Raw genomic sequence first — 72,089 nt, 5'->3', positions numbered from 1 at the left:
CGCCTGCAGCATACTTTATTATTGCTCGTCACTACTGCTCAGTCTTTATTTATTATTGTTACTTACTGAGTTGGCGTACTCACGTTACTCCCTGCACCTTGTGTGCAGATTCAGGTATCGCTGGATACGGTAGCGATTATTGAGTGTTCTGGTTGCAAATTCTTCTTGGAGATAGCAAGGTAGTTGTTTGGCGATCACAGCCCCTGCTCTTCTCCCTCTTATCTTCCTCTAGTTGTATTTAGCTATTTTCCAAGCTGAGTTAGTCTTGATATTGTTAGACAGATTGTAGTAGATGCTCGTGACTAGTGACACCCCGATGACAGGCTTTTCTTTTCCGCACATTTGTTTTCTTTGATTTGAACTCCTTAAATGAAGGTTTTATGTTAACTAGTATTGAAATTATCTTTGAAATAAAAATATAAATATCGGTTTTGTTTGGAAATGAGTCGGCTTGCCTAGTTCCACGATAGGCACCATCACGACAGATTAGGTTTTTGGGTTGTGATAGAGTGGTATCAGAGCCTAGGTTACATAGGTCTCACGAGTCATGAGCGGGTTTAGTAGAGTCTTGCGGATCGGTACGGAGATGTCTGTACTTATCTTCAAGAGGCTGCAGAACCTTTAGGAAACTCCACATTCTTGAATTCTTGTCATGCGAATCTGTTGATTCTAGTAACTAAATATCTGTTGTTTCATTCTCTCACAGATGATGAGGACTCGTACTACCGGTCAGGAGGGCCAGCCACCAGTACCACCAGCCAGGGCCGCGAGAGGCCGAGGTCGCGGTAGAGGCCATGTTAGGGGCAGAGGTGCAGCCGTACAACAGTTGGGGCAGTACCTACAGATCCACCGGTTGTCCCAGATCAGGACCAAGTTCTAGTTGTTGATGCACCAGCTCAGGCACCACCTGTGCCTATTGTGATTCCAGGCCTTCAGGAGGCCCTAGCTCAGATTCTGACAGCGTGTACTGGCCTTGCTCAGGCGGTCTCTATTTGGACGGCCGCAACCACTTCTCAGGCTAGGGGAGGCACTCAGACTCTCGTCGCTCGCATACCCGAGCAGGTTATTCAGGGACTTCAGACACCAGAGGTACCACCAGCCTAACCGGTTGCTATTGCTCAGGATTATGTGGTTCCTGCTATGCCTGAGGATGATCAACGTAGGTTGGAGAGGTTTGGGAGACTTCAGCCACCACCTTTTAGTGGCATAGAGAGAGAGGATGCTCAGGACCTTTTGGACAAGTGTCAGAGGATACTCCGTACTGCTAGTATTTTGGAGGCTTGTTGGGTCTTATTCACTGCCTTTAAGTTTTCTGGGGCTGCACTCAGATGGTGAGAGACTTACGAGAGGCATAGGCCTGTTGGCGCAACACCCCTTACTTGGCAGCAGTTATCCGTGGTCTTTTTGGAGAAGTTCGTGCCTTGATCCCGCAAAGAGGAGCTGCGTAGACAGTTTGAGCGGCTCCGCCAGGGTGATATGTCTGTGACGCAGTATGAGATGCGGTTCTCTGAGTTGGCTCATAATGCTATCTAGTTGGTTCCCACAGACAGAGAGAGAGAGGATCATGAGGTTTATTGATGGCCTCACTTATCAACTACAGTAGCTCATGACCAGGGAGTGGGTTTCAGGTTCTACCTTTGATGAGGTTGTCGACATTACTCAGCAGATTGAGATGGTTCGCGATCAGGAGAGGGTTGAGAGGGAGGCCAAGATGCCTTGTGGTCAGGGTGGATTCAGTGGTTCTCCTTTTGGGGGTCAGTTCCAACACAGTAGAGGTCGTCATTTCAGACAAGCTCAGTCAGCTTGGCCATTTCATCGGGGTGCATCATCTGGCCATGGTTCTTACAGTTCTCATCAGGGCCACTCATCACTTAGTGCCCTTCCAGTTCAGAGTTCGTCCCGTGATCCACCTATTCAGGGCTCTTCCATGCCAGGTTCTTCTACCAGTCATCCTGGTGCTAGGGGTTCCCTTCAGTTTCCGCCGCCATCACCGGGGAGTTGTTTTGAGTGTGGGGAGTTGGCGCATATGTGGAGGCAATATCCTTGTCATCACGGAGGTCTATCTCAGCAGAGGAATCAGCCTCCGACTACAACACCAGTTACCTTACCACCCGCCCAGTCACATCGGGGTGGAGGTCAGTCAGCTAGGGGTCGCCCTAGAGGGGGAGGCAGATCAGTGGGTGGTCAGGCCCGTTTCTATGCTCTCCCTGTCAGACCAGATGCTATTGCTTCAAATATTGTGATTATAGGTATTGTCTCAGTTTTCCACAGAGATGCCTCAGTATTATTTGACCCTGGTTCCACGTATTCATATGTTTCCTCGTATTTCGCCCATTTTATGGATATGCCCCGTGAGTCCTTAGTTTCATCTGTAGATGTATCTACTCCTATGGGCGATATTATTATTGTGGACCGCATATATCGGTCATGTGTGGTGACTATTGAGGGTCTGGAGACTCGAGTGGATCTATTGTTGTTCAGTATAGCTGACTTTGATGTGATATTAGGTATGGATTGGTTATCTCCATGTCATGCTGTTCTAGATTGTCATACTAAGACGGTGATGTTGGCTATGCTGGGAATTCCGAGGGTTGAGTGGAGCGGTTATGTAGATTATGTACCAAGTAGGGTGATTTCATATTTGAAGGCGCAACGCATGGTTGAGAAGGGTTGCCTATCTTATTTGGCTTTTGTGAGGGATGTTAGTGCAGATACTCCTGTCATTGATTCTGTTCCGATGGTACGTGATTTTCCGGATGTATTTCCCGCAGACCTACCGGGCATGCCGCCTGACAGGGATATTGACTTTGGTATCGATTTGGTGCCGGGCACTCAGCCCATTTCTATTCCACCGTATCGTATGGAACCGGCGGAGTTGAAGGAATTGAAAAAACAACTTTAGGAACTCCTCGATAAGGGGTTTATTTGGCCTAGTGTGTCACTTTGGGGTGCACCGGTTCTATTTGTGAAGAATAAGGATGGTTCCATGAGAATGTGTATTGATTACAGGTAGTTGAACAAGGTCACAGTCAAGAACAAGTATCCTTTGCCTCGCATTGATGATTTATTCGACCAACTTCAGGGAGTGAGGGTGTTCTCCATGATTGATTTGAGGTCCGATTATCACCAGTTAAAGATTCGGGATTCAGATATTCTTAAAACAGCTTTCAGGACCCGATATGGCCATTATGAGTTTTTGGTGATGTCTTTTGGGCTGACCAATTCCCCAGCATCGTTCATGCATTTGATGAACAGTGTATTCCAGCCCTATTTGGACTCATTCATCGTTGTATTCATTGATGACATCCTGGTGTACTCTCGTAGCCAGGAGAAGCACGCTCAGCATTTGAAGATTATATTACAGAGATTGAGGGAGGAGAAGCTTTATGCGAAGTTCTCCAAATGTGAGTTTTGGCTCAGTTCAGTAGCATTCTTAGGGCACATGGTGTCCAGCGAGGGTATTCAGGTGGATCCAAAGAAGATAGATGGGGTGCAGAGTTGGCCTAGACCGTCCTCAGCCATGGAGATTAGGAGCTTTCTTGGTTTGGCGGGTTACTACCGTCGCTTTGTGGAGGGATTTTCATCTATTGCATCACCCTTGACCAAATTGACCCAAAAGGGTGCTCCATTCTGGTGGTCGGATGAATGTGAGGAGAGCTTTCAGAAGCTCAAGACTGCTTTGACCACAGCTCCAGTGTTAGTTCTACCATTAGCTTCTGGTTCTTACACCGTGTATTATGATGCCTCGAGGATAGGCATTGGTTGTGTTTTGATGCAGGAGGGTAGGGTGATTGCCTATGCCTCGCACCAGTTGAAGACCCATGAGAAGATCTATCATGTCCATGATCTTGAGTTAGCAGCCATTGTTCACACCTTGAAGATTCGGCGTCATTATTTGTATGGGGTTCATTGTGAGATCTATACTGATCACCGGAGTCTGCAGTATATGTTAAAGAAGAAGGATCTTAATTTGCGTCAGTGGAGATGGTTGGATCTTCTTAAGGACTATGATATCACTATTTTGTACCATCTGGGGAAGGCCAATGTGGTGGCCGATGCTTTGAGTTGCCAGGCAGAGAGTTTGGGGAGTTTAGCATATCTTCCAGCAATAGAGATACCTTTGGCATTGGATGTTCAGACCTTAGCGGGCCAGCTTGTCAGATTAGATATTTCGGAGCCTAGTCGGGTATTGGCTTGTGTGGTCTCCAGGTCTTCTCTTTATGACCGTATCAGGGAGCGTCAGTATGATGACCCCCACTTTCTTGTTCTTCAGGACAGGGATCGGAGAGGTGATGCTAGGGATGTGACTATTGGTGATGACGGCGTTCTAAGAATGCAGGGCCGGATATGTGTGCCTAATGTAGATGGGCTTCGAGAGTTGATTCTTGAAGAGGCCCATAGCTCGCGGTATTCCATCCATCTGGGTGCCACGAAGATGTACCAGGATTTGAGGCAACACTATTGGTGGAAGCGGATGAAGAAGGATATACTTGGGTTTGTGGGTCGGTGTCTAAGCTATCAGCAGGTTAAGTATGAGCATTAGAGACCGGGTGGCTTGCTTCAGAGATTAGAGATCCCAGAGTGGAAGTGGGAGCGTATCACTATGGACTTTGTAGTTGGGCTCCCATGGACTTCGAGGAAGTTCGACGCTATTTGGGTTATTGTGGATCGGCTGACCAAGTCCGCGCACTTCATTCCAGTTGGTACTACTTACTCTTTAGAGCGGTTGTCTGAGATTTACATCCGAGAGATCATTCGCCTGCATGGTGTCCCAGTTTCCATCATTTCAGATAGGGGTGCTCAGTTCACATCACAGTTTTGGAGGGACGTGCAGCGAGAGTTGGGTACTCAGGTTGAGTTGAGCACAGCTTTTCACCCTCAGACGAACGGGCAGTCCGAGCGCACTATTCAGATATTGGAGGACATGTTACGTGCTTGTGTCATTGACTTTGGGAGTTCATGGGACCAGTTTCTGCAACTCGCGGAGTTTGCATATAACAACAGTTATCAACCGAGTATTCGGATGGCTCCGTACGAGGCTTTATATGGGAGGAGGTGTAGATCTCTGATTGGATAGCTTGAGTTGGGTGAGGCTAGGCTCTTAGGTACAGACTTGGTCCATGACGCATTAGATAAGGTGAAATTAATTTAGGAGCGGCTTCGCACGGCACAGTCTAGGCAGAAGAGCTACGCGGATAGGAAGGTCCATGATATGTCTTTTATGGTTGGGAGAAGGTTTTGCTGAAGGTATCATCCATGAAGGGTGTAATGAGGTTTGGGAATAGGGGCAAGTTGAGCCCCCGGTTCATTGGGACTTTTGAGGTGCTTCAAAGAATATGGGAGGTGGCTTATAAGCTTGCCTTGCCACCCAGCTTGTCGAGTGTGCATCCAGTGTTTCATGTTTCCATGCTCCGGAAGTATATTGGAGATCCGTACCATGTTTTGGATTTCAGCACAGTTCAGTTGGGGGGTGATATGACTTATGATGTGGAGCCGGTGGATATTTTGGATCGGCAGGTTCGAAGGTTGAGATCAAATGATATAACTTCAGTGAAGGTTTAATTGAGAGGTCAGCCTGTGGAGGAGGCCACCTGGGAGACCGAGCGGGAGATGCGGAGCAGATATCCATGCCTATTCGAGACTCCAGGTATGTTTCTAGACTCGTTCGAGGACGAACGGATGTTTAAGAGCGGGATGATGTAACGACCCGGCCGATCATTTCGAGAGTTATAGACCTTTTTCCCCATCTCTACTTCTTTTTGTGTTATTTAGCTATATTATGTTATATCGGGTTAGTTGGTTCGGGACCGGAGTGGTTTCAGAGTGAATTGAGATACTTAGTCTCTTAAGTAGAAACTTAAGTTGGAAATGTCAATCGGATGTTGACCTATGTGTAAACGATCTCGGATTTGAATTCTGATGGTTCCGTTAGCTTTTTCAGGTGATTTTGGACTTAGGAGTGCATCCAGAATGTGATTTGGAGGTTCGTGGTAAAATTAGGCTTGAATTGGCAAAATTGCAAATTTGACGATTTCAGTCGGCAATGGAAAATTTGATATCGGGGTCGGAATGGAATTCCGGAAGTTGGAATAGGTTTGGAGTGTCATTTGTGACGTGTGTGCAAAATTTGAGGTCATTCGGACGTGGTTTGATTTGTTTCGGCATCGGTTGCCGAATTTGGAAATTAGAAGTTCTTAGGCTTGAATCCGAGGGTAATTTGGTGCTTGGATGTTGTTTTGAGTGATTCGAAGGTTCGACTAAGTTTGTATGCTGATATATAACTTTTTGGTATTTTTGGTTGAGGTCCCAAGGGCCTTGGGGTGATTCCGGGTGGTTAACGGATTTGTCGAAGTTGGACTTTGCAGCTGGAGCTGCTGCTTCTGCTATTTCCGCACCTGCGGAAGAAAGGGTCACAGGTGCGAGGCCGCTGGTGCACGTGGGGAGTGCGCAGGTGCGGGAGACGCTGGGCCAAGGCTGGGAATGTAGGTGCGAAGAATTGGCCGCATCTGCGAGCCCGCAGGTGCGAAGCCTTGAGCGCAGATGCGGAGATGAGGAGTTTGGGCTGGTTTTGCAGATGCGCACGTGGGACCGCAGATGCGAGTCCGCAGGTGCGAGGAAGGTGTCCGCAGGTGCGGAATATGGGTGATTAAGTGAGTTGCGTAGGTGCGGCTTCTTGGACCGCAGGTGTGGTCGCGCGGGTACGAGAAAATGGCCGCAGGTGCGAAAAACCTGGGCAGAAACCATAAATAGAACCCTTCGCGAATTTTGGTCATTCTTCACAATTTCAACTCGGTTTTTGGAGCTTTTGGGAGGTATTTGAAAAGGGAATCAAGGGGATTTCGTTGAGGTAAGTTACTTGAGTCCTAATACTTGTATATATGGTGATTTCCCGTTGTTTTAATCATGGTAATTAGTGAAAATGAGGGGTTAGGGCATGAAATAGTTGGAAAGTAATTTAAGGATTTGAAGGACCAAACGATGTCGGATTTTGATGAATTCGGTATGGTTAGACTCGTGAGTGAATGAGCTTCTAGTTTTATAAATTTGATCGGATTTCGAGACGTGGGCCTGGGAGCCAGGTTTGAGCCAATTTCGGGTTTTGGTTTAATTTTGTAGTCTTTCTTGTGGAATTCATTCCATTAGCGTGTATTGATGGTATTGTACTGATCGTGAATAGATTCTGAGAATTTGGAGGCCGAGTCCAGAGGCAAGATCATTGCGGGTTAGAGATTTGACCGGTTTGAGGTAAGTAACGATTGTAAATCTAGTTCTGAGGGTATGAAACCCCGGATTTCGTATCATTCTACTATTTTGAAGTGACGCACATGCTAGGTGACGGGCGTGTGGGCGTGCACTATTGGGGATTTATGACTTGATCCATCCCGTAGCAACTGTAAAGTTGCATACTTTGTTGAAATCATTTGATACTTATATGTTTTAGAAAGAATTTCTATAAATTGGGCTGAATGCCATGTTTGGGCCTTGAACCAATGCTGTTTGGACCCTTAGGGGCTGTTTCTTACCATCCTCTCATTGTTTTCGATTGAAAATCTTTACTCAGTCATGTTTATACTTGTTTACCGCATAACTCAGTTTTATGACTCTATTTTGATGTATATAAATATTTTGTGCCGAATGCCCTAATTTACTGAAATGCCTGAGTGGCTTGAGAGGTTTATGACTGAGTGATGCCGAGGGCCTGATTTGTGAGGATGAGTGTAGATTAGGGCTGCCCGCCTGCAGCATATTTATGACTGAGTGAGGCTGAGGCCTTGATTTGTGAGGATGAGTGTGGATCGGGGCTGCCCGCCTGCAGCATACTTTATTATTATAACACGTGAGTTGTCTGTCTAGCACGTGAGTTATCCGTGCAGATTATAGTGCTTGGGCTGAAGGATCCCCTCCGGAGTGTGTACACACCCCCAGTGAGTGTAGGTACCTACTGAGTGCGAGTGCCGAGTGCTGAGTGACTGGGAGGCATGAGTGATTGTGAGGTATCCCCGAGTGGCTAGAGTGATTGCGAGGTATGCCCGAGTGGCACGAGTGACTGTGAGGTTTGCCCGAGGGGCTGTATATGAGTGATGTTTTGCCCGAGGGGCTGTTTATGATTTCATAATTTTTGCTCACCTTTTCATTGAGCCTTTGTTTGAAAAACTGTTGGAAAAATGTCTTTAAATAATCTTTACTGGAACTGGGTTTAAACGAGATGTTTGATTCAAATCCTGATTTTTAAGAGCATGTGGTATTTTACTGAGATTTCCTGATATGAACGTTATATTCTTTATTGCTCGTCACTACTGCTCAGTCTTTAATTATTGTTGTTACTTACTGAGTTGGCATACTCACGTTACTCCCTACACCTTGTGTGCAGATTCAGGTGTACATGGATACGGTAGCGGTTATTGAGTGTTCTGGTAGCAAGGTAGCTATTTGGCGATCACAGCCCCTACACTTCTCCCTCTTATCTTCCTCTAGCTTTCCAATGATTCATACTTATTTTCGGGTAATTCCATTACTTTACTCATAAAAGTATCTTTATACCATCAAAACTCGCTTAAGGTCCTACATCTAAGGCCATTTAGCAGAGTACGGACAGTCTCGTTCTGATTGGTAAATCTACCATTGAAATGTTCTAATATGGTAAGAACAAGGGTATAAACAACATCTTCTCTATTTTTCACTAGATCCATGCCTAAGTTATCAACTCCTTCGTCAGTGGCTATTGCATTAATAACCGAAGCCTTTTCTTCAATGGACAAATAATTATCTCACCAGCCACGAAGTCGGCCAGTAAAACCTGCAATAATTATTTTGCAAACAGTTCTATCTGTATTTTTCATACTTTTACAGATAGTTTCATACATAAGCATTCTATGCACAAGAATAGTCAATTGTCTATCAGTGAAACCATCAAGATTCCATTCATAAATTTCGGAACCACTATAAGACGTATTAGTCTGATTCCAATCTTTTTCTTCTATTAACACATCTTGAGGAGTAAGGACGATTATAATAATAACTTTGCATTCTGGGTTTATCAGCATACTTACTATTCTTTTTGGGATAACCTCAAGTTTATTAAACTATGACCAAACTTCATTTTTATAATCAGAAGTGGTATCTAATTTATCAGCAAAATCTTTTGATAAATCAATAGGTTTGATATTTAAACCAGATAAGTTTTTATCAAGAAGTTCTTCTAAATCATTTAACGATTTGAATTTAAAATCCTGAATCTCAGGGGGTCTTTGAACATGTGTAAGAACAATTTGAGCTTCTAGTTTGTTTCCTGAAGTAGAGGCAATATCAGTTATCTTCTTGCTAGTACTCATTTTATTTATCAAAACTGTTAATTCATCAAGTTTTTTATCAAGAAAACTGATATGTTCACCTAAAACTTTAACATATAAACTTAAATAATTATTTTGAGAAATCAAATTATTAATTTCTGCGATGCTGACTATAGCAACATCTTCATCAATAAATTTTTGAAATGCAGTAAACGTAATACCTGTATTATTAGGTAAAACAAAAGGTGCTTGAGGTGGGTATATGGCTTTAGTAATGCTACCACTCCCATCTTTATAAGATCTTTCTAAAACCTTTATATAAAGCGGTAAATAAGTGGTTATAAACCAAGGAACAAAATACATAATTTGATTATGTAAAGCACAAGTTTCATAAAACTCTTGAGAAATATTATTTAAATCTTCTTTACTATAAGTATCAAAAAACCAAGTTTTAAACCGGTTCCATTTAATACTAAAGAAATCCTTTTGAACATATTTTCTTGCTTGTGACCCTGGACTAAAATCTATTTTGTCACGACCCCAAATTATCCCTCCGTAAGGTGTCGTGATGGCACCTAGTCCTTACGACTAGGTAAGCCTAATATTGCGAAAAATATAAAGAAATAGAATATTTTAAAGATAAACAATATATTATAAATAGCCAAGAGTAGTACCACTTGGAATATACAAAATAATTTTCCAAGACCCGGAATATCACTAAGTCACAAATTGTTAAAATCTATGTAGCTCTATACAAAAGTCTGAGGAAAATAAAGAAAGTATCTAGGCGAGGGAGTAGAAGGGGACTCCGAAGATTTGCGAACGCAAGCAGAAGTACCTTGAAGTCTCCTAGAATCAGCAGCACGCACTAACCCCAAGGCTGATAGCTCGTACCTGGATCTGCACACGAAAACATGTGCAGGAAAGGGCATGAGTACACCACAATGGTACCCAGTAAGTGCCAAGCCTAACCTCGGTCGAGTAGTGATGAGGTCAGGTCAAGGACCTACCGGTGTAAATATAATAAATTAAATAGTAAAAGATATAAGTGAAATTTACGGTAACATAGTTAGAGAAATTCTCGAAAATTTAACAGTTAAGGGAGCCCTCGGCTCAAAACAAGGTAAACACAGTGGAAAATCTCTCGGGATACCGTCGCATAGTTTCAAATGAATATGCAGTACAAGTGGATCTCCCAGAATACGTCCGTAGTCCCAAAGTAAATATGCAGTGCTGGGGGATCTCCCGGAATACGTCTGTAGTCCCAAAGTAAATATGCAGTACAGGGGGATCTCCCGGAATACGTCCGTAGTCCCAATTTAAATATGCAACGCAAGATGAAATGACAGGCATGACATCGAGTTATACAGTTTATACTAGACACAGATAAGGCAAATAAGGACTTAACTGAACATGACGCACAGAATGTCAATTAGGCATTTAAAATACGTAAGCATGCTTTTCTAGTCTAAACTACACAATTAAACATATTAGTACAATTAATAAGAGAAGCAATTTATGATTTTAAAAGGTTAAACATGATTTTTGCAATAATAGCCCATGTACGTACTCGTCACCTCACGTACACGGCGCCCACACACCAAATAATATTAAGATATCCTAAGGGGGAAGTCCCCAACACAAGGTTAGGCAAGACACTTACCTCGAACCGCTCAAATCAACTCGATATCATGTTCTTGCCACGGGTATCCGACTCCAAATGGCCCGAATCTATTCAAAACAATACAATACCATCAATACGCGCTAATGGAATGAATCCCACAAGAAAAACTACAAAATTAGGCCTAAACCCAAAATTGGCTCAAACCCGGCCCCCGGGGCCCACATATCGAAACCCGACAAAAATCACAAAACTAGAAAGCTCATTCACTCACGAGTCTAACTATATCAAATTTACTAAAATCCGACACCAAATGGTCCTCCAATCCACAATTCAAACTTCCAAATCCCTAGTCTCCAACTTCCAATTTTCACCTTAAATACGCATTAACTAGGTGGGAAAATACATGGCAAGGCAAGATTATTGACCAAAAATAAGCACAAGGAACTTACCTCAAGAAATGCCTCGAAAATGCTCTAAACATCGCCCCAACCCGAGTTTGCAAAGCCAAAATGATAAAAATCGCGAAGCCCTTCGGTTTTAATCACTGCCTAGGTATTTCCGCACCTGCGGAACCTGGGCTCGCACCTGCGGGTGCGCTTGTGCGGAAAACGTGCGCATATGCGCAAATCACTTACCCCTTCTTCCTTCACACCTGCGATGAAAGGGTCGCACCTGCGCGCGCGCGCCTGCGGACATCCCTTCCGCTTCTGCGCATTTGCGAACAGCCTTGAGCATTTGCGTGCATCACAGATGCGGAACTTCCTCGCACCTGTGACCCTAGGGAAACTCTCGACTTTCTCACATCTGCACCTGCAAGTCTCGCTTCTGCGAGGCCGCACCTGCGGACTCCCCACCGCAGGTGCGAAAACACCAGAACCAGCAAAAATCAGAAATTCCTCTAAGTTCATGCTTTCACCCGTTAAGCATCTGAAATACACCTGAGGCCCCCCGGGACCTCAACCAAACATATAAACCAATCCTAAACACCATGAGAACTTAGTCGAGCTATCAAATCCCATCAAACAATGCTAAAATCATGAATCACCCTCCAATTCAAACTTAAAGAACTTGAAACTTCAAACTTCTACAACCGATGTCGAAACCTATCAAATCACGTCCGATTGACCTCAAATTTTGTGCACAAGTCATAATCAACATTACGGATCTACTCTAACTTTCGGAATCGTAAAATGACCCCGATATCAAAAATTTCACTACCGGCCCAAAACTCCAAAAATTCGACTTTCCCCATTTCAAGCCTAAATGAGCTACGAACCTCCAAAACACAATCCGGACATGCTCCTAAACCCAAAATCACCTAACAGAGCTAACAGAACTGACAGAATTTCATTCCAGAGTCGTCTTCATACAGTTCCAACTACGGTCCAAATCCTAAGGCTTAAGCTCTCATTTAGGGACTAAGTGTCCCAAAACACTCCGAAACTCAAAACCAATCATTCCGGCAAGTCACAATAGCAGAAAAAGATTTGGGGAAAGTAGTTAATAGGGGATCGGGGCTATTACTCTCAAAACGACCGGCCGGGTCGTTACATATTTGGTGTGGAATCATTAAATATCATTGGGGTTGAAATCCATTTCGGATGTAGAAGGAATATCCTTATCAGGAATATTATCAGTATCCTGAACAATATTTGTTTGAGGGTTAATCTTAACCCTTTCAACAGGCTTATCACTAACTTTAGTAGAAATTGTATGCAACAATGCAACACGATTTCTAGCTGGTCCATAAACTGGTTCAACAGGAGAAATATGTTGAATATCAGGCAACAATCTACGATTAGTAAATGAATGCATATTATAACTAGGACTAATAGCAGGCAAAAGTCTATTATTAGAAAATGACTGCCTATTATAAGTGAAACTATTATCATCAAATTGAATGCAAATCCTACCATCCGGATTTTGAGTAATATGAGAATATTTAGTACTACTGACAGCATTTGTTAGCTGGCTTGGGGATATAACAGAATCCAAAGTCTAAGTAGTTAGAAAATTAATTTCTTCCCACTTAATAGGTCTCCTCGTGGTGACCTTAGACTTTGCAAAATTGGTTTCCACCAATATAGTCTGATCGGATGTATCATACAGTTTACATCTAGGGTTTAATGTAGATAGTAATTTAAAATAAATTCTATAAGATAAACATATAAGTTCAGATCCAGGCGCATAATTATAACCATGTGTTTTCACATTTAATGTCAATGCATCAAGTATATTAACATCAGAAAGAGATAATTGAAGATTGGATTGAGTATTAAAATATATTGGACCGTAGGCCACAGTAGATTCAATAGAACCCATCAGAGACTGTCTAAAATTTAGATTTCTAGCATCTCTTAGAGCAGCCAAAAACGTCTCTGGTAACCCTTTAAGGGTTAATGGCTTAAAAGCAATTTGAACCATACCAACATGCAGATAATTATACTGATTTTTATATAAATCTACATCTTGTTTGTTTAACAACCGAATAGTCTGTTCAGACGAGTTTAAAGCTAAAGACTGCTCAGTAGTTTTAACTAGTTATTTTGAAGAAAGTTTATCAAACCATCCATAATCATAAATTGTTTTAATATGGACTTTAGGAATTGTCCATTTGTTTAATAAATCAAGATTTTGAGGTATATCTACCTCTTCAAGTCCAGTATTTTTCATACTAGCTTCTCGATAATTCATTATAAAAATAACATATCTATGTCGAATACTTCAGATCTATCTCATATATACCCGGGCCTGGACCGGCCCACTTGCCACCCTTATTCTAATATAGTTCTTTGCTATTATAATAATCTAGTTTCTTGCATTTACATTCTAGTTTGATTGGTAGTTTCTTTTGCTAAATACAAGAATCTATTTCATGTTAAAAATAATCTATTTTTAATTGAGTCCTTAAATTATTCACCATTATTTGATTCAATTATCATCAATATATCTTGATAAATGATAGATATCTCAAATAACAATTGGTTTGATAATGTTACATTGAAAATGTAATCGCCGGAATATGTGTTTGGTAGTGTATATCTCATATTTAAGAAAAAATCGATAAATAACCGAAAAAATTGAAAACACCTACATAAACCGAATCAATAAAAAATGACTTAACTGGTTTGGTTCGGTTTCAATATTTAAAAAACCGACTTAGTTGGTTTGGTTACTTTTTAGAAAAAAACCGATTCAAACCGAACAATGAACACCCCTGGTAGTAATAGTAGTAGTAGTAGTTTTTGTTGTTGCTGTTGTACCAAATTAAAAAGTGTCATAATTGAGATAGGGAGAGTATTGGGAAACCGGTGCACAAAGCATCCCGCGTTCACGCAAGGTCCGAGGAAGGGCCGCACCCCAAGGGTGTGATGTGGGCATCCTACCCTGATGCAAGCATCAGTGGTTGATTCCACGGCTTGAACCCGTGACATATAGGTCACACGGAGACAACTTGAAGGCTCCCCTTTGAGAGAGAGAGTATTATTCTATTATATAAGAGAACATTTTAGGACCTCAGTTTTGTTCTAAACAATATTCAAATTGTTGCTCTAAATTTACAGTCAAGGCAGCATACAACTATCTATCATCCAGAGGACACCCCAACTATCCTTGGCCTTGAAAAAAGATTTGGAAGATCAAAGCACCATTCAAAGTTATTTGCTTTTCATGGTTAGTGGTAAGAAAAGCCTGTCTCACTCTAGAAATTCTCCAAAAAAGAAGTATTCAGACCAGCTCTACATGCTTTCTATGTCAACAGGAAGATGAAACCCATGAGCATCTTTTCTTACATTGTGTTATTACTAGACAACTTTGGCAGCTCTTTATAGCACTAGCTGGTATTGTTTGGGTAATGCCCAAAGACACCATTGGCCTGATATGCAGCTGGAACAGTATTAGGGGAAGAACCTGTCACAAGCAGGGGCGGATCCAGCCTATTACATGTGGGTTCCCGGGAACTCAGTAGCTTTTGTATATACTCTGTATATATATTACAAAATCTACTAAATATCCATAAATATTTGATTGTGAACCCATTTACTTATTGTATATTTATTTAAGGTCGCTATAAGAACCCATAAACTTTAAATCCTGGATCCGCCTCTGATCTCAAGGAATAGTGGAAGATTGTTCCAGCTTGCATATGGTGGACAGTTTGGAAGGAGAGGAATGCAAGATATTTTGAAGGCAAGAGCAGTTCAACACAAAAAATCAAGAGTTCTTGTATTTCTCTTTTTCATTTTTGGTGTAAAGAACAGTTGATAGGTGATGTAGAATCACTACTAGATCTTTTTGATTCTCTGTAAGATTTTCAGGGGCTGTACTTGTAAATATTAGATACCAGCCCCGTTTTATGGGTGCTGAAGAATATCATTGTTACCTTTTTCAAAATAATAACTGTAATAAGGATCATTTGAATGTTGTTCTAGGACGAGGACACTGACATCAAACCTGTCCTTGAAAAGTTGGGTGAGTAAGCTTCATAATTTTTATTTATGCAAAACTCATATACCTTTATGTTGATTCTGTGAGAAACAAGTTATATTTTCAGTGTGCCATTTTGTGTTTGTAGATTATGCTTTTTCCTCTGAGACTGTCATTGTGGGTGACGGAGGTTCTCAGTTTTTATACCGAGGTGATACAGCAATTAACTGTTCTAATAACAAAGCGTCCAGTTCAGCTGCTATTGCTCTTTTATTTTCAACGGATAGAGGCAAGCCTTCTGGTATGCAATTATATCTTAACTGAAACTTTGCGGTTTCAAATTATGATCCTGTTTGTTCATTAACAAGAGCACTGTTTTATAAGGCATTCGGGTCAGAGAGAACCGGGCCACCAATGCTAGTCTGATATAGAGAGTGAAAGAGAAAGAGAGATTGGGCATGTGTATTATTTGGTTTCTCAGTTGTGTTAATAGATAACTGTTTAATCATCAGATGATGAATATACAGGCTTAACTAACCCGAGTTGTTGAGTTTGTATGAAATTTTATGATTATTTATAGCTTGAGCACTGTATAGTTGCTGATGTTATAAGTACATATCCTTAGTATTTTTGAAATTATCATAAATTCTTAAAGTTATGCTGATGTTTCTTTTGCAGTTATATGAGTAAATATAGTTAAATATATTAGACTCTTATCTAGTTAAAAGTATTAGATTCCTTGTCTTCTGCTTATACTGTCATCTCTTTAGGTAATTTAGTATATTATATTTCCAGGGAGTTTATTGTGGCAATCATTTTCTGGGAACCTGTAAACAGGTGTTGGGGAAACTCAGTTTCATGTGATGTTATCCACTGGCATTTCACCAATTGGACCTGCATACAAAGCTGTTTCTGTTAGGGAGAGACCTAAAGATTATTCCACTTGGCTCACCGCGAAAAGAGAAGCAGTGCGCGAGAGTCTGGATGGTCAGACTATTTTAGATCAGATTTATGATGAGGTAAGGTAGTACATCTTGTGAAGTAAATTTAAACCAGTTCTGAAGGAAGTAATTCACAATAAAGGAAATTATCAAATACTTCCACGATTTGTGGTGTGTGTAACTCGTCTTGTTTTCTTTTCCTTGATTCCTTCCACCGTAGTGAAGCATTTTAAGTTCAGAAATGCAAGTGTACATCTACCATCACGTGTGTGTGTGTGTGTGTGTCTGAAACCCACTGAACAAAATTTCGCACTCTTCTCTGACTTGAGATGTTTCTTTTCTATGATTTTATTTCACCAGCTCGGTGGTCATATCAATTGTCCAGCTCTCTATGTTGGAGTTACAAAAAGAAGGAAATGCTCTATTGGGCAGGAAAAGCCAAGTTGGATAAATATGCATGAATTCCATGAGGTTTTAAGGTGATTAATGCTCCATCACGCTTGATTATGCTTTTTTGGTCTTCACATATGGTGTTTGAATGTTCCTCATTTTGTCATATTCTGCTGTCTATAGTCTATATAAACAACCTTTTTGGCTTCCCGAGGTGAAGAATAGGCAAAGCATGCCGGTGGAGGTTATTCTCCAAAAAGTTTCCATAAATTTTTCTCGAGAGAGTTGTGAAGTCCGTTTGTTACTTAAGTTTGTTTCTGCTAACATGGAAAAGCGTTTTAGTATCTTGTTGAAATCAATCATTATGCTGAAAGCCTTGTATGCTTTTCCTTGTCCTCTTCACTTCTATAACTAATTGTAATAATTTGCAGAGGTGATGAGAAGTATCTATATGTCCATGGTGTTGGTATCAGAAGTGGAGACTCCTTTCAGTTTTACCAGGCAAAATCTGATTTGGCACGTGTTTCTTGCAACCATGTATCAAACAGCTTCAGACATTTGAAGCAAGATCTTAACTACCAAAGTGATGATCATACTAATGGCAATGGTTTAGATATGCATAATAAGAAGTCTGTTTTTGGTGGTATTATGTTTGCTTGTTGTGACCGCGGCAAGTTATTTTTTGGTGAACCTAATGTAGACGGCTCACCTTTCTTGGAGAACTTCCCTGGGGTTACCTTCTCATGAACTTATTGTGCCGGAGAAATTGCACGTGGAGATTTAAACTCATATGGACAGGGGTCTCAAGAACAGAACTCTGTACGTTGCTGTTTGCATGTATTTAGTACTGTTTACCTGGTTATGTCATATACCCCTGCATTGCCACAACATTAGAGATGGCCGGTATTGCATTGGACATATCTGGTGACTCTTGCTGGTAATGGCCAAAGATTCTTGGTGTTGGAAACTTGGAATATGGTGGAATCTGGCTAATACTGTGGCTTAGTAGAGGGCAAATTTCTCGTGTAGATATTTCAGAAGCTATTCTGGAATATTTTGCTACTAATTTGTTACTGTTTTTAGTAGTATTTTTGTGTTGTAAATGACATGAATATTCTGCAAGTCTAAAACATCAAGGGTATTAAGTGAATGGTGTCCATTCTTTCAAAAGACAAAAATCTAAATAATCTAAACTTTTCTTGGGAATTATAGAGCATTAGTTTCAAGGATTTGACAAATATTTGACCATCAAAAGATGGTTTGGGTGTGTGTGCGTGAAGGGTTGCATTCTGCTCAAGATTTCCCTCAAATGATTGGTTCCTCCTCAAAATTATATCAATAGCCCCTTTAATTTACATTGCATTGCATATACCTCCCTTCACTTGTTCTTGAACAAGTCTCGCAACCAAATAATGTCTAAATTTGTATTTAACGGCAACAATAATTATGTTTCAGTATCAAACAAGTTGGGATCGGCTATATGAAATTTCACTGACCATGTGAAGTACCAGAAATTTTCTATATTTGTATAAGAATTTCTTATAGGGTTAAAAGACTGTCAGAAAGTATAGAACCTAATGTAAACGTATTAACATGACAAACATTCCCATCTAATTGGTATTGCCTTCATAAATTTTTTTCTTCCATTGTGTCCTATTTTTCGCTAAAGTCTGCATTTATTTAAGAATATTGTTGATCTTTCGAGACAGATGTATATTAGTCAACCCAAAGAATGAACATAAATACCTTTTTAAAGGTAATCTTTAATCTTAACTAGCATTTAGGTTGTGCTGAAAAGTTTGAGCTTTTAGACATGCTCTATTGCAGTTTCTATGTCTTGCTAAATGTTGTTTTTCATCACAAGCCAATGCAGAACCAGATGGTCATGCAAACTTGTAGTAAAGGAAGAATTTTTTTACTTGTATACATCTAAAGCAGGCATTGATGAAAAGAACTTTCATTGAAATGTTAGTTTTTTGATTGGTATACAACAATGTGCTTCTATAAGTTTATTCATGGTTCAAATAACAAAGACTTTGCATCTTTGTGGCCCCTCCAGTTCCTAATTTCTGCCTCAGTAGTCTGTACAGAAATATCAATGTTAACAGCCTTACTACATCTACACTTGCAGCGAGTATCTGCAGCATAACCGTGTCATCAATGTTTGTCCTAGCTTGATGTGAAGTAGTCAGTATTCAGTATACCAAAGCCAAAGCACTACTTGTTGATCCCTACAGCTAGCTCCTTGACGTTAACTACTTAGTGTTCCTTATAGCCACCTCGACTTGGCTGAAGCGCGTGATGGAGGAGTCTTGGAATTTCTGCTTTCGTTTGCACCTATAAAATGAACAAAGATTCTGTAAATACTACATTTGGTCATTATAGTTTGTTAGCTGAGATATATTGTTCATTTTGCTTACAAGAATCAGGCAAGGTCCCTCCTCCAAGTGAAGATCTCCTCGACATGGTTGGTGGTGGAATGCCAGTTAGGGATTGTCTTCTTAGTGTCCGTGCATTAGAAGCGATTGGTGACTTCACCTCATTTTGGCAATTGAAAGGTGATAGTGGTGCTGCTTCAGTCCTTTTCTGTTGGTTCCTGTAAGTTTTCACAAGTCAATAAACACAATTCTCAGGCAACAAAAATCACACTGTTGAACTTCCAAAAAGCTACAGCTTCCTATGTTCATACGAATTGATTAAATGCATAAAAACAACTAAAATGCGATCAGGGAATGGATCACTTACTTTCTGTAGGAGCCATTAATCAGTTTCCCAATAGTGTGAAGTGATCTTCGTATTTGAGATCCCTTTCCATGAGTGCTGCTAATCAAAGTAGGCGTCTGGAATTCGGATGAAATTGTACGGTCACTTCGCATTCCTCCCTTGATCTCATCTATAGAGGTTATCAGTGGTGGCTCGGGTGTTTTGGGTAGTTAAAGAGAAGGAATACTTGTCCTGTTATCTGTTGTTTTCACCCCCTGGCTTTTAATGGCAGAACTTGTTGGACTCCTAGGTGCATTGCAGCTCTTAAAAACAGAAGTTGGACTCCGAGGAGGCTGCTGGCTTTTATAGGCAGAAGTTGGACTCCGAGGAGCCTGCTGAATTTTAAAACCAGCAGTTGGGCTTCGAGGAGGCTGCTGGCGTTTACACGCAGAAGTTGGACTGTGAGGAGCCTCCATGCAGATACCATTACCAACTTGATCATACAATTTTGTGACATCATCTCCCTCTTGAAGCTCACTAGATTTCTGTAAGCACACAACTTCTGGATTATCATCTCGCTTGCTTGTGGTTTCTAATGATTTGATCTGTTCAAGGTTCTTACTGGCTAATCTTGGCCCTTCTAAACTTAATCTTCTCGAACGAGTTTTCACAGCTGGGGTTTTGGATCCCGTTTCATCATCAGCGTTGGCCTTTTGTACCCTAATGGTGGTGCAATTCTCTATGCTTAATCTTCGAGCTCGTGGAGTGGGTCTCTCAGCTATTACTTTAGGCTTCTGGAAAGGTGTTCTTGTTCCTTTGGTTTGTTCATTTGCGGAGTTTGTGTTTCCTTGTTAGCCAACGCCTTTTTGAGGGTCTCAATCTACAGTAATTGGAGCAGCTGACAGGTAATGAATGATAATCCAACACTCTAAGCCCAAGAATTTTTTGTTTATTTTGTCTTATAACCCATCTTTTAAGCCACTGTATGCTTATAACCATATAATATCATGAAAATGAATGTGTTTTACCTCAGCTTTGAGTTCTAAAACTTCGTTGCTCTCTTTATTTAAACGAGCTGCACCAAGTTCCACACTCGAAACCCTCTGTGCAAACTTCAGAGTACTAACTGTTTCTCCAAAGGAATCCCCTTCAGGACTAACATGAGCAAACATCAATGTTTTTGCATGTCTACCTGAAAGACACCATAAAAAACATTAGTAAAACTATAAATGGTCGTAATTGCAGAACTCAAAAACATTCCTACATGATGTTTCAAAGCCTAAATTCATATTATGACTAAATATTGTCTATATCAGTGATGTGAGTTGCTATATCTGGAGCGCGAAATCTTGAGCTAATTGAATAATTTATTTGTACAAACCTAAAGAGTTCTGCAAGAGTAATGTGAGTTTGCTGTTTCTACAAGGGATGTGAGAATTCTTCTGTGCCAATGCTGTGATCACATCGCGCAAGCAAGAGAGAGATTTATTTATATGTTGTGCCTCTTTGAGGCCGTCTCCAGTAACTTCTGACTTGTCAACTCGTTCACTACCAGCAAGATCAACCAAATGGAGGCAACTGTGTATTATGTTTCCAGATGTATCTTCACCATGCACATGTACAGTCAGCACACTGCAAGTATTTCATGTTAGCATAAATAAAACTTAAACAAATTTATTAACTGTCTCAGTGGCAATGGAATAGAAACAACTTAAATGCTGTTTAGTTGGCCTACCTGTGTGAATGGCTACTGCGGTTGTTCATGGCAGTACAGCCAACGGCACGGTTCAAGTCACCAAGTTTCATCAGGTTTATAACATCTGCAGCACAATTCACTGGATGTATGCTAGCATCAGGCAGAGCCAAACCGTTGCCACTCATGTTTGACCATAGTATATGTTTTCCCTGATCCAGTTTGACCATAAGCAAATATGCACACATTGTAACCATCCATCACAGATCTTACAAGCGGTTTAGTGTTTCTAAATACATCTTCTGTAAAATTAAGTAGTGTTACAAGAAACAATATTAGAAAAAGAAAATGGAAGATGTATCTTCAACTGTACTATGTAACAGTATCCATTACCCTGAGTGGCAGTAGGACCAAAAACACGGTTGAACTGGAAGATTTTCCCCCCATCTTTCCAGGATTTTAGTGGGTCAATTACAACCAAAGAACCATCTTCTCCAATAAAATCTATGGCAGTTTTCGCTTCTGTACTGAAAGCAGGCCTTATTCTGCAGTAAACTCGAATATTCCCTAAACAATAGATAAATACAGCAAGATTAGAGAGCTTCTGTGGAACAAAACTTGATTCTAACAGGTACACTTATAGGGATAGCAATTCAGCCTTTTACTTTCACTTGATATTCTTTGACAGACTTTACTCCCACCATAAAAAGTGAGATAAAAAGTTAGTAAGCAATTAGTACATTTGTCGATGATATCATTGTTGAAATACCATTTAGGTCCTGAACCATGTTATGCAAAGTTCTGTTTTCTTTCAGAACCTTGTGATATCCAAGAGCAGCATTAGACATCTCGAGCACTTGATCTCCTGAAACCATGTTAAATCAAACCTCAAAATTTAGCTTTCAAATTATTGGAACAATTCTTGATATAGATATGTGACATGTGACCTTTTAGTAGATGGAATGTAGGTTTCTTTTTACAGAAAACATACCAAGTTGCTTCAGATCACTTTGTAGTTGAGACTGCAGATCTTCAAATTCTCTTTTCGTGCTTGATAACAGGACCTTAAGATTCTGCCAGCTTAAAATATTAGTCATCCATGACAGTGATCTTAGCAAAACAAGAAAGTATTTAGCAAATAAGCCAAGTGTTGAACTGGAAAGAATCTTGTGCAAATCAAAGCATCACAGCTAATTTGCTTGCAGACCACTCATACTTAAGCTTAACAAGAATAGAAATGAAATATCTTAACAACCAAGGTACAATTTAGTACTCTCACAGCCTTCGACAGACTAAAACACTTTATGGTTCACTGTCATCAACCCTTATTCGACTCTACTGCAGGAGATATATTGTTCTGTTTAGGTCATCTAGCTACCTATGCTAGCGCAAAAAGTGTTTGAGGGGAGTCACATTATTTACCAACTGAAGTTGGATTTTGGAAACCATGAAGTACCTAAAGGTCTTCACAATTCGTGCTTGACTTTGTTCGTCTCTTACACCATCCACAGCCATTTCATGTATTTAGAAATCACTTATTCATAAGGACCACGATATATCTGACATATTTTTCTGAAACTCGTGGGAAGAGGTGTAAAATCATATATGTTACTTCAGTATCCAATCGCCTGCAACTATCAGAATTAATCGTCATAGGTTGTCGTGCTTGAATCCTTCCCCTCGAAGGGGTCAAGAGAGGAGACCTCAAAGGCTTATAGCATCTTACGCCACCAGTCATTTGCTTCCACTCATGGTATGCTTTAAGTTCCAAAATGCAATCCACAACCTTTGTTGATGAACCCGCCTCTATATTATCCCAAGAATGCAGAAAATGAATTGAAAAATTGGTATCTCATTCCAGCCTCCATTTCATTATAAAACTTACAAAGAAGACAAAAGTAATTAGCTATAATTTTACCCTTTCAAAAACAGATGCCTCAAAAGCTGGTAGCTTTAAATCTTCCACAGCTACCAAAAAGTTCCTACTGTTCTCAAAATATTGATATGCTGGCAATGGCTGAGAATCCCACATGATTGAATGCGAAGGCGTGTGGTTGTCTACAACCTAAAAACAAGTACCACAGCATAAAAACAACATCGAACGAATAACAAAGGTTGCATAAAGAGCTGCTTTTTTTTTGCATACTAGATAGTAATGTACCTTTGGAACTGATCCTGGTTGAACTTTGTTAATCAAATTGCAAAGTACCAAACCATTTCTCAAGCAAGAAACAAACTCTCTCTCAGAAGGCTGGCTTGATATACCTAATGGCCCGACGAAACATTCTAACCAGTGGGTCGCTTGATATCGCCTCAAAGCTACAGATATACAACGAAAACCCCACACGAACTTCATTTACCCCAAAAGGGAAAAAAATACACAAAACTAAACCTCAATCAAACAATGAGCACTATGGATAATAATGAATATAATACAACAACAACTACTACTACTACGCCTCTATCCCAAACAAGTCAGGGTCGGCTATATGCAGTGGTGAAGTCAGAAATTTCTCCAAGGGTGTTCAAACTTGAAAGACAAAAAAAATATCTCGACAAATGGTGTTCAATATATGTTATAGACCTTTAAAACTAATATTTTACCTATATATATATATATAGTGTAACTGACCACCCTTACAAGAGTGTAGCTTCGCCCCTCGCTATATGAATCTCACTAACAATGTTACAACATACAAGCTCATCTCATGCCAATATTATATAAAATAATAATAGTAATAATTTAAAAAAGTGCTAGAAGTTCTTTATATGGATAGTGAATATAATAAAGGAAATAAATGAAACCTGCTTCTTCAGCTTTCCTCCAAGCCAAGTTGTATTCATGTCCCCTTCCTCTTCTTGAATCCTCCATTAAAGATCTAATTTTTTAACTCTATCATCCAGAAGAAGAAAAAAAGGCAAAATAAGGTTAAAATAGCACAAATCATTCAAACCCCTTAAATGTAAAACAAATGTAATACACATTTCAAGGAAATCATTTTACCCATAAAAATATATCAATTCTAAAACCCTTTAGTCCCAAATGAACAAAATCACAAGAATATTCTGTCTACAAACAATTACATAAAAAATTCAAGAAAATTAAGAATATACATAACAAAGAAGATTAAAATTTAGGAACCCTTCAAATTTTTGAGCTTTACAAAAATTCAACAAAAATTTACCTAAAGAGTAGTATGACTTCTAAAAACCTTCAGACCCAAATGGATATAATTCCAACAACAACAAAAAAAATTGTTACTAAACAAAATTCAGAGTATACAGTAGCTATAACATTTATACTATAACTGAATAATATACTTACTTTTTCAAGAATCTCTATCTCTAAATGGTAAAAACAAATGTACCCCACAATTTTTCACAATTTAAGGAGAAATGGGAGTGAATTTTTTTGGAAATTAAAATTAGAATTTTTGCTTTTTTTGGAGCTAAGAGAAATGTAGAAGATTAAAGTTAGCCAGCGTTTGACCATAAATTTCCAAATTTATTCTGAAAAAATCTGATTTGGGTGAAGTTTGGTTTGAAGATGAAAATGTGTTTGGACATCTGTTTTGGGTGAAGTTTGGTTTGGAAAAACATGAAACATGACTTATACCCACAAGTTCTAAAAATTATCATAAATACTCAATAGTACCATTATTAATAACATTCATTATATTATCGTAAATCATAGTCCTGAACATAAATAAATTTGATACAAAATTATCATTTTTATAATGAATTACATGATACACTATCAAATGACCGAGAAGACGAAGCAACATCGTTACAAAATAATAAATGATGGGTTTTTTTATAAAATATAAAAGTTTGGGGCAATTTTAAAAAAATATAATAGTGAAATTTTAACCCAAAACCAACTATTTGGATTTAACCAAAATGTAGGTAAAATCTATGATCAAACATGTGTTTGACAAATAAAATACAAATTTATTTTGGCAAAATATACTGTCAAACCGTCCTTAGTGAAAATTTAAAGGGAGTTGTAATATAGTTTACGTATGTTTAGGTTTGGATCCGAACCTAAGGCTCCGGTAATGTAACGTTACCAAATTTGAATTCAAATTGGTGGGGTCTTTAATCAAGACCGTTAAGTATTGCTACGTGGGATAGTCATAGCCGATGATTGGAGTTCATTGAGAAACTAACTTCTTTTGATTAAGAGATTGGGATCTTCTTTTTTACATATATAGAGCTTTCAAAAGTTTACATCAATCAAAAGTGAAAAATGGATCTTTTCCAATTTTAGCATAGATTTGTGTTTCTAACATGTTTTTTTCTTTCCAAAAATATTTGTGACTGTCACGATCCGAAATTCTCACATTCGGACCATGATGGCACCTAACATTTCACTTGTTAGGCAAGCCAACGTTAGAATAATATTAATCATTTTTAAAATAATTTTAAATTTATTAATAACAAGAAAACAAATGTGGAAGCAAAGTTTGAAATATAATGCAATAATCCATCAAAACAACAGTGTCTAAATACCATCCCAGAATTGATGTCACAAGTGCACGAGCTTATAGAATAAATACAAATAAAGGTCTGAATAAAATAAAGTTATCTGGAAACAAACACACGGCTAAAGTAAAGTAGACGGGGACTTCTTAACTGCGAACGCCGTGCAGTTATACCTCAAGTCTCCTCTGAATAGCTGAAATTCGAGCAAGTCTACGGTACGCCGCTGGGACCAACTCCAAAATCTGCACAAGAAGTGCAGAGTAGAGTATCAGTACAACCGACCCCATGTACTGGTAAGTGCTGAGCCTAACCTCGACGAAGTACTAACGAGGCTAAGGCGGTTCACTTACATTAACATGTACGCAATATTGATAATAACAACAAGAATAGAAATAAATCAAGTAACTCATTTATAATAATTGAAGCCAACTTAGCAGTCATAACCAATTATCATTTCAACCAATTCTGTTGCAGCGTGCAACCCGCTCTCACAATATATTCACATTCAATTCTGTTGCAGCGTGCAACCCGCTCTCACAATATATTCATTTTAATCAAGTCTGTTGTGGCGTGCAACCCGATCCTCCAATATGGACTTTTAATAAGTCTGTTGCGGCGTGTAATTCGATCCTCCAATATGAACTTTTAATAAGTCTGTTGTGGCGTGCAACCCGATTCTCCAATATTGACTTCTTAATAAGTCTGTTGCGGCGTGCAACCCGGTCCTCCAATATTGACTTCTTAATAAGTCTGTTGCGGCGTGCAACCTGATCCTCCAATATTGACTTTTTAATAAGTCTATTGTGGCGTGCAACCCGATCCTCCAATATATCCATTTCAATCAATTTTTTTATAGAAGAAATTTTTCCAATAAATACAATAATTAATATAAAATTATAAGACAACAAGTATACAACAATTATGATTTAATTATAACACCAACAATGACAAATAGCAAATTATTATAGAAATCAGGGAGGAAATAGGTAGTTTAATATTTAATATGCTAAATGTCAAATAACAATTAAATCACATAATTCAAATAGCATGTAACAATTAATGCAGGAACTCAAGAGTTAATATTGGAAAAAGAATAAGAGAGAAACAATTATTATAATAATTAATTTATGATTAAAAATAATTTATAATTTTTCAAGTAAGCAGGCAAACAATTAATTTGACGACGTATAGACACTCGTCACCTCGCCTATACGTCGTTCACATGCAATTCACATAACAAATAATCTAAGGGTTCTATTCCCTCAAGTCAAGGTTAACCCCTACACTTACCTCGCTTTGCAAATTTCAATCAATTATTCAACCACAACTTTTCCTTTTAAATTTGCCTCCGAAAGCTTCAAATCTATTCACAAACAATTTGATATATTCAATACGAATCAAAGGAATTAATTCCATATGAATTTACAAATTTCCAGATAAAAATTCAAAATTCATTAAAACATTCGGCAATGGGACCCACGTCTCAAATCCCGGAAAAACTCACGAAATTCGAACACCCGTTCTGATACGAGTTCAACCATACAAAATTTGTCCAATTCCGATATCAAATTGACCTTCAAATCTTAATTTTTCGTTTTTGGAAGATTTTAGAAAATCTGATTTTTCTTTCATAAATTTACGGATTCATGATATAAATGAGTATGAAAGCATGAAATATAATCAATATAGCATAAGGAATACTTACCCCAATATTTTTTCGTAAAAATCACCCAAAAATCGCCTTGCCCGAGCTCAAAAATGGGAAAGAATTGAAAATGGGTCGAAACCCCATTTTCAGAACTTAAGTTCTGTTTTTCGGATTTTTACCCTTCGCGAACGTGGTCAGTGCCTCGCGTCCGCGGAGCACATTTTTGTGCTGCCAAAACTTTTCTCTTCGCGAACGCAAAGGCAATGTCGCAAACGCGAAGCTTTGCCAAATTTCGCCTTCGCGAACGCGATACACCCCACGCGAACGCGAAGCTTTAACGCTTAGTGCACGGCCAGGCCTCGCCTTCTACGCGAACGCGAATGCTTCCATGCGTTCGCGATGAACACTGCCCTCTTCCCTTCGCGAACGTGTCCCCCTCTTCACAAATGCGTCCCCCCTTTTCGCGAATGCGAAGAGTAAATTTCACCTGCCTCCAGTTTCTTCTTTGCGAACGCGAGCCACCTCTCGCGAACGCGAAGAAGGATACTAGAAGCAGATTTCTGCAGTTTTTCCCCAGTCCAAAAATAGTCCGTTAACCACCCGAAATCAATCCGAATCCTCGGGGCTCCAAACCAAACATGCACCTAAGTCCTAAAACTTTATACGAACTTGCTCGCGCAATCAAATCGCCAAAATAACACTTAGAACTACGAATCGGATACCAAATCAAAGGAAGTTTTCAAGATAACTTTAAAACTTATATTTTTACAACCGGCTGTCCGAATCATGTCAAATCAACTGCGATTCTCACCAAATTCGGCGTACAAGTCATAAATATTATAGTGGACCTATACCGGGCTCCGAAACTAAAATACGGACCCGAGTTCAATAAATCCAACATCAGTAATTTCTTAGAAATCATTAAGCTTTCAAGCTTTTAATTTTTCATCAAAATTTTATAACTCGGGCTAGGGAACTCGGAATTCGATTTCGGGTATACGCCCAAGTCCCAAATCACAATACGGACCTACCAGAATTTTCAAAACACTGATCTGGGTCCGTTTGCTCAAAATATTGATCAAAGTCAACTTAGTTGAGTTTTATAGCTCTATTTCCCATTTTAATCCATTTTTCACATAAAAACCTTTCAGAAAATTGTACGAACTGCGCACGTAAGTCGAGAAATAATAAATGGTACTTTTTGAGGTCTTAGAACATAGAATTACTTATTAAATTTAAAGATGATATTTTGGGTCATCACATTCTCCACCTCTAAAATAACCGTTCGTCCTCGAACGGAGTTAGGAAAAAGTACCTGAGCTAGTGAATAAGTGTGGATATTTACTCCGCTTGTCCGACTCGGACTCCCAGGTAGATGCCTTTACCGGCTGACCTCCCCATTACACCCGAACTGAAGGATAACTCTTTGACCTCAACTGTCGGACCTCCCGGGCTAGAATAGCCACCGGCTCCTCCTCGTAAGTCAAATCTTTGTCCAATTGGACTGAGCTGAAATCTAATACATGGGACGGATTACCATGATATTTACGGAGCATAGACATATGGAACACCGGATGAACCGATGATAAATTAGGTGGTAATGCAATCTTGTAGGCTACTTCACCTACCCTTTCAAGAATTTCAAAGGGTCCGATATACCTAGGGCTCAACTTGCCCTTCTTTACGAACCTCATTACATCTTTCATAGGTGAAACCCGGAGCAATATTCGTTCTCCAACCATGAATGCAATATCACAAACTTTTCGGTCGGCATAACTCTTTTGCCTAGACTGAGCTGTGCGAAGTCGATCCTGAATAATCTTGACCTTATCCAAGGCATCCTGTACCAAATCGGTACCCAACAACTGAGCCTCTCCCGGTTCAAACTAACCAACTGGCAATACGGCATCGCCTTCCGTATAATACCTCATATGGAGCCATCTGAATACTCGACTGGTAGCTATTATTATAAGCAAACTCCGCAAGTGGCAAGAAATGATCCCAAGAACCTCCAAAGTCTATAACACAAGCGCTGAGCATATTTTCCAATATTCGAATAGTGCGCTCTAACTGTCCGTCTGTCTGTGGATGAAATGTTGTACTCAACTCCACCCGCGTGCCTAACTCACGCTGTACAGCCCTCCAAAAATGTGAGGTAAACTGCGTACCTCGATCTGAAATAATAGACACGGGCACACCGTGAAGGCGGACAATCTTATGAATGTAAATTTCAGCTAACCTCTCTGAAGAATAGGTAACCGCCACTGGAATGAAATGGGCTGACTTGGTTAACCTGTCCACAATGACCCAAACTGCGTCAAATTTTCTCTGAGTCCGTGGGAGCCCAATAACAAAATCCATAGTGATACGCTCCCACTTCCACTCAGAAATTTCTAACTTCTGAAGCAAACCACCAGGTCTCTGATGCTCGTACTTAACTTGCTGACAATTCAGACACCGAGCTACATATGCAACTATATCCTTTTTCATTCTCCTCCACCAATAATGTTGCCGCAAATCTTGATACATTTTGGCGGTACCTGGATGAATAGAATACCTGGAACTGTGTGTTTCTCCAAGAATTAATTCACGAAGCCCATCCACATTAAGCACACAAATACGACCTTGCATTCGCAGAACCCCATCTTCCCCCACAACAACATGTTTGCCATCACGTGCCACACCGTGTCATTAAGGACATGTAAATAAGGATCATCATACTGCCTCTCTCTGATGCGCTCATATAAAGAAGACCGAGCGACTGTGCAAGCTAGAATCCAACTGGGTTCTGAAATATCTAACCTTACGAACTGATTAGCCAAAGTCTGAACATTTGCATCTAATGGCCTCTCACCAACCGGAATATACGCAAGACTGCCCATACTCACAGCCTTTCTACTCAAGGCATCGGCTACCGCATTGGCCTTTCCGGGGTAATACAAAATGGTGATATCATAGTCTTTCAACAACTCCAACCATCTTCTCTGCCTCAAATTAAGATCTTTTTGTTTGAACAGATACTGAAGGCTGCGATGATTAGTAAATACCTCACACGAGACACCGTAGAGGTAATGCCTTCAAATCTTCAGCGCATGAACAATGGCTGTTAATTCTAAGTCATGAACAGGATAATTCTTCTCGTGAACTTTCAACTGCCGCGATGCATATGCAATTACCTTGCCATCTTGCATTAATACTACACCAAGCCCAATGTGAGATGCGTCACAATATACTGTATACGATCCTGAACCTGTGGGTAATACCAACACTGGCGCCGTAGTCAAAGCGGTCTTGAGCTTCTGAAAGCTCAACTCACATTCGTCTGACCATCTGAATGGGACACCCTTCTGGGTTAGTCTGGTCAATGTGCTTGCTATAGATGAAAACCCTTCCACGAACCGACGATAATAACCTGTTAAACCCAGGAAACTCCGGATCTCTGTAACTGAAGTAGGTCTAGGCCAATTCTGAACAACCTCAATCTTCTTAGGATCCACCTTTATGCCTTCTGCCGATACCACGTGCCCCAAAAAGGCAACTGAGTCTAACCAAAACTCGCATTTTAAAAATTTGGCATATAACTGATTATTCTTCAAGGTGTGAAGCACACTTCGAAGATGCTGCTCATGCTCCTCTCGACTGCTGGAGTAAATCAAGATATCATCAATGAATACAACCACAAAAGAATCCAAATAAGGCTTGAACACCCGATTCATTAAATCCATAAATACTGCTGGAGCATTTGTCAACCCAAATGACATCACTAGGAACTCGTAATGTCCATACCGCATCCGAAAAGTTATCTTAGAGACATCGGATGCCCTAATCTTCAACTGATGGTAACCAGATCTCAAATCAATCTTCGAAAATACCTTGGTACCCTGAAGCTGATCAAATAAGTCATCAATTCTTGGCAGCAGATATTTGTTTTTGATAGTGGCCTTGTTCACCTGCCGATAGTCTATACACATCCGCATCGAGCCATCTTTCTTCTTTACAAATAATACTGGTGCACCCCAGGGCGAGACACTGGGTCTAATGAATCCTTGATCAAGCAAGTCTTGTAATTGCTCTTTATATTCTTTCAACTCTGGCGGGGCCATACGGTATGGTGGAATAGAAATGGGCTGAGTGCCCGGAGCCAAATCAATACAGAAGTCAATATCTCTATCGGGTGGCATCCCCGACAGATCTACAGGAAATACTTCTGAGAATTCATGAACAACTAGTACTAAGTCCATAAAAGGGGCATCCGCACTGGGATCGCGAATATAAGCCAAATAGGCTAGACACCCTTTCTCTACCATACGCCGAGCTTTCATATAAGAAATAACCCTGCTGGCATAATGGCCAGAAGTTCATTTCTACTCTAACCGAGGTAACCCCGGCATAGCTAGGGTCACTGTCTTGGCATGACAGTCCAATATAGCATGATAAGGAGACGGCCAATCCATACCCAAGATGACATCAAAATCTACCATATCAAGAAGTAGAAGATCTACACTAGTCTCAAGATTACCAATAGTAACCATACACAAATGATAGACATGATCTACTACAACAGAATCTCCCACCGGTGTAGATACACACACAGAAGCACTCAGAGAATCACAAGGCACAACCAAATATGAAGCAAAATAGGAGGACACATAGGAATAAGTAGATCCCGGATCAAATAGAACTGAAGCATCTCTATGGCAAACTGGAATAATACTTGTGATCACAGCATCAGATGACTCGGTCTCAGGCCTAGTTGGAAAAGCATAAAATCAGGGCTAGGCCCCACCACTCTGAACTGCATCTCTAGGATAGCCTCTAACTGGCTGGCCTCCACCTCTAACGGTCTGACCTCCACCTCTAATGGTCTGACCTCCACCTCTAATGGCCTGACCTCCACCTCTAGCTGCTTAACCCCTACCTCTAGCTGGCTGAGCAGGCGGTGAAGCAACCGGTGCCAGTATGATGGCACGAGAATTCTGCTGAGATATGTTACTCGCCAATCTAGGGCAATACCTCCTGATGTGACCAATGTTCCCACACTCATAACACCCATCCTGATGTCGTGGCTGCTGAAGCTGAAGCTGACCCAAATGAGCCGGATAACCACTGTAGTAACTCTGGAGTGGTGGTGCACTGATAGGAGCTGAATGTGCACTGAATACTGGCTGCCCAGAGTAAGTCATAATAGGACCGTGACTCCCTGAAGCACCAGGAGATGCATGAAGTGCTGAATGAAACGGTCTGGGAGGATGACCCCTACCAAAATTACCCCTGCCTCCAGACGAGGCGCCACTGAAACCACCGAACTGCAGAGGCCTCTTATCAGACCTTTGCCTTATCTCCTGTGCAAGAACCATCTCGATCCTCCTGACGACATTAGCAACCGCCTGAAAAGAAATCTCACTTCCGGTTTCCTTGGCCGTCTGAAGTCTGATAGGGTGAGTGAGTCCCTCAATAAACCTCCTCACTCTCTCTCCCTCCGTAGGTAGTAAAAGGAGAGCATGATGGGCCAAATCCACAAAACGGGACTCATACTGAGTAACAGTCATACTGTCATATTGTAGACGCTCAAATTGCTTGCGAAATTCCTCTCCCAGTGTGATAGAGAGGAACTTCTCCAGAAATAGCTGAGAGAACTGCTCCCAGGTAAGTGCAGGTGATCCGACTGGTCGGGTCAAGGTGTAATCTCTCCACCACCTCTTGGCGGAACCCGTTATCTGAAATACAGCAAAATCAACCCCATTGGTCTCAACTATACCCATGTTCCGCAACACCTCATGGCAGCGTTCAAGATAATCCTGTGGGTCCTCAGAAGGTGTACTACTGAAGTGAACTGGAAAGAGCTTAGTAAACTTATCCAGTCTCAATAAGGCCTCAAAAGACATGACGGGCCTATCACTGGTCTGTGCCGCAATAACTGGCTGAACTACCCCAACTGGTGGGGCTGCTTGAGCCTGATTCAGGGGAGCCATCTACTCTGGAGCGGGAGTAGTGGGAGTTTGTGCTCCTCCCCCAGCCTGTGAGACGGTTGGTGCCACTGGAAATGTACCTTTATGGGCCACGCCCTCCATAAGACTTACCAAACGGACTAGAGCGTCCTGAAGTACTGGAGTGGCTATGAATCCTTCCGGGACCTGAACTGGTCCAACTGGTACATTCTGAACTGGGACCTCCTCCTGAAGGTCTACCTGAGGTTCTATAACAGGTGCAGTTGCTCGAGCTCTGGACTGAGCTCTACCTCGGCCTCGAAGGTCTACCTGTCCATCGGTAGAGGTATTACGTGTTCTCACCATCTACGAGAGAATAAGAGTAGAATGGTTCAATCATCGGTGATAGAATAAAATCGCACGACAGAATAAGAAAGAAGTGATATTGTTCCTAAACTTCATAGCCTCTGAGAGATAAGTATAGACGTCTCCGTACCGATCCTTCAGACTCTACTTAGCTTGCTCTTGACTCGTGAGACCAATATAACCTAGTGTTCTGATACCAACTGTCACGACCCGAAATTCCCACCTTCGGACCGTGATGGCACCTAACATTTCACTTGCTAGGCAAGCCAACGTTAGAATAATATTAACCATTTTTAAAACAATTTTTAATTTATTAATAACAAGAAAACAAATGCGGAAGCAAAGTTTGAAATATAATGCAATAATCTATCAAAACAACGGCGTCTAAATACCATCCCAGAATTGGTGTCACAAGTGCACGAGCTTCTAGAATAAATACAAATAAAGGTCGGAATAAAATAAAGCTGTCTGGAAACAAACACACAACTAAACTAAAGTAGACGGGGACATCAGAACTGCGAACGTCATGCAGTTATACCTCAAGGCTCCTCTGAATAACTGAAATCCGAGCAAGTCTACGGTACGCCGCTGGGACCAACTCCAAAATCCGCACAAGAAGTGCAGAGTGTAGTATCAATACAACCGACCCAATGTACTGGTAAGTGCTGAGCCTAACCTCAACGAAGTAGTGACGAGGCTAAGGCGGTTCACTTACATTAACCTGTACGCAATATTGATAACAACAACAATAATAGAAATAAATCAAGTAACTCATTTATAATAATTGAAGCCAACTCAGCAGTCATAACCAATTATCACTTCAACCAATTCTGTTGCAGCGTGCAACCCGTCCTCACAATATATTCACATTCAATTCTGTTACAGCGTGCAACCCGCTCTCACAATATATTCATTTTAATCAAGTCTGTTGCGGCGTGCGGCCCGATCCTCCAATATAGACTTTTAATAAGTCTGTTGCGGCGTGCAACCCGATCCTCCAATATGAACTTTTAATAAGTCTGTTGTGGCGTGCAACCCGATCCTCCAATATTGACTTCTTAATAAGTCTGTTGCGGTGAACAATCCAATCCTCCAATATTGACTTCTTAATAAGTCTGTTGCGGCGTGCAACCCGATCCTCCAATATTGACTTTTTAATAAGTCTGTCGCGGCGTGCAACCCGATCCTCCAATATATCAATTTCAATCAATTCTTTTATAGAAAAAAATTTCCCCAATAAATGCAATAATTAATATACAATTATAAGACAACAAGTATACAACAATTATAATTTAATTATGACACCAACAATGACAAATAGCAAATTATTATAGAAATCAGGGAGGAAATAGGTAGTTTAATATTTAATATGCTAAATGTCAAATAATAATTAAATCACATAATTCAAATAGCAAGTAACAATTAATGCAGGAATTCAAGAGTTAATATTGCACAAAGAATAAGAGAGAAATAATTATTATAATAATTAATTTATGATTAAAAATAATTTATGATTTTTCAAGTAAGCAGGCAAACAATTAATTTGACGACGTATAGACACTCGTCACCTCGCCTATACGTCGTTCACATGCAATTCACATAACAAATAATCTAAGGGTTCTATTCCCTCAAGTCAAGGTTAACCCCGACACTTATTTCGCTTTGCAAATTCTAATCAATTCTTCAACCACAGCTTTTCCTTTTAAATTTGCCTCTGAAAGCTTCAAATCTATTCACAAACAATTCGATATATTCAATACGAATTATAGGAATTAATTCCATATGAATTTATAAATTTTTCGGATAAAAATTCGAAATTCATTAAAACATTCGGCAGTGGGACCCATGTCTCAAATCTCGAAAAAACTCGCAAAATCCGAACACCCGTTCCGATATGAGTTCAATCATACAAAATTTGTTCAATTTTGATATCAAATGGACCTTCAAATCTTAATTTTTCGTTTTTGGAAGATTTTAGAAAATCTAATTTTTCTTCCATAAATTCACGGATTCATGATATAAATGAGTATAAAATCACGAAATATAATCAATATAGGATAAGGAACACTTACCCCAATATTTTTCCGTAAAAATCGCCCAAAAATCGCCTTACCCGAGCTCAAAAATGGGAAAGAATTAAAAATGGGTCAAAACCCCATTTCTAGAACTTAAGTTTTGTTTCTGGGATTTTTACCATTCGCGAACGCGATCAGTGCCTCGCGTTCGCGAAGCACATTTTTGTGCTGCCAAAACTTTGCTTTTCGCGAACGCGAAGGCAATGTCGCGAACGCGAAGCCTTGCCAAATTTGGCCTTTGCGAACGCGATACACCCTACGCGAATGCGAATCTTTAACGCTTGGTCCCCGGCCAGGCCTCGCTTTCTACGCGAACGCTTTCACACGTTCGCGATGAACACTGCCCTCTTCCCTTCGCGAACGCGTCCCCTTCTTCGCGAATGCGAAGAGTAAATTTCACCTGCATCCAGTTTCTTCTTCGCGAATGCGAGCCACCTCTCGCGAACGCGAAGAAGGATACCAGAAGCAGATTTCTACAGTTTTTTTCAAGTCCAAAAATGGTCCGTTAACCACCCGAAATCAACCCGATCCCTCAGGGCTCCAAACCAAACATGCACCCAAGTCCTAAAATATCATACGAACTTGCTCGCGCTATCAAATCGCCAAAATAACACCTAGAACTACTAATCAGACACCAAATCAAAGGAAGTTTTCAAGAAAATTTAAAACTTATATTTTTACAACCGGCCGTCCGAATCACGTCAAATCAACTCCGATTCTCACCAAATTCGGCAGACAAGTCATAAATATTATAGTGGACCTATACCGAGCTCCGTAACCAAAATACGCACCCGAGGTCAATAAATTCAATATCAGTAATTTCTTAAAAATCATTAAGCTTTCAAGCTTTTAATTTTTCATCAAAATTCCATAACTCGGGCTAGGGACCTCGGAATTCGTTTCCGGGCATATGCCCAAGTCCCAAATCACGATACGGACTTATCAGAATTTTTAAAATATTGATCCGGGTCCGTTTGCTCAAAATATTGACCAAAGTCAACTTAGTTGAGTTTTAAAGCTCTATTTCTCATTTTAATCTATTTTTCACATAAAAACTTTTCGAAAAATTGTACGGACTACGCACGCAAGTCGAGAAATAATAAATGGTACTTTTGAGGTCTTAGAACATATAATTACTTATTAAATTTAAAGATGACATTTTGGATCATCATAGTGACAAAATATTTTTTTTGCATAGACTGAGTTTTCTCTACCCCTCGGAGTAGGGGTGTAAAGTTTGCGTAGATTGAGTTTCACTACCCTTTCCAGACTCCACTAGTAGAATTTCATCAAGTCATCGTCGTCGTCGTCGTTGTTGTTGCATAGATTGAATTTTGTGGCATCAATCTCCTTTTGACTTTACTGATCAAAAGTAGCTGATAAAATATTAACGAAATTAATATTATAAGTAAGTCACGGGTTTGGATAGAACTAAACGTTAAAACTGATAATAATTGATTTTTATCTATCACTAGCAAAATAAATAGATTGAGTTTTGTGACAGCAATTCCCTTTGACTTGGCTGATCAAAGTGGCTGATAAATATTGATGAAATCGATTTTATAATTTACGGATTTAAAAAGAAGTATTAAGACGGATAATAATTGATTTTCATCAATTACGTTAACTAAATAAATTTGATCCAGAAAATTTATATTATTTATTATCTCGTTCTAATTCCACTGTTATTGTTTGAAGAAGACATATGACCATTAATTATTCATCAAAGTAAAAACAATTCATGTAATTGTACAAATCCTCTATTTTACCTACTGCAAGAATCTACACTTAATCCATGTTTATTTATTTATATATATATATATATATATATATATATATATATATATATATATACACACGGTGAATGACTTTGGAAGCACCCTATATATCAAAATGAAAATAGAAAATCAAATCAATTGCATCTTATCATTAAAAGGAAAAAGAATATCAATTGGAAATTAAAGTAAGTTTGATTTTCTTTATCGAAATAAACATATCCAACTAATTTGAAATTATATTAAGTATGCACACTAAATAAGGTAAAACATACCAAAAATTGTAGTCTATGAAAGCACTTTACTAAGTATTTTATAGGCAAAATACATAAAGATCTCATTAAACTTGTCCAAAAAATAGGTTTGAACACTTAAACTAAACGGGTGTTCTTTTACCCCCTTAAACATATATGAAGTGAATTATTTTCCTCCTTAACAGCTGATGTGGCAAAAAAATAAAAAGAAAATAAATTAAAATTGCGTACATAACAGAAAATAAAAAAATAAAAAAGATTCTTTCTCCTTCTTGCTCACCCCTCGTCCCTTTCTTCTTCCCAGATAATGCAATAGACTATTAAAGCTTTAATCCAACTCGAAACCACCCAAATCCTTCACCAAATTGCCCCAAATTTCAGATACAGACTCCATAAATTGCACCCAACAAAATCCAGCAACACACAACTACTTTCACCGCTGCCATGGCCATCTCCAGAACACCCACTTCCTCGACCACCTTACAAACCTATTCCAATTTTTCTTTCACTATTTTTCACTTTTGAAAGCACATTTCTTCCTCTTATATTCACCATTAATACCACTGAAGTATGAATCAACCTATTCAAGTCCCTCTAATGCTTGATGATAAGAGTTTATTTTGATGAAGAATTGAAGATCAACCAGCCACCATTGAAGGAATGATGTTTTGTTTTGGTCAAGAAACATAGCTAGACTCAAAACAAAAAGTCAACTTCAAATTGGGTATGAATAAGAGTGGAAATGGTGGATTATTTTGAAGAGTAGGAAGAAACAGGTAGAGTGGGGTGAGAGAGAAAGTAGATTAGGCTAAGAAAATTTATTTTGTTAATTTTTTAATGATTTTCTGACGTGGAAGAGGATGTGGAGCGAGTGTACTACACTGCTCAACTTATGATTGGGTTTAAGTCTAACATGGAGGCATTAATTTTATATGAACAAGAATAGGGGGGTAAAAGAACACCCGTTTAGTTTAAGTGTTCAAATCTATTTTTTGAACAAGTTTAATAGGGTCTTTATGTATTTTGCCTATTTTATAGGGTCTAATCCACTTAGTCTAAAAAATAGCGTTTCTTTTTATAACACGACATCTCTTTTTGATTACTTTGACTAAATTCAATGGATTATTGTCTCGAGAATATTCCAACTAACATCATATATTTCCTACAAAAATCCTTTCAGAATCGTAAGAATGAGGGTTGAGTGATCGTTTGATGTACGAGGGATAATTAATAATTAATTTCAGGATTTAATTTGAGTTGAGTTTATCCCACATTTAGTTGTGATAAAATCGCAGTATAACAATCCTGGAATAACTAATCCAAGGATAATAAATTTTGGGATAAGTTATTTCCCAACCAAACGAACCCTTAAAGTTACTAAAACAAACGCAAATTTCCAACCGAATTCATCAAAAATTGATTCGTCAAAAATATTTCTAACGTCAGGTCATGAGCCAGATGAGTTTATGAGCCATTTTCCGATATGATGTTCATAAAAAGTTTGACATAAATAAATTGAAGAAAGAACTTAGGTCACATATTCAATGAATAAAAAAAAAGATTTTGAAAATTACAGAGGTATTAGAGAAACAAATCTGACTGGTGTGACGGTGGAATTTACAGCAACCTATTATACACCCACAGTTCAAACACTATTCTTGGTTTTTTATCTATTTATTCACTAATTAGTTATGGACATAAATCAATTTATTTGAATTGCATAAGGAATGTACTTACACAAAAAACTTCTCACTCTTCTATTGGATGCTTAGCCATATAAATAATCATATAAAAACAAAATAAAGATATTTGACTCCAATAAATAATTATAACTCTCACTGAAATTGAATATGATAGAAATTTTTGATGGAGATGGGTTTGTAATATGAGAATTATGTTACTATTCAAAGTTCACACTGATAAGTGATCGGAAGCGTTTTTCTCTTTTATGAACGTTACGCGGCACGAATTTAAATTTGTTGTGTCTGGCTAATAAATTCTCAAATCATAGGTTTGAGTAAAATCAATGTGATTCTTGTTTTAATATCTGAATTCGTATCACGTTTTTTTTTCTTCTTTCTGTCACGATCCCAAATTTCCTCCGTAGGAGGTCGTGATGGCACCTAGTCTCTAAGACTAGGTACGCCTATCAAAGCGGAATAATCATAAATATCTGAAATAAATAAACTACAATTCAAATAATTACAACTCCCAAAACCCGGTAGAAATAAGTCACAAGCTTCTAAAAATTTATTCTCAATGTTTCTATGTATCAAGGTCTAAAGAAAAATAAGGAAGCAACATAAAATGATAGAAGGGGACTCCGGAGTCTACGGACGCTGGCAGATATACCTCGAAGTCTCCGTGCGCAAGTATCTCACTGACGTCTAGACTGGTAAGATGTACCTGGATCTACACAAAAAGATGTGTAGAAGCGTAGTATGAGTACACCACAGCGGTACCCAGTAAGTGCCAAGCCTAACCTCAGTAGAGTAGTGACGAGGTCAGCTTAGACCCTACTGGAGAATAGATAATGACATAAAAAAATATTTAAGTAATTTAATAAGATAAAATAACTGTGGAAATGAATCAAATAGTATGTTACATTTAATGACACCAAATAATTGCAAATAATATCTCGTGGAATCAAAACAGAATTCCTTTCAACTTTATGAAAATCACAACAATTAGTCAAAGGCAACTATGGCTATAAATCAATATCAACAAGGGCACTACCGAAGTACCGCCTCGTAGTCCCAAATCATAAATAAATTCACAATATCTCATTTTCTTATATCACCGCGGGAGCCTTCACAATTTATTTAAAGAAAATATTTTTTTTCGAAATAGCATCCAGCATTTTAGCCACCTTTATCACACCGCATGACTTCTAGTAGTCACCCTTACTAGCCATGCGTATCAAGCCACCCTTATCTCACCGCATGCGTTTCAATACCCAGACATTATACCACCGCATGCATATCAATATCACAATATATCACAATTTGCACCTCAAGTGCCCGATATTTCAATTTTCCAAAAATAAATCAACAAAAATATTTTTCAATAATAAAGAGCTCACGGCTCATGCCAAAATAATCCAACAATAGTATTTTTACACAATAAAGAGCTCACAGCTCCATCACAATGAGTACCAAAAATCTTACGAAAATATTCAGGAATATATAATTCAGGAAAATAATATTTCAAAATCTTTAATACGTTGCTTCAATATCAAATCTAAAAATGTCAAATACTTCATATTAATAATATTTAATTTAAAGAAAATCAACCTTCAAATAATGCACAGTATAAAAGAAACCAAATTTTAATTAAACAGGTTAAACAATTAGCAAGAAAAGGTCAAACAAATTTAAAGTATATATCTCAGATCAATGATGAAGAATATAACAAGATAAAATAATTTAATAAATGCGCAACAATGATCTACACAATTTAAAAATATAATCTTTCACATTTAGCCCGTGTACACACTCGTCACCTCGTGTATACGACTTTCAACATATTTTAATAATCACATTAATATCAATTCTAGGGGAAATTTCTCCCACACAAGGTTAGACATGTCACTTACCTCGACTTGCTCCAATTTAACCAACTAATATATTTTTTCCTCGATTTTTTGATTCCGGTCGACTCGTATCTAGTCATAAATAATTCGATACAGTCAACAAAAATTATAGAATTAATTCTATAGGAAAATACTATATTTTTCAATAAAAATTCGAAATTAACTAAAAAATGGCCAGTGGGGCCCACGTCTCGGAATCCGACGAAAGTTACGAAATATGAATGCTCATTCAACCACGAGTCTAATCATACCAAAATGACTAAATTCCCATAATAGTTCGATCCTCAAATCCTCAAATCTATCCAAGAGGGTTTTCGAATTTTTTCCAACTTAAATCACCAATTAATTGTTAAAAACAGTGATAGATTTGGGTAATCTAACAAAGATTGAGTTAAGAACACTTACCCCAACGTTTTCTCTGAAAATCTCTCAAAAATCGCCACAATCCGAGCTCCAAATCTTTAAAAATGGAAAATGGGACTTAAATATTATGTCCAGTGGTTTCTTCTTCGCGAACGCGATCCTTGTATCGCGTTCGCGAAGCACAAAAATGTGCTTCCTAACTTTCCTCTTCGCGAACGCGAAGCTTTGCTAACTCAGACCTTCGCGAACGCGTCCCTTATCTCGCGAATGCGTAGAACAAAAGACTGGGGTTCCCAGCTTCTTCGCTCTCCTTCGCGAACGCGACGCCACTCAAGCATTCGCGATGCACACATAGACTATACCTTCGCGTTTGCGTCCTCCCCTTCGCGAATGCGAAGAACAAAACCTCACACTCAGAAAACACTCTTTGCGAACGCGTCCTACTCCTTGCGTTCACGATGCTTCCACTGACCACACCTTCGCGAACGCGAGATCTTCTTTGCGAACGCGAAGAACAATCTTCTGCAACAAAAACCAGAAAAATCTGCTACTTCTCTAAGTCCAAAAATGACCCGTTGAGCATACGAAACACACCCGAGGCCCCCGAGACTTCAACCAAACATACCAACAAGTCTTAAAACACCATACGAATTTAGTCGAATCTTCAAATCACATCCAACAACACTAAAAACACGAATCACACATAGATTCAAGCCTAATGAACTTTGAAACTTTCAATTTCTACAAACATCACCAGAACCTATCAAATCAAGTCTGATTGACCTAAACTTTTGTACGCAAGTCATAAATGACATAACGGAGCTATAAAAATTTTCAGAACCGGATTTCGACCCCGATATCAAAAAGTCAACCCCTCGGTCAAACTTTCCAAAAATTTAACTTTTGGCATTTCAAGCCTAATTCCACTACGGACTTCCAAATAAAATTTTGATCACGCTCCTAACTCCAAAATCACCCCGGAGCTGTTGGAATCATCAAAATTCTATTCTGGGGGTCGTTTGCACACAATTCGACATCCGGTCACTATTTGAACCTAAACTTTTAATTTTTTATCAAAATTCTATATCTCGGGCTAGGGACCTCGGAATTTATTTTCGGGCATACGCCCAAGTTTCAATTCATGATACGGACCTACCGAAACTGTCAAAACATTGATTCGAGCCCGTTTGCTCAAAACGTTGACCAAAGTCAATTCAGTTGAGTTTTAAAGCTCTAATTCATATTTTAATCCATTTTTCACATAAAAACTTTCCAAAAAATTTTACGGACTGCGCACGCAAGTCGAGGAATGATAAATAGTGCTTTTCGAGATTTTAGAACACAGAATTAATTATTAAATTTAAAGATAACATTTTGAGTCATCACACTTTCAATGTAAGAATCATGGAAAATGAGGGTTCAATTTTCAATACATAGAACCCAAAATCTCATATGATTTCTTCTAATGATATGTCTAAGCTTTAATGGGCGTAATTATCTAATATCTTCATTGGTGGTCGAGTGGTAACAAGTGCCAACAAGTGATATAGCAGATACCATATGAAATAGTTAAAGTGCATGAAAACAAGTTGGTGGAAGGCATCAAATATAAGGTGAAATAGCCGAGATACACACAAATTAATCAGAACATTACTATTTTAAAATAAATGTGAAACTAGCTCCTCCTCCTCATCTGGGACCGACTAAATTCGGAATCATGCCGGGAGTCCCACATTGAGGGGTAAAGCGCTCCCTAACAAAGACGATTTCATACCCATGATTCAAACGCGAGACATCTGGTTAAGGATAAAGGAATATTTATCACTCCACCAAAACCGTTGGGGATAACGTTTATTGTTCATTGTTGATGATAATCCATCACTATATGAAAGCAGTCTTTTACGGCTTTTAGGTCTTACTTTGAGGAAAGTAGGGGTGACAATTTGAGCCCAAACTCATCCAACCCGCCCAGAGATTAATGAGTTGGGTTACAACATTTTAGCTCATGGGCTGAGCCCAAGTTAACCCATTATTTATTGTAGCTCATTTTGACCCATGAAGTAGCTCAAATATAACCCATGAAGCTCACCCCAAAACAAAGGGATCTCAACCCAACTTATCTAAAAATTTGCATTTTTAATTTTCTGTACCACTCACCCACCCAAACCCTTCTCGAATTTTTTTTTTACTTTTTTTTGTATTTTCAATTTTCTATTTTCGTTTTTTCCGTTTTTTCTACACCACCCACCCACCCCACTCGCAGAATATTTTTCAACTTACACATTTTAAATACTAATTTGTTATTTAAGAAAATATATTTTGATTCTTAACCACCCACCCACTCAACCCTTACCCCTACCCCCACCCCACCCGCAAAATATTTTTCAACTTACACATTTTAAATACTAATTTGTTATTTAAGAAAATATATTTTGATTCTCAAAATACTAATAATATTTATTTATATTTTATACATAGGTGTATAAAAGGTAAAATGCTTTGTTTATGCAAAGTGAGCATGGTTCTAAAACATGGGTCAAGTTGGACGGGTTGGGCTATGACCCATTGTTTAGCCCCATCTTGACCCAGCGCATCTTGGCCCAAGTAAACTTTGGGTTGGGTTGGGCAATGACCCATTTATTGACCTAACCCATCTTAACCCGCCCAAATTTAACCCAACCCGCCCATTTGCCACCCAAGAGGAAAGTGCAATCTTTAACAATAGATAATTTACCAAGAAAAAGTCCACAATATAACACTTGGCTTTATTTACCTTAAATTGGTCTTATCAAACGAGAAAAGAGAACTTCATATCAACTCTTTTTCTGATTAACCTCTCACTTTTTCTTTTAGTGGAAATATCATGTTACATTTACTAACTAAATTACATTTTGCAAGCTTTTTAACCGATAAAAATCTATTTTAGACACTTAATCCGCATTGCATAATTGAAGCAAAATGACAAGGTGCAGGGTATATTATTATTTCTTTTATAACAGTAATGTCCTGATCAGTTTGTGTATTTCTCGAACATTTTCCCTTTCGTACTTATTATTTTCTATCAACACATGGATCGAGCATCCTCGCCCACCAATATTTACAAAGATCAAGGTAGTACATGTATATGTCAAGATGTTGTTGGCCATATATATTACCTAACTCTATATTTCATAGGTTCAAAGGGCTAATTAGCATCGACTAGTAACATTTGTTGTTGCCTCAATCATTACATATATACATTTTCTTGGCTTGTAATAGGCATAAACCCCACATATAATGATAAATCTTCTGCGTTTTCTTCACTAATAACATTAGGTTAGAGAAGAATAGAGATTTGTCTAATTATAACTTTGAGTAGAATCCATTCATTCAAAGTGATTAATTCAAATTCTATTCTACACATCTAAACCATCCCTTTGTAATTATAACATAACTTTAGGAGAGAAACAAATCAAGAAAATACAAGATCGGATAAAAACACTTACACGCACTTGATATTAGCAATAAAAAAATTAATTTGGTATAAACACCGACTTGATATATGTAATAAGTGCTTTCTGGAATATCTATTGATCTTGATGAACACAAAAATTTCTCCATTAATTAATAATAAAATAATAAGTAATTTCTTTTCACAACCATGAACCTAACTATAAGCTAGCACTCTCTTTGGTATCCTTTCTTGGTTTAATGTATAAACATATACAACTATACATGATTTACTCAAATTAGACGATAGATAATGTAAGTATTAGTAGTTGTTTCTATAGTTTTGTCACGACCCAAAATCCTAACCTATCGTGATGACGCCTATCTCAATACTAGGCCAGCCGACAACATCAATAACCATGATTTCCTTTAAGTTTAAAAACATAATGTTTAAATACAATACCAAAAAATAAATCTCGCAAATTCCGATACAAACACTCCCAAAATCTGGTGTCGCTCAGTACATGAACATCTATATATTACAAGTCTGGAAATCACGATCTAATAATAATCTGAGACCAAATACAATAAACAAGAGGATAGGGAAGGAGAAATAAGGGTTGCAAAACATGGCAGCTACCTCTGAATCTCCGAAAAATCAACTGTGTGAAAGAATCAATAACTACTGTGTCCGGGATCACCTGGATCTGCACACGAAGTGCAGGGTGTAGTATGAGTACAACCAACTCAGCAAGTAACAATAATAAATAAATAACTGAAAGTAGTGACGAGCTTCACAGCTAAGTCCAAATACAGTACTTTCCAACATAAAAAGGTAGGCATACTTTCAAGTTCAACATTTTAAACTCCACTGCAATTTCATTTCAAATTTTACTGAAACAGAAATAATGTCTTTCAGGATTTTCCAAAACAGTGATATATATAGGCAGAATAGCCTCTTAGATATTTGTACTTGTTTCGGTTTGTCATCCCGGTCCCTATAATCTACAAAGTTTCATCCAGACACTTTAACTTGAATAAAATCTATATTTTAAACCCCTCCGACCATTGACCAAACATATGTGGCAACAAAATGGTTGAGTTGGACAATACGAGTGTAGTTCACGCGGACAACATGCGTGAATATGACATTTTGAATAAGAAATAATTAAAATAAGAATAAAAAATAAAATAAAATAAAATATGTAAAAAAAGCAAAAAGCAAAAAGCAAAAAGCAAAATTCCTCACACCCCACCCCATTTTTCTTTTTCCTATTAGATTCTTCCCCCACCCCTCCCCTTTTTGTTTTCTTGTTTTCCATGTACGCTTCTTCTTCTTCCCCAAGCAAAAAATAAAAGATTGTTGTTTTTCTTGATTTAATTACCGCCTTCAAATGCAAATCATTGTTTGCACTTTTTCACTCTTTCCCTTTCTTCCCCCTTTTCATCCCCTTCTGTGTTACTACTAAATTCAATCAAAATTCGATTTTATTTCTCTATGTATATATATAACATAGATTTGGATAATCACACCTTAAATTTCCCTCCTCGAATTCCCCAAACCCCAATTTCTAGTTTTTGTTCCCTCTGTAATTGTAATCAAAACTCGATTTTGTTTCTCTCTTTGTATATAATACTATAGATTGGGGCATACACAAGCGAGAGCAGGCACCGGGTAATTGGAGATGAGAAAGAAATCACCGACGAGAATTTCCGGTGGTCGGAGGTAGTCTTTGGCGGAGGTTGTTGAAAGTGGCGGTAGAGAGGTGGGGTTAGTGGTGTTGCTCTAACGGCAATGATACCGAACAACGACTAAAAAGCTCAACAAGTCTCCGAAGTTAGCTTCATTGAACATCGCCGGCTATATAAGAGTCAATATCAGCGAAAATTCCTGCCAAAGTTCCGAATCTAAAACCCATATGATAGTAGAAACATAAAATAAGAAGACAATGGGGTAAGGATAAGATGAAACGGGAAAAACATCGATCGGAATAGATGATTTTTATGTTTGAATTTTATTTTTATTTTTATTTTTGATTTTAATTATTTTTAATATACCATGTGACATGGCATCTACACATTGTTATTTTTTGACGTGGCAACCAACGTGGAGGAGATTGTATTACACGCACTGAGAGCCTCCTGTCATAAGCGTTTATTATATACGGTTTGAAGGAGTGTAAGTGTTCAATTGACAAATTGTTAAGTTTGGGGACCAGCATGACAAAGTGGCACAAGTATAGGTGTTATTTAGGCCATTTTGCCATGTATATATGACAGTTGAAAATACAGCAATAATGGAATCAATGCATCCTCTCAGAGTAACAGTCACTCAGTCCTCCTATTCACTCCAACGTCACGGTCACCCTTTCCTCTCAGTCACTCATTTCTTTCAATCACTCAGCACTCGGCACTCGCACTCAGTAGACCCGCGCTCACTGGGGTATGTGTACAGACACCGGAGGGGCTCCTTTAACCCAAGCGCTATAACAAGCCAATCATGGCATAATCAATGAAACATGCTGCGGCGTGCAGCTCGATCCCATAAATATCCTCACAATTAGGCCCTCGACATCACTCAGTCATCAACCTCTCCAGTCTCTCGGGCTCTCAGAAATCATGATAAGCAGCCCAGCAACAATGATATGATGCATCAATAATGAATAAGAGAGACTGAGATAACAATGTGCAAATAAAACTGTGATTGAGTGCAAAACGGTAATTTAGCAGATAATTCAACAAGTACATGACCTCTATGGGTCCCAACAGTGTAAACATATGATTTAAACATGATTTATAGATCAATTTCTCTGATACGTGAAAAAATGTACTGATATCAACAAATTATTCAACTACACAGTTCCATGGAATTGACAAGTCACAATTCCTAAGGTGCACGCTCACACGCCCGTCACCTAGCATGTGCGTCACCTCAAAACCAATCACATAACACATAATCCAGGGTTTCATATCCTCAGGACCAAATTTAGAACTGTTACTTACCTCAAACCGTGTAATTCTTTATTCTGTTATGCCTTTGCCTCGTGAATTGGCCTCCAAACGCTTCGAATCTAGCCATAAATAATCCGATTCAGTCAATAAAAATTATTGGAATTAATTCCATAAGAAAATACTAATTTTTCAACAAAATCCGAAATTTAACTCAAATCGCCTGTGGGGCCCATGTCTCGGAACCCGACAAAAGTTACAAAATTCGAAAGCCCATTCAACCACGAGTCTAACCATACCAATTTTACCAAAATTCGACCTCAACTCGACCTCCGAATCCTCATATTTTATTATCAAATCTCTAGGTTCAAATCCCCGATTTACACCTCAAAATATGTAATCTAGTCGGATTATTCGATGTTAATTCAATATTATGGAGTAGAAATGATCACAAGTGACTTACCTCAAGATTTCCCGTGAATTCTCGCTCAAAAATTGCCTCACCCACTTTGGAAATGCCTAAAATGACAAAATTTCTCGGACCCTTCTGTTTTGTACACTGCCCAGTGCTTTCGCACTTGTGGCTCACTAAGCCGCTTCTGCGGTTCCCTCTTATGCGGCTAATCACGCTTCTACGGAACATAGTCCGCATCTGCGGACACGCTTCTGCGAGGAGCTGCCCACTTCTGCGAAGCTGCCTCACCAAGCGCCCTTGCGCTTCTGCGATCAAACGCCCGCAGGTGCGGGGTCGCTTCTGCGGCTACCTGCCGCTTTTGCGATCGAAGCCCCAGCTACGCCTGGACGCATCTGCGATGGAAGTCTCGCTTCTGCGAGCTCGCACCTGTGATCGAATTTTCGCAGGTGCAATTGCATCAGATGGCAGAAACTTTCAGATTTTCTTCTAAGTCCGAATTCGATCCGTTAACCATCTGAAACTCACCCGAGGCCCCCGGGACCTCAACCAAATATAACAACAAGTCCTAAAGCATCATACAAACTTAGTCGAGCCTTCAAATCACCCCAAACAACGCTAAAACTACGAATCATACCCCAATTCAAGCCTAATGAACTTTGAAACTTCCAATTTCTACAAACGACGCCGGAACCTATCAAATCACATCCGATACACCTCAAATTTTACACACAAGTCATAAATGACATAACGGACCTATTCAAATTTCCATAATCAGATTCCGACCCCGATATCAAAATATCAACTCCCCAGTCAAACTTCCCAAAAATTCAACTTTTGCCATTTCAAGCCAAATTCCACCACGGACTTTCAAATAATTTTTCGGATACACTCCTAAGTCCAAAATTACCATACGGAGGTATTGGAATCATCAGAATTCAAATCCGAGGTCGTTTACACATTAGTCAACATCCGGTCAATTTTTTTAATTTACGTTTTTAATTATGAGACTAAGTGTCTCATTTCACTCCGAAATCCTTTCGGACCCTAACTAACTAAGCCGGTAATTCATAAAATAACTGTAAAGTATAACTTGAGCAGTAAATAGGGGAATGGAGTTATAATACTCAAAACGACCGGCCGGGTCATTACAAGTTTGAACCCATGACCTTACGTAAATACGTAATGTCTTGTGCATCGAGCTGCAATACTCATCTTTTAACTTCAATAAAGTCACAAAAATATTAACAGATCTTTTTATCTGCCTAAACTTTGGAGGTTAAACTTATTGGATATCTCAAAAAAGAGATACTCCCTACGTTCCAATTTATGTGAACCTATTTGATTGGGCACGAAGTTTAAGAAAAAATGAAGACTTTCGAAATTTGTGGTCCTAAACAATTCAAAAATGGGCCCAGAGTATTTGTGTGGTTATAAAAGTTTCTCATTAAGGGTAGAATTATAAGTTTAAACAAAATTATTTCCAAATTTAAAAATAGGTCATTCTTTTTGGAACGGATCAAAAATGAAATAGGTTCACATAAACTGGAACAGAGGTAGTAGTAAATATTCTATGAATTAATCAAAATGCATGTAAGTTAGATGCCATGATAGTGAAAATCTATATTCAACATACATAAAAACTAAAAGGAATAAATAAATAAAAAAGCATGCATATATGGCCATGCAATATACATAAGTTACACAACATACAACATTTCATATACCTAATTAAACACACTATAATCAAAATGAAGTACTCAAAAACATCACATATTATAATTTTTCCTTTTTATGTTCTTTAATTTCCATATCTTTTTTTTTCCTTTTAATTTCTTCTATTTTTTTCTTTCATATCCTAAGTAGAAAAGAAGTGGAGTCTTGGCGTAACTGGTAAAGTTACTGTCATATGACCAGGACTCTGGTCACGGGTTCAAGTCGTGAAAATAGCCTCTTGCAGAAATGCAGGGTAAGGCTGCGTACAATAGACTCTTGTGGTCCGGCACTTCCCCGGACCCTACGCATAGCAGGAGTTTAGTCCACTGGGCTGCCCCTTTATATCCTAAGTAGAAAAATACTAAGTTCACGACCTCCATTACCATCGGGATTCATCATATAAAAAGCTTCCTAGTCACGACTCCCCACAACTCGTTCAAATTTAGAGCCCATTTGGATTGACTTATTTTAAGTGTGTTTTTTAGCCAAACTAGCTTTTAAGTCATTTGTAGTATTTGGATAAAGTTAAAAAAGTGATTTTAAGCACTTGTTTTTAAGCTAAAATGACAAAAATAAGTCAAAAACCAAAAACTAAAATTCTTAACTTATGGCTTTTGGCTTAAAAGTCACTTAAAAAACAAGCCAATCCAAACGGGCGCTCTCATATACAACAACTCACTTTCCGCCGCACTAATTTGCCGGCCGTCGTCCACCACCGGAATCACTCCGGCACCAACGGGCACGCTCTGCACGTTGCCAAGCACGTGCCAATCCGAATCCGTACACGCGCGTGAAAGCGCGTGTCCACACTTCCTCCCATTACAGTACATAGTCCACACGGGTTCCTGAAAAAGTTCCACGCGCCGCCCTCTGCGGAGGCGCCACCATTTTCTCGCATTCTAACGCTATCCTTACGAGCCCAGATGACATCTCCTTCACTAAACAAGAAGTGGAAATTGCGAGCTCGATTAAAAGCACCGGTTCTGATTTCGGATGGTCTTGAACGGAGAAGCTGACGTGTCCTCACCGATGACCAAATAGGGTTCCGGTGACTTTCCGGCCAAGAGATGACGTAATAGAAAATTGGGTCGGGAGATTAAGCCACTTGCATGCAGGATGTATAGTGGGAAATGAGATAATACTGATTAGTGACTTAATTAGAGCTGAAACTCCAATTCTTGATTTGGTTATTGGATTAATATTTGTTGATGACGTGGAACTTCCATTTTTTGGAACAAGAGATTTATCTGAAAAACTCTCATTTGGATCATGGTTTATAGAAGTTGATCTTGGATAAGTGGAAGGAATTATTTTCTTGGAATTTTTGCAGCTACTTGTTCTTGAAAGAGCACCAAAAGGTTGTTGTTGTCTCATTGTATTAACCACAAAAATGGACAAAATTGAAATTTTCTATAGGTTTGTAGGTATTGAAAAGGGAAATTTGATGCAATAACGAAGAACCAAGAATATAGTAGAAAGCTTGTTTTCTACTACGACTCCAAAATAATATCAAGTCTCAAGAAACCAAGAAATGTTTTTTTGAGGTATTTTGGCTACTAAAAAAGAGATTTTTGTGGGCATCTAGTTTAGCTAATAATCAAAAGCCAAGGTTTTAGTACAAAAAAAAAAAAAAAAAAAAAAGTTGCCCAGAACCCATTTATGGTTCTTTTGGACAAGTGTGACGAAAATGTGTGTTTAAAAAAAAGAGTAATATTTTTATATATAGCTCTCTTTTAAAGAGCGCTATGCTTTAACAGAGTTTTGGCCGTTAAAGTATAGCGCTCTTTAAAAGAAGCGATATATATATATATATATATATATATATATATATATATATATATATATATATATATATATATATATAGAACGCTCTTTTAAACCGCGCTATATACATAGCGCGGTATATAACCGCGCTATACCTATTTTGTGGGCCCACCAATAAGTCTCCTACGTTTAACTGACATAACAATAATTCAAATGGGTATAACACTCTTTAAAAGAGCGCTATACCTAAAACAATTCAGTCCACCGAGTTAGGCATTGCCTTATTTAAAGGCGTTAGGATTTTACAAAAATTCATTCAAAAATATTCCTAACTCTCGTTCAAAGTTTTCTTCTTGTTAAATTCTCAAGCATTTTTTCATAAAGACTGAATAGCGAAAAGTAAAGGTTTCATTATATTGGGAGGGTGAGGTTGTGGTGGCGAATAACTCTGTGAGCTATAGTTTATCTCCACAGTGTCATGTTAAGTTGCCACTTACAATGGAGTACGATAGATTGGTATCGTTTTTATGTAATAAAATAAGTATGAGGAAACGTTCGGTGAACCTTAAAGTAACCGGAAGATATCCGTATTCCGTCACTCCACAAGGGGTTGCTTGTTACGCTGAGTTTAACATCGACGATGATGAAACTTTGAGGGATTATTTTAGGACTCCGGATGAATACCGGGAATTTTTTGTGATAAAAATGTTAGAAATGTACGTCAAGGTCGAAGACGTTCGCAATAATGAGGTTGCGCATAGTAGGGATAACCCTCAGTCATCGGTTGGTTATTCTGGAGCAGTTTTTGCCGGACAGGTTCCGGATGAAAGAGTTTGCCCTGATTTAAACTTATCACTACGGGCGAATGAGGAGCGAGGAAATAATTTCTCTCCTACTTTACATAATCTACAAGACGAGTGGTAAATTTTAATTTTTCTTAGTGTTACAATGTATATTTTTGTTGTATTGAATTTGTATTAACACTCATATATTCCACAGGGGGTACCAGCCAGATATGACTTTTACAAGTTATGAACCCACACCCAGTTGGAATATGCGTAGTTCTGGTGTGTTGGATCATGGTGGTCCATCTAGGAGTCATCACCAACATGATAATGTCCATCAAGGAATGTCAATACGTTACGACTTGTAAGTGAAGTGAAACAGCTATATGGAAAGTATCTATTAATTTCAGTAGCTTATTATTTTGTTGTTTGTGCAGTGAAAACGAGCAAGTTGAACTACATGTCCTCACTCAATTGCCCGAAGACGACATATTAAATCGGGATCTGGCAGATGCACAGAGTGAGGAAGAAAATAGTGATTATGACAACAATGCCGATGATTCTGGAGACGACACACCCTTCCCTCGTGAGGATGGTGACGAGGAGGAAGAGAATGAAGGACCTGATTTGACGAGGGAGTATGCTCCACCCCCGTTAGACCAAGAGTGTACGAGTCCCAAGTGCCGTTTCATTCAAGGAAGATTCCCTACCTTGATAACTTGCCAAGTATGCCAGATGTGGATGCTCTCACAAGGGATTTTGATGAAATTCGAACAACAATGTGAGATGATTCTAGACCAACGGTGCTGGCAAAGGGCATGCTTTTTCCTAATAAAGTGCGCCTAAGCAGGGCGACGAAAATGTACAGCGTAAAAGAGTATCGTGAGATGACGGTATGGGAGTCAAGTCCAGATGTATACAAGGTTGTTTGTTGTAGATGGTTTACGGGTTGTCATTAGATGCTGCGTGCCAGCAAGAAGAACACATGTCTGTGGAAAGTGGGTAAATATATTCCCACTCACAGATGTGAAATGAACACATTCAATGGGAATCACTACAACTTGGATATTGACTTAATTTCTCTTGTCCTTATTCCACACCTTGAAGCGTCCATAAGGTATAAAATCAAAGAGTGCATTACATCAGTCCACCAGGAATATGGTCATACCATTACCAAAAGAAAGGCATTTTTCGGGCGCAAACGTGCATTTGAAATTATTTATAGTAACTGGGATAAGTCATTTGCAGCTCTACCCAAGTACATAGCCGCACTGCAACACTTTAACCCCGGGACAGTTGTTGAATGGAAGCTTGAGCATAGTCTGGGAAAATCAGAATATATATTCAATTACGTGTTCTGGGCATTTAAACCAGCAATTGATGGTTTTTCGCATTGCCAGCCGGTAATATCCATAGACGACACTCATGTATATGAAAAGTATGATATCAAGTTATTGATAGCCGTTGCAGTAGATGCTAATGGACAAATATTTCCTCTAGCGTTTGCTATTTTTGCCAATGAAAGCCAAGAGGCGTGGACGCTATTTTTGAACCATTTGAAAGAGCACGTTGTCAAACAGTGTTCCGGTATTTGTCTAATATCTTATCGGCATGGTGGTATCTTAAGTTCTGTAGAGAACTTGCCTGCATGGCAAGAACCTTATGCCTACCACTGTTACTGTGTGAGGCACTTTAAGGCCAATTTCCAGAAGACACATCCCAACAAGGATCTGCATGATTTGATGTGGATGGCAGCAACAGACCACCAAGAGCATAAATTTCGGAGGCACATGGAATCTATCAGGCAGGAAGACGAGAGAGCCTATCATTGGTTGATGCGACATGAGCTTCAGAAATGGACTTTGCATGCGGATGGTGGAAGAAGATGGAGAATTCTGACTACAAATGTGTCAGAGTCTTTCAATGGGTTATTGAAGTCGGCAAGAGGATTGCCTGTCACTGCCATTGTGCGGATGTCATTCAAGCAGCTGGCGGAGAGGTTTGTTGAAAGGATTGCAGCTGCAATGTCATTGATGGAAAGGGGTGTTGAATTTATGCCACTGTCGATGAAGAGATTTGAGAAATGCAGGCGGTGAGCACATTGGCATTCATTTTTGTTGTATGATCACGACAGAAATATTTTTGAAGTTCGCACCGCTATCCATCAAAATCGGGAGAATAATGTACATACCATAAATGAATCTAGAAGGTTATGCTCTTATGGGAAATGGTCCATCTACCACATGTCGTGCTCACATGCCATCAGGTGCTTTCAACATATAGGTTTAGGGCCAACCAACTACGTTGATAAATAATATAGTGTTACTACTTACTTAAACACCTATAGTGGGCAGTTGCAGCCAGTGGGTGCTGAGCATTATTGGCCGCCGGAACCATTTAAAATGGTGTGTAACAAGGACTATTTGCGTCGAATACAGGTGCAAAAGAGAACGCGTATACGGAACCAAATGGATGTTAGCGATACCGTTTATGTGCGCAAATGTGGTATATGCTCGCAAACAGGACACGACCGTCGAAAATGTCCTTCGGCTGGTTTGGGTGGCGGTGGTAATCAAGCTCGTGGTGGGTGTTCTTCTAATGTTCCCAACTATCAATGAGTTTATGTTGTAATAAGTAGATGTTTTATTTATGCTGCAAGATGTATCAAATAAAATTATGTTTCCATTGTTGTTAAATCTTATTGATATTTAACATTTTTCAGTTGAGTATAATTAATGCATTTCTCCCTCCCGTTCATGTAATAAAAAATAGTATTGGATTAAAAAACGGAAAAATATGTGAATAAATTTGATAAATATAGTTGATAAATATAGTTCAAAAATAGTTGAGTTAAGGTAGATTTCTGATAAATATGTGAATACACATAGCGCGGTTAAATACTACGTTATGTGAATATATATAGTGCGGTTAAATACTATGTTATGTGAATATATATATCGTGGTTAAATACTATGTTATGTGTATTGTCTTGTCGAACTGAAAAGTTGCCCGTCTGAGAAAAAGTTATTTTGCATCCGTAATCATCTTTAACACGCAAAGCATAGCACAGTTAAATACTACGTTATGTGTGTTGCCTTGCCTATAAATAACTGGCGCATTCTAGTTATTTTCTACGCTTAACAATAACCAATAGCAAAACTTTCCATAAAAGCAAGGTTTTTTAACGCTTTAACAAATGTCTGAACGCCTTTATATACCAAGGTGCCAGTGCGGCAAAAAATGTTTGATGAATGACTGTTGGGATGATGGTGAAGTTGGACGCCGGTACTGGATGTGTGTGGATAAGTTTTATAGGGTTCCCGACGAATCTTTTTGTAATTTTGAGGTATGGATTGATGAACCCTGTAAGCAGGAATGCTACAAACGATCTTTGCAGTATCTTCATGATTTGACCTTAAAACAGTGTGAATATGAAAAAGAATATAAACGAGAAATTGCGGAGTTGAAGAAGAAACTGAAAGAGGCAGAATTAGAAAAAAATAAGATGGAAGAGAAATTTAAGTGGTTGGAGCAGAGAATAATGGGCGGCAGTGACTAAACAATGACATGTATGTGTTGAGTGTACTACTTTATCTTTATGGTTCCCGTGTTATGTATTTTCATTAGTTGTACTGAATTTAAATTATGTTAAGTTGTTATGTTTTGTGTTTGTGTTGTAGTATTAAAATAAAGAAGGATCGGGGAAATAAAAACATAATGCGCATATTATGTAAACATAAAAAATTGTTGTTATTATTTACATAAAATAATACTTACATAAAATACAAAAAAAAAAAAATTAAAGTGTCCCACAGCCTTTGTGCTTCAATGCAGCCGCTGGCCTGAGGCACATCCCATCCCGCCCGGCTATACTATCAGGATCATCCTCATCACATCGCCTCTTTATAGCAGGATGCGCTGCAGCATGATCATCAGTGGTGCTGGTAGGATCGGTAGAAGGGGTCATCGGTCCAGTAGAAACCTACAGAAGAATAAGTCAGCTCAGTATAGGAAAGTATATATTAATTCACAATAATTTAAATTGTCTTACCATGGTCTCGTCGGGCTCTTGAATATAATCATCCGTCGCAGCCTTGTCAGCATCGCATAAATGGGCCTCCGTGACGGGCGGGGATGAAGCCTTAATAAGAAAATTAATAAAGTTATGGAAAATAAATGAGAAAAGAAAAAACAAATTTAAATTTAATACTAATAAAAACATACTTGCGCCTATGATGATGAGCCATAACTCAGTCGGCGCCCACTATCCAAATCTCGGGTCGGCTGATCCTCAGCAGCGGTCGATGACCCTGGGAAGTATGCTTCCCAATCCTTTCCGGTAAGGTCCGTGCCCGTGATCAATAACGGACCTGACGGGGTCACCTGCGAAGTCCCTGGAGTGAGCTACATCCCAAGGCTGTATGACGACATGCTGGTGGGATACTCGTCCAGCTCATGTAGGTCACCCGGCAGATCAGTACCAACATCATCAATAGGGGCCTCAACGCCCCCTTGCCGGGGACCACCTCCTTGCCGCCCACCACGACCCCGTGCGGCAGCCCTGCCTCGTGGGGCACCCCTACCTCGAGGGGCATCCCTGCCTTGTGGGTCAACCCTCCCTCGTGCGACACCCCTACCTCGTTGGTATTGCTCTGGCGCTACATAAGCAGGGTCGTGTCCCAAGCGCTGATCCTCTCGAGCTCATTGCAGTGTCCGGCCAGCCACCTCTGCAACCTGCCGGCCATAATCGTGCAAAGTGGCCGCTCTCTCGCCGGCATGTTGCTGCATATGTAGTCCCTTCTGGTAGACTATATGTAGGCTAATAGCCTGCACAACGTATAAAATATAAACTACAAAACACTAAGTTATAGTTATATAATTAATAATAACAGAAAACATACCAGGGCCTCGTGCCTCCCGGCATATGGAACGTACCGACCGCCAGCTTAATGAATGGGATTCCCGACAAAAATTCGGGTAACGCGGCGGTACCAGGGCATATAGAGCTGAATAGTCTCCATCTGGATCTGTGGGGGGGGGGGGGGGAATTAGGTCAGCTCGGCCATCCCAAGTATGGACCTGCACCTCTAGTCATGCTACATATGCGTCGTCCGCCCTGGAACGATCATCCCGCTGATAATGTGTGGCCTCCTATGTAGGCCCCCTCGGTATATACTGCGGACGGCCAAACTGGCAAAGTACCCGCTCCGTGGCATGATGCTCCACAATATCGAGGCACATGAGTGGGACGGAAGTGCTCCAAATCAGTCAGGGGCCGAGCAATAATCGGGCAGGCCACCTATCAAGTCGTCGCTGTATGGCGTCCAGATGAACTATCAAATAACAACATAAAACATGAGTATGCGCAACACATGTGAAGCTATACCAAGTAAGTTTAGGTACATATTTACCTGTTCGCCCTCCAGCATATCCAACACATCCCTGCAAAGGGGGAGATTATGCCGAGCCTCGTAATCTCGTACATATCCACGCCGGAGAACCCACCTCCTAGCTAGAGGGAGAAACAGAGGTGGTACATCCGGAGGTAATGGTGGTAGAGGTGGCTGCAACTGCAGGAACCGCTCCCAGGCCCAAACCTAACATACAAAGTTGACGTAAAGTTTAAGAAATTTTTTGACTAGATAGAATTGGAAGGAATGAACAGAGTATTGGAATATGTTGTCACCTGTAGAAGCGGAAAAAATCAACATACGTCATGCTGGGTGCCCATGCTCGCCCGGCACAGATGCTTGTACAAGTAGGCGAGAACAGCAGCACCCCAGATGTACTGGGGTAAATCATATAACAGCTGAAGATGATGAAGAAATCGCAAGCTGACTAGGTTCCCCGAAGTATTCGGGAACAAGACCCCTCCCCAAACAGAAGGAGCAGCAGCAACCTCGTATACCGGTGAGTATGCAGATCATCTGTCTCCCCGGTGATGTCGGGGTGCAATATCTCCAAATGCTGTCGAATAGCTGTCAAACTCATGCGACTGGCCCCTGAGTGTGCAGTCTCATCTTGTGGCCTGAAACCAGTGAGCTGCTGCAGCATGTCCAAATACTGCCCACGCGTCATCTCTCTTATGGCCTGAGGCAGTGCAATGGGCAGTCCATCAACAAGCATCCCATATAAAACCTTCACGTCCTGCATCGTGATGGTATCCTTGCCAATGGGCAGGTGGAAAGTGTGCGTCTCCGGTCGCCACCACTCTATCAGGGCCGTGATCAAAGACCAGTCGAGCTGCAGCCGCCCGATCTCCAAAATCCTGTAGAAGCCCGTATCCCGCAGGCACTGGACTACACGGGGATGGAGATCTCTGTCCTTCATAAAATCCCACATGTCGTCCACTCTCATGGCGCGGAGAGTCTGGGCCAGTAACTCTCCCTCCCATACGTAGGCGGACCTATGATCGCCTTGTAACACTAATAGCTCAATGGAGACAGGTCCGGGATGCATAGGCGGCACGTCCATGTCGTATACTGTAAATTAAACAACATTAATTGTATGTTTGATCTGTAAATTAAATAATTAATTTTTATAATTATACAATATTTAATTGGACCAAGCTATTTAATTGGTCCGGGATCCAGGTTCGATATTTGATGCCCAGTAGGACCAAGCTATCCTGAGTTCTTGTGTGTGTTAATTTTATTATTTTCGTAATTTTGTATGTTTGTTTTGTAAATTAAATAATTAATTTTATCATATTTAATTGGACAGAGTATATACCTATGGGTTCCAGGCTCGATATTTGAGGCCCAGTAGCACCAAGCTATCCTGAATTCTTGTGTGTGTCAATTTTGATATTTTCATAATTTTGTATATTTGTTTTGTAAATTAAATAATTAATTTTTATAATATTTAATTGGACAGAGTATATACCTATGGGTTTCAGGCCCGATATTTGAGGCCTAGTACCACCAAGCTATCCTGAATTCTTGTGTGTGTCAATTTTAATATTTTCATAATTTTGTATGTTTGTTTTGTAAATTAAATAATTAATTTTTATCATATTTAATTGGACAGAGTATATACTTATGGGTTCCAGGCTCGATATTTGAGGCCCAGTAGCACCAAGCTATCCTGAATTCTTGTGTGTGTCAATTTTAATATTTTCATAATTGTGTATGTTTGTTTTGTAAATTAAATAATTAATTTTTATCATATTTAATTGGACAAAGTATATACCTATGGGTTTCAGGCTCGATATTTGAGGCTCAGTAGCACCAAGCTATCCTGAATTCTTGTGTGTGTCAATTTTAATATTTTTATAATTTTGTATGTTTGTTTTGTAAATTAAATAATTAATTTTATCATATTTAATTGGACAGAGTTTGTGTTTGATCTATCAGTATAAAAGATACTTAAACTACATGGTTACATATGTCTCGCGAGTCATGAGCAGGTTTAGTAGAGTCTTGCGGATCGGTACAGAGACGTCTGTACTTATCTTCGAGAGGCTGCCGAACCCTTAGGAAATTTCACTTTATTGTATTCGGTCATGCGAACTTGTTGATTCTAGAAACTAAAAATTATGTTATCTTATTCTCTCACAGATGGTGAGGACACGTACTACCAGATCAGAAGGTCAGCCACCAGTTACGGCCGCAAGAGGCTGGGGCCGTGGTAGAGGCCGGGGCCGAGGTAGAGGTCGAGGTGTAGCTCGTACCACAGTGGGACTAGCACCTGTAATACCACCAGTTGCACCAGCTCAGGCACCAACTGTGCCCGTTGAGATTCCAGGTCTTCAGGAGACTTTGGCCCAGATATTGATAATTTGCACTGGCTTTGCTCAGGTGGTTTCGGCTCAGGTCGCACCTGCCACTTCTCAGGCCGGGGGAGGTATTCATACCCCCGTTGCCCGTACTCCAGATCAGGTAGTACAGGGAGTTCAAATACCGAGGGCACTACCAGCCTAGCCGGCTATAGCTGCTCAGGCCCCGGTAGTTCCTGTTATGGTAGATGATGAACATAGGAGACTTGAGAGATTTGGGAGGCTTCAACCTCCATAATTTAGTGGTGTTGAGTCAGAGAATGCCCAGGGTTTTCTGGATAAGTGCCAGCGGATGCTTCGGACAGCAGGTATTCTGGAGACCAGTAGGGTCTCATTGACTACTTTTCAGTTTTCTGGGGCTGCCTTCAGATGGTGGGAGGCTTATGAGAGGTGCAGGCCGGTTGGTGCAGTATCACTTACATGGCAGTAGTTCTCCGTTCTCTTTTTGGAGAAGTTGGTGCCGCAGTCTCGTAGAGAGGAGCTGCGCAGAAAGTTTGAGCAGTTACGTCAGGATGGCATGTCCGTGACACAGTACGAGATGAGATTTTCTAAGTTGGATCGTCACGCAGTTTGGTTAGTTCCCACTGATAGGGAGAGGATTAGGAGGTTCATTGATGGCCCCACGTATCAGTTGCGGTTGCTTATGACTAGGAAGAGGGTATCTGGTGCCACTTTTGATGAGGTGGTTGACATTACTCGACAGATAGAGGTGGTCCGTAGCCAAGAACGTAGTGACAGGGAGGCTAAGAGGCCTCGAGGTTCGGGCGGTTTTGGTGGGTTACCTTCTGGAGGGCAGTTCTACCACAACAGGGGTCGTCCAGTTCACCGTGGTGCATCATCCAGCCATGGTTCATACAGTTCTCATCAGAATCAGTCATCTCTCAGTGCACTTCCAGCCCTGAGTACGCCCTGTGTACCATCAGTTCAGGGATCATATGTACCAAGTCCTTTTGGTAGTTATTCTGGTTCCCGAGGTCCACCTCAGAACTCGCCACCATTCTTCGAGATGGAGTGCTATGAGTGTGGAGAGCTGGATCATGTGAGGAAATATTATCCCCGCCATACGCGAGGTCCAGTTCAGTAGAGGAGTCAGGCTACTACTTCTGCACCAGTTGCTCTACCACCCCGCCCATCCATCTCGGGGTGGGGCTCAGTCAGCTAGGGGTCGCCCAAGAGAGGGAGGCCGATTCGGTGACAGTCAGGGCCGATTCTTTGCTTTCCCTGCCAAACCTGATGTTGTTGCTTCAGATGCAGTGATCACATGTATTGTCTCAGTGTGCCACAGGGAGACATCTATATTATTTGACCCTAGTTCCACATATTCGTATGTTTTATCATATATTATTCATTATCTGGATATGCCCCGTGAGTCCTTAGTTTCACCTGTTTATGTATCTACACTGGTGGACGATACTCTAATTATAGACCGTGTGTATCGGTGGTGTGTGGAAAATATTGGGGGACTAGAGACCAGAGTTGATCTTTCATTGCTTAGTATGGTCAATTTAGATGTTATCTTGGGTATGGTGAGTTATCAGATGTTTTATTATATGGCTTTGAGCCAAGTAGGGGAGTCTGCTATCTATGATTTGATTGCAAGATTTTGTACGGTATTGGTTTTTGGGCCTAGTCATACTTGTTGATTAGTTATGACTTGCAGAGGTTGATATCGGGGATGACTTGAGTAAGAAAACTTCTTGGATGCGGGTTATATTGTACTTTATGAAAAATCATGAAATGATTAAATTGTTATTTTGAAGGACGTAGTGCGCACAGAGTGTGAATTTGATCGGTGGTGTTAAGGCAGGGTTACCCCTTCGAATGTTGTTGTACTAATGAGGTACGTGTCTTTCAGCCCGTTTGGGTGGTGCAATTTAGAATTGAGCAAAGTGGGTGACTCCCGAGAAGATTCTAATGGGTTCGAGATTTTTATATAGCAATCAAGAATTTTTTCGGATTTTTGCATGGATAGAATCTGAGATTACATTTAATGGTTTCGGGATTTGCGGTAATTCTGTATGATTATGGATTCTAAATTTTAGTATAAGAAAGATAAGAAGAATAATTTTAAATTCACATAAGGTATTTTCAGAGTGAGCGTTACAGTTGTGGTATTTAAGGAGGTACTTAAGAGGAATACAATGGCTTATGGGCCTTATGGCGGTATGGTTTTATGTTAGGGTGTCTTGTAGTGAGCTTTGGGTAAGGATCGTGGAGTTCTGACAAGGAGATGTATCAAATGGAGGATAATTCAGAAGAAACTCGAAGTAAATAGGACAACTGGGTAGTTACTATTTTTGCGTTAACTTGCCGATCGAGCTGTGATAGCACACTTTGCACATGCCTACACTATGATGTGTTATTTATACCAGTCTAGGAGCATGTGAACCCTATTTCATTATCATATACATGTGTACTTATTTGATTGCTCCTATATGATATGCTTGGACTGGAAGCTTGTGACCATGCCAGGCGGATTATGTTATTGGCACGTGAGTTGTCCGTGCGGGTCTATATATTGATACTATAGCACGTGAGTTGTCCGTGCGAGTGATATTAATGTGAGATCTAGAAGATTTGGTTACTGTTATTAAATTCGCGTGTCTTGGTTTTACTATATATAATGAGCTTATAGAATTGCAGTTGTGGTGGTGCTTGTTGAACTTACAATACGGTTCTCTACTTTGAGACCTCTTTCATTTTTGGTACAAGATTGTGCAGTTGTGGCTTGAGTTGTAGTGGTGTGGCATGTTAGTGGGATAGTTGTGTTTAATAATATATGGTCATTAGACCTAGAATAGATACTATCAGATTTTATTAAGGTATATTGGGAGGATAATATTGAAAGTCATTTTAAAAGGACATTATGATTCTGGTTGGGGCAATAAAGCTCCATGACTTGTTGATTTGATAAGGGGATATGAGATTCCACGTGTTTCTTTCATTATCATCAGTGTACGAAGGTTTTGGAATGAGGTCTGGCTTGATATAGGGTTTAATACTATTACCAGGTTAGTTTGGAGTAGTTACTGTGATCGAAAATGGTGTTGCAAGCATGCGAGTTGTGTAGTATATTAAGTGATTATATCTGTGACTATGGTTATGGCTTGATATAACTTGTTCAGATTCATACAGCATGTTGATGTGAGATTCAGGTCTTGAAAAGAAATTTTGAATGTTGGAAATTGAATTCCAAGGTTTATAGGCTAAGGTTGAAGTAATGATTTTTAATTATGTTGTGTTGTCAGGCATATATAATTTACGTAGAATAGGGTGGCGTGGGATCAGCCCCGAGTATGTGAGTGGTAGATAGAATAGTGATGTGATGGCTTGGAAATAACTCTTGGCACGTTCGAGGACGAACATATGTTTAAGTGGGGGGAATATAACGACCCGACCGATCGTCTTGAGTATTACAACCCTGTTTCCCCATTTAATGCTCAATTTATGCTTTACAGTTATTTTATGACTTACCGGGTTAATTGGTTCGGGTTCGGTGAGATTTGGAATGAATTGAAACACTTAGTTCCAAGGTTTAAAACTTAAGTTAAAATAGTGACCGGACATTGACTTATGTGTAAACGACCCCGAAATGGAGTTTTGATGATTCCAATAGCTCCGTATGGTAATTTTGGACTTAGGGGCGTATCCGAAAAATTTTTTGGAACTTCGTAGTGGAAGTAGGCTTGAAGTGACGAATATCGAATTTTTAGGAAGTTTGACCGGGGGTTGACTTTTTGATATCGGGGTCGGAATCCGATTCTGAAAATTGGAATACCTCTGTTATGTTATTTATGACTTGTGTGCAAAATTTGAGGTCAATCGAAATTGATTTGATAGGTTTCGGCATCGAATGTAGAAGTTGGAAATTCTTAAGTTCCTTAAGCTTGAATTGGGGTATGATTCGTGGTTTTAGTATTGTTTCATGTGATTTGAGGTTTCAACTAAGTTCGTATGATGTTTTAGGATTTGTTGGTGTATTTGGTTGAGGTCCTAAGGGCCTCGGGTGGGTTTCGGATGGTTAACGGATCAAAATTTGGACTTAAAGAGCTGCTGGAATTTTTTTTTCTGCTGGAAAATTCGATGTTGGAAATCAAGGTCAGTAAAATCGAGGTCATGGAAATCGAGGTCATGAAAATCGAGGTTAGTAAAATCGAGGCTGTAAATCGAGGCTGAAAAATTGAGGTCATGAAAATCGATGGCAGAAAATCGAGGTCATGAAAATCGAGGGTAGAAAAATCGAGGTCAGGAAATCGAAGTCATAAAAATCGAGGGCAGAAAAATCGAGGGCAGCACTTGGACAGAAACTTTAAGTTATAAAACGGGGGCTTCGTCCCATTTTCTATTTTTTTTGACAAATTGGAGCTCGGGGAGAGGTAAATTTTGAGAGATTTTCAAGGGAAAACATCGGGGTAAGTGATTCTAACTCGAATTTGGTCAATATACACGAATATATCATTGTTTTCAGCATTTAATTAGTATTTTGAGATGGAAATTTATGAAAAATGAGGAAGAGTTCTTGGACTAGAATTTTGAGGTTTTGAATGGGATTTTATTATCGGATTTGAGTAAATTGGTATGGTTAGACTCGTGAGTGAATGGACTTTCTGGTTTTGTAACTTTTATCGAGTTCGGAGACGTGGGCCCCACAGGCAATTTTTGGGTAAAATTTCGGATTTTGTTGGAAAATTAGTATTTTCTTATGCAATTAATTCCAATAAACTTTATTGGCAGAATCGAATTATTTGTGGCTAGATTCGAGACGTTTGGATACCAATTTACGAGGCAAGGGCCTAGCGGAGTAAGAATTACACGGTTTGAGGTAAGTAACACTTCTAAACTTGGTTCTGAGGGTATGAATCCCCGAATTGGTGTTATATATGTATTTCTCTGTGCATATTTAACCATATTCGTGTTGTAATTATTGAGTTTTAACCTATGATGTGGGTGCCCAGGTGGCGTTAAATGTGACTCGTTAATTCGGATAAATAATTATGAGGTCTTCATGCCTCGTGTCTCGTTGTTAGTAAGGTGAAGGTTTGAAACGAGGTTTTTGTTAACATGAGGTTAATTGACGATGCTGTAATTGATTATGAACAGCTATTAAGACTAGTGATGTGGTTATGGGCATATGTATGATGTGTGCGTAGGCACGAGTTGCTACCGCCGGTTGAGACTAATACTGTACGTTGATATGAAAATCGGACTTCTTGAAAAGTTGAAAAATTAAAGAATCATGTTATTATCTGAACATTTCCCCACGTGTTAGAGAAATTGAGATGAGGCTCTTATTAAAGATCATGTTTAGGCTACGTGCCGATATTTTGAGACACATGGGGTCGTGTTGCTGTTTAATTAATTGTTTTAAAAATGTATATTTCACACTCAGTCATATTCGTCCATTGTGAGGATATTTATGGGATCGAGTTGTGCGCTGCAGCGGGCCATACTGGCTTTATATATGTTATCATTAAATGGATTGGGGATGCCCACCTACAGCAGGCCAGAATAGCTTTATACATTATTATTATTATTCTGGATCGGGGCTGCCGGCCTGCAACAAGCCTTATTGGCTTTACTATTTTATGGATCGGGGTTGCTCGCCTGTAGCAGGCGTTATAGGCTTTATTATTATACGGATCGGGACTGCCCGCCTGCAGTAGGCCACAGAGGCTTTATATCACGCTTGGGTTGAAGGATCCCCTCCGGAGTCTGTACATACCCCTAGTGAGCGTAGATGATTATACATATTAGGGATGGATTTCCCAGGGCATGGACTTGCCTTACTTATTTATATTGTAATGAATTTACCTGAACATGGATCTTGTCCGTATCATTTATATTTGGGGATAAATTATCCCAGGGGTAGATTGGCCTTATATGGTACTGAGTGATTGACTGTCAGTCGATACGTATTTATATACGGGTTGGAACACCCCTGGGCTAGATTGGCCATAAACTATACCGAGTGACCGACTAATTTGTGACCAGTATTTACAGGAGGTCTTTCAACTGAGATATCATATTCCTCATATCATGTATTATTGATCTATTTCACTTGTACCGAGTTTTAGTGTTGAACTTGAAAGCATGCCTACATTTTTGTACCATTATTTATACTGGACTGTACCTGCGGAGCTCGTCACTACTTTCAGCCCAGAGGTTAGTCTTGTTACTTATTGAGCTGGTTGTACTCATACTACACTCTGCACCTTGTGTGCAGATCCAGGCGCTTCCGGACACGCCGACTGTTAGACCTTAGTATGATACCAGTTGGAGACTATCAAGGTAGCTGTCTCGCGTCCGCTGACCTTGTCTCTCTTTCCTTCAGTTATTGTACTGTTCTATACTTTCGGACAATATTTTTTTTTTATCAGTTAGACATTATATTTGTATTTGCTGAATTTAATTATTTTGTTTTCAAATTTAATAGATATGGTGGTTTAATAAGATTGTGGGCTTTCCTAATATTGAGATAGGCGCCATCAAGACTGGTGAGATTTTGGGTCGTGACAATTAATTATGTGAGTTTAATTTATTTTTTGACAAGTGGATTAATGTTCCTACTTATTTTAAAGTATAAGCTAAAAAGGTAATATTTAAGTCTATTCTCTTTCCTAATTAGAGGATTAACTAATGGACAATAAAAGAAAAAGAAAAAAGAAAAAAGAAAAACTCTCTCAGGATCAACGATTTCTAGGTCTGCTCTTTGATAAAAAATATTTTTTATTGAAAATCTAATTTCTTAGGATCCATTCTACGATGAAGAAGAAAACATACACTTTGTGCTAAAAAAATATGAAGGATCACTTTGCTGAAGAAGTATAGGCTGTGTGGGACTATCACGTTAACTATTTCATCCTTTTCTTTTTAAAACTCATTTTCTTTTTTCAGTTTGACATAGTTATTCTTTTCTTGTACTAAGTAATTGAATTATTAGATAATGCGATTAGAGATATTTTAGTGTAATTGCTATTCTCAACTTGTTTATTGCGTTGAAGACTGCATAGATCATAATGCATTCTTTCAACTTGGTTTGTTTTTTATTTTATTTTATTATAATAATATGATAATATAATAAAAGAGATCGTTTTCTTTCTTCTTTTTCTTTTATTGTCCATAATTAGAAAAAAGAATAGGCTTAAACATTGCATTTTTTAGCTTATGCTTTAAAATAAGTAAGTAGGAACATGAGTTCACTTGTCAAGAAATAAATTAAACTCACATAAATAATATTGGTTATGTGACTCACATAGTAAAATTTCTCTTTCAACACTATATACTTATCTTATTTTCATTTAATCTAAATTAAAGTTCAAAAATATATACTCGTATTTAAAGTCAACTTGAAAATTTAAATTAGCATAGCAAGGAGACAGTAATCACCTATTTTTACTTCAACCCCCCCCCCCCCCCCTAAGTGTTTGATATTTAAAAAAACTAATCAGTTTAATTCAAATTCGTGTCAAAAAATATTGTTTTAGTGTGTCAATAAAGTAACTCGACAAAGCGACTCGTCTTTTGAAAGTTCTTCATTTTCAGAATTTGAATACATTTTACTTGATACATACTAGTTAAATTATAAATATTATATAAGACAAAACTTAAATTTTTAAATTTATCGTTTGGTACGGTTCCAAACAAAGCATTATTATTTGGGGGTGCTGTGGCTAATCGGATTGGTGGCCTAACCTCAATTAAACGGCCTGGATTAAATTGACTTTCATTAATCCTGACACGTCGACTCTTTCCTTATTAAGCAGATATTAAATTCTTTTTCTTTTCCATAAGCATGTGACATCTTCCTTTGCATCACCATCTTCCTTTATTTGATTATTTATGTACAAAATAAAATTTTATAAGAAGAAAAGTTTAACTTTTATATACTGACGAAGTAAAATATTTACGTAATAAATTATTTATATGGTACAAACAGTTAAACTTGCAATAATCAATATTAGTTAATAATTTAATGAAAATGATAATTAACTTATTATAACATGTCAAACTACACTAGCATTGTATAACTCAAATCCAAAAAGTAACTGAGAAAATTATTATGGAAATTATCTTCAAAATAGAAAGAAAAATTAAAAGTATTACAATTGGGTTCGTAAAGGTAATTTGCACTTTAAGCAAACTTTTAAGGGTTCATTAATTATTTAATTAATATTTTCAAGAAATTTTAGCTTCAATATTTTATTAATACTAATCATCTTGAATTTTCATCACTTGATCGCAATATCATTATTACAAAAACCAATTTAAATGATTACTAATTAAGATTGTTGAGAGATGTTGGTATATCTACTCGAACAACATTAAAAAAAAAAAAAAACTAAGCAATATGACGTTTGGAAATATATACTATTTATTTTCACCTCCGACATAGTATAAATTTCACAAAAATCTAATAAATTTTTTACTTCCTTTACTATAATATGGTGCTCACACTTGGTGTTTTAATAACTAGCGATCCCATGTGTGTTGGAAAGGAAAAAAAATAAAAAAGTCGAGAAAAAGAAAAGTGGTACAATTGGTTGATTTTAGACATAATTATTTTCCACATTTTAAAGATTGTATGTTAAACACACAAAGTAATATCACAATCATTAGAATATTCTGATCACATATTGAATTGTCCAATAACAATTTTTAAGGATGAAAACTATATTATCATGGACAAAAATGTTATTTGATTAAAAAAAAATTGTTATGTTTTATACACGAGGAATTTTATATTTCATTATGTGGCCCAAAAAAGGGGGTGAAATAATCATTTACACTCCCTAACTTTGCTTTAAAAATCAAACTCCTCCCTCAACATTGAACAATAGCCATTCCCCCCCCCCCCCCAAAAAAAAAAATCCTACACAATGTCTATGTTGCCCTTGTTATTTTCAATTCCATCCTCAATCTTTTCTTATTGTATATGCTATTTTTATGATTTTACCTATAATTTAAATTATGTTATATATTATTATAAATTTAAATTTATTAAAATTATAAATAGAATAGTCCTTTTTAAAATTTGTCACAAAATCTATCATACTTTTATAATTTTTATTTAATATAACGCGCATTAAGTATATCTAGGTTACATTTTTTAAGTATTAAATAGATAGTCTTTTAGAAGTTTGTTATAAAATCTACTTTATTTTTAATAATTATAAGATTTTGTATTACCTGCATCGAGCATATATTTATAAGGTTCTCACTATTTTTTATTCTCGATAGTGTAAATGATTTTAAAAATAATAATTGCTATTAATAACATTATTGATAAGATTATTTTTTTTTTATTTTGCTCATCCTTTTTATTATTCAACATCATTAAATTATATGCTTAGTTATCATTTTTTACTTTTTCAATTTGAAAATTAAATTTAGTTGTTATATAGGTACATAATATAAATATTAGAAAAGAAAAAGATATCATGATGCTACAAAGGTAAAACATTAAAAACAAAAAGAAATAAATGTTGAAAATATAAAGGTTAAAATAGGTATTTAAAAAAAGTCAACTAAGAAATGGGGGAAAATGACAATTGTTTAAAGTAGAAGGGGGGAGTTTAATTTTTAAAGCAAATTGAGGGTGTAGATGATTTTCACCCCAAAAAGGAGAGGGATATATTTGGTAGAAATGACACCAGTTAGTCATTCTTGAGCCGAGGATCTATCGAAAATAACCTCTCTTTCTTCATAAGGTAGGGGTAAGGTTTACGTATACATTACCCTCCCCAGATCCCACGTGTGAAATTTCACTGCGTTTTTTGTTGTTGTTGTTGACACCAGTTAGCCACTCTAAAGGATTGTTGTTGAGGAATTAGCCACAGCGTCCTGAATTTTAATTTTTCAGAATAAAAATGTCCTGAGTTATCTTGAAGTTAAGATTTTTAGTTTAAAATTTCAGAATAAAATAAGTACTGGCTAATCTCTAAATAGCATCCTTGAAAATAGCTATTTGTACAGTTGTCCCATATATTTGTCCCTGTTTATTCAAAGTAAGATATCATATACTAGGTAACAATAAACAAAAGTTGGATATATTTGATTTGTCAGCTGTAGCATAGCAAATATTTTTTAAAAGTATGGATCAATACAGTAAAGTGGGCATGCAACTATTATCAGAGAATTATTATTAAATTAATGAACAATCTTATCGAACTCTTCTTCATTTGCTTGACTAATAAAGCCATGATTAGATTAATTAATGCTAATACTTAATTTAGAAAAAAATTAGTTACTAAAGAATGATGTGTACTTTAAAAGAAGGGGTGACCACAAATATATATATATATATATATATATATATATATATATATATATATATATATATATATATATATATATATATAATGTCAAGCTAATAAATTAAATATTATAACGTCAAGCTAATAAATTATATAGACATTCGTTGATGCAACGCAAAATATTAAAACCATACATCTAAAAATGACGTAAATTGTGAATTAGTTGATAAAATGATTTCATATCATTATTTTCTTTTTAAAAATAAATTTCCGTGTGAAAATAGGATTTTGTTTGTCAAAATAAGGGAATTTTGATTTAGAATATGCAAATTAATTATTGATCTAACAATGAAAAAAATAACTAAATACATATTGTTATTTAAAAAATATTTAAACATTCGATATTCGAAACTCATTGCTTCGACTGATCAGCTTCGCTTCAAATATGCCTACTTAGGGAGTAATACCATGTTTACCAAGATGCTCTTCATTTACGGTCTCGATCCAAAAAAGTCCAACAACAATAACATACTCAATATAATCCCACATAATAGGATTTATGGAGGGTAGTGTATACACAGACCTTATCCCTACTTTGTAGAAATAAAGAAGTTGTTTCCAATAGACTCTCGGCTCAAGAAAGTATAAGCACCACATTAATGAAAAGAAAAACAAGAAGGAACAACAGCGATAAGCCATGTAAAAGCAACATAAATAACAAAAAGATAGTAAAATGACCAAAATGCAAGAAACGACAGGTAGTCATAGAAACCCAATACCAATAGAAAGCAAGAGTATGTACTAATACTATCGATATGAACAATTTAGACTACCTAACCGACTACTCTAATCCTCAACCTCCACATCTTCTTATCTAGGATAATGTCCTCGACCCAAAAAAATAATTCTCATAAATTATCAAAGCAGATGAAGTGGCCATTGCACAACTACAAATAACATTTCAAGAACATAACAAACAAAAATTGACATGAAATAATCAAAAAAAGTTCAAGAAGATTAATTTAAGTCCTCTCCATTCTTGATAGGACTGAGCCTTACCAACTTTTACAACTAGTTCTAGTCATACATAGACTGAGTAAAAGAAGAAATGTGTGAAAAAAATTAACTTGATAATTAAAATTTAGCTAAATCCAAGTTAAGCAATAGTAATATAAGAAATAGTCTTAATTTAAAACTGTAATAGAGAAATGTCTAATGCAAGAAGATATCACTCCAAAATCATTGTATTTTGAGCATCATTGGAAGTACTTTCCATCTTTGGTATTATCATTTTCTGACTTGTATCAACTGGTAGCCTGTAAGAAAAAATAAGAAGAAATAATTTAAATAATTATTCACCTACTTGCTTAAACTTAAAATAATTGACAGATGTATAATTTATGTATAATATGTGTATATTCTATGTATATCGGTTAGGAAAAATAAATAGTGA

At 38.5% G+C, this 72,089-nt stretch overlaps 3 protein-coding genes and 2 pseudogenes across 4 annotated transcripts in view; 1 reads left to right on the top strand and 4 right to left on the bottom strand.

Moving 5' to 3' along the window:
• Nucleotides 1-14,462: 14,462 nt before the first annotated feature.
• Nucleotides 14,463-17,736, top strand: LOC104110562 (F-box/LRR-repeat protein At5g63520-like). Of its 2 annotated transcripts, none has more exons than XM_070199488.1 (5): nucleotides 14,463-15,384; nucleotides 15,488-15,640; nucleotides 16,177-16,358; nucleotides 16,641-16,759; nucleotides 17,102-17,736. In XM_070199488.1, the coding sequence occupies exons 3-5, from the start codon at nucleotides 16,203-16,205 to the stop codon at nucleotides 17,415-17,417; spliced, it is 591 nt and encodes a 196-aa protein (XP_070055589.1). In that variant the 5' UTR covers nucleotides 14,463-15,384; nucleotides 15,488-15,640; nucleotides 16,177-16,202; the 3' UTR covers nucleotides 17,418-17,736. The 2 variants fall into 2 exon arrangements, with proteins under 2 accessions (XP_070055589.1, XP_070055590.1); XM_070199489.1 differs by having other exon boundaries at nucleotides 16,135-16,358.
• An 869-nt stretch (nucleotides 17,737-18,605) lies between these two features.
• LOC104110563 (kinesin-like protein KIN-14I) lies at nucleotides 18,606-24,433 on the bottom strand (annotated as a pseudogene).
• A 6,047-nt stretch (nucleotides 24,434-30,480) lies between these two features.
• LOC138910581 (uncharacterized) lies at nucleotides 30,481-31,692 on the bottom strand (the record flags this gene model as incomplete). The annotated part of the gene is made up of 3 exons (XM_070201824.1): nucleotides 30,481-30,737; nucleotides 31,215-31,534; nucleotides 31,583-31,692. Coding segments are annotated over 3 exons (687 nt in total), but the record flags the coding sequence as incomplete, so codon positions are not given.
• Nucleotides 31,693-50,395: 18,703 nt separating this feature from the next.
• Nucleotides 50,396-51,625, bottom strand: LOC104109031 (protein MIZU-KUSSEI 1-like; annotated as a pseudogene).
• A 20,043-nt stretch (nucleotides 51,626-71,668) lies between these two features.
• The window catches only part of LOC104088433 (MADS-box transcription factor 23-like), a 6,325-nt gene continuing 5,904 nt past the window's right edge, over nucleotides 71,669-72,089 (bottom strand). The window contains exon 8 of the mRNA XM_009593108.4: nucleotides 71,669-71,952. Coding sequence (XP_009591403.1) covers nucleotides 71,865-71,952 — 88 coding nt within the window. The 3' untranslated portion in view covers nucleotides 71,669-71,864. The remainder of the gene's footprint in view (nucleotides 71,953-72,089) is intronic.

This window comes from Nicotiana tomentosiformis, chromosome 4 (genome assembly GCF_000390325.3).
Source record: "Nicotiana tomentosiformis chromosome 4, ASM39032v3, whole genome shotgun sequence".
Taxonomy (NCBI): domain Eukaryota; kingdom Viridiplantae; phylum Streptophyta; class Magnoliopsida; order Solanales; family Solanaceae; genus Nicotiana; species Nicotiana tomentosiformis.
The sequence above is the reverse complement of the archived record's forward strand: the minus strand, read 5'-3'. Positions and strand labels throughout refer to the sequence as shown.

What these genes read in the sequence shown, in the direction of transcription:
- LOC104110562 (XM_070199488.1), top strand. Translation starts at nt 16,203, where the DNA reads ATGTTATCCACTGGCATTTCACCAATTGGACCTGCATACAAAGCTGTT. An exon ending in TAGATCAGATTTATGATGAG is followed by an intron (nt 16,359 to 16,640) that starts GTAAGGTAGTAC and finishes TTATTTCACCAG; the next exon opens with CTCGGTGGTCATATCAATTG. An exon ending in GAATTCCATGAGGTTTTAAG is followed by an intron (nt 16,760 to 17,101) that starts GTGATTAATGCT and finishes AATAATTTGCAG; the next exon opens with AGGTGATGAGAAGTATCTAT.